Genomic DNA, 67310 nt, shown 5'->3' on the forward strand with positions numbered 1-67310 from the left:
ATAATGATTACTAAATGTTACATGAAAGGTTAATATAAGAACCTAATGGAAAACCTTTTGTTAATATGTATTGGCTAAACCTCACTTAATGGTGAGGTATGGAATAATAAAAATGTATATTTTGTCCTGCTGGACATTCAAAATGTGAAATATGAGTAGGTATGATGATTTGAGTCATGCTTCTTCAGTAGTGGAATAGAAAGACAACTAGCACTTGAATTGTTGAAAATAAATACTGTGTGTAAATACCAGAGTGATGTATGAATGTTAATTTAAAAAAAAATCATAAACCAATTTGTTATACTGCATCCATGTGTATAGGCTGCAAGTACATTGAAATTAAGTTGTTTTGAATACCTATTTTAAACTTTCTCATTCCACTAACACTGAACATAGATTGGATATTGGGGCATAGTTGTGTTTTCAACATTTTCCTAGGTGGGTTTCCTGTGTTTGGTCCAGACTTTGTTCTTACCTGCAGGGAAAAGCACCATTGTAGGTATGGAATGGGACCGAGACTACCCTTTTTGAGCGATCCATGTGTTTTTTTTATTGCGCTCCCGAGTGCGGATAGAGTGTTCACACCAGTCCAAACGAACTGACCTAGGGGGGAAATGCGCCAGTGTTTGGAAAACCCATTCCAAACCAATTTGGTGTGAAATACCCCTCGTTTTCTGGTTAGGTTATTCCACTGCAGTTGACACATAGGCATAGTCCCTACTGTAATTGGAAGTTATATTCTTATACACAAATGCGATAATTTGGACATGTCTGAGAAGGGCATGTGGGAGATGGAATGTGAAATTGAATATGCTTTGTCAGACAGAAAAGGAGACTGACTAGGCCACTCCAAAGAGGATGTATGTGTCAGCTGACTGCACTTACCCTATTTCGAGGGTATGAGCAAGGAGCACTTCAGAGGGCAAGCAAACGTTGGATTTGAAGTGACTAGTTTACAAGTAGGCGACTCCTTACATGCTTTTGTAGTGTATTCCTGGATAACAACGAGCCTACCTTTGACCTACTGCCTGACGTGCTGCTAATCGTTTAAACTGATCACAGCGCGATGGCTGTGCAACCAAATCCAGAAAACAACCGGTTTGTCACATGACTGTGCTCATCATGAGTTTGTTTCCGCGTCTGAATGAAAGAGAGAGACTCATATCTGAACTGTTGCGTTCCGCAAAAAGCGCCGCCGTGTCAAGGTGATATTCCGGGCAAGGGGACCCATTACCATCGCTCGGACACGCTGCGGCAAGAACATGCTCACACGGATGAAATCAGCTGTGGCCAATTTTATGGGAGGTATGATGACTGGCAGTTCAAACGTTGACCATTTCGGTGGCTCCGATTTACCGCTGAAATATCCGTACACAAGACCGGAGTTTCTGGGACTGTCACCGGATGAAATCGAGTGCTCGGCGGATCATATTTCTCGGCCGATCCTCATTCTGAAAGAGACGAAGAGGCTGCCATGGGCCACTGGTTATGCAGAGTAAGTATGCGTCCATCTTTAAGTCGTAGCAAGCTATAGTATCAGCAGCGTTTAAAGCGGTAGGTTTAGCACGCTCCCTGGACCAGAGTCAGAAGCATAAACAATAATTATTGTGCGCCATTTATTTCCATGTGAATAGGCTATTCCAGGGATGGGCAACTCTCGTCCTCGGGGGCCCTGATTGTTGTCACACTTTTGCCTCAACCCCAGTTAACACACCTGATTCCAATTATCAACTAATCATCAGTTTAGAACGTAATTACTTTTAATCAGCTGTTTTCTAGGGATGGGGGAAAAGGTGACAGCTCCCGGCCCCCGGAGGACTGAAGTACGGTCTGTCAGCATAGCCTCTAATTCAATTAAATTCAATTCAAGGGGGTTTATTGGAATGGGAAACATATGTTAACATTGCCAAAGCAAGTGAAGTAGATAATATACAAAAGTGAAATAAACAATAAAAATGAACAGTAAATATATATCTCACTAGTGGGTGCAAACGTTGCCCCTTGATGTATGAAACGCAAACAGAGATAAACACGGTTTCTATTTAGGCTACTAAATGACATTTGCATGGACATGATGTTGTGACACAACAACAACAACAGAAAGATGCTTTAGTATCCTATAGCATTTACCCATACCATACTTGCTGTCTGCTACACCACCTAGCCCTACAATATACAGTTGCATGCCATTGTGCATCATGGCTAAAATATTATGACAGATATAGTGCAACTAGTTGTAGTTTCAGTACCATGAGTTAGGCCTACATGTGAGCTATAATGGCATTCAGTAGTTGCTTTGCGATGCTATACATCGTTGTGTCTGTCAGGGGATGATGGATTATCACTTCCCTTTACAGTTTCATTATTTATGCATGCCCCATTTCGAGTGCACAGGCAGATTCATGGTTTTGTGGATAGTTAGAGGACATGGGTTTATAAACACTTTTCTTTGCACACATTGTTAAACCACACTGTAAAAGCAACAGTTACTGCTGCAGGTTGCCTTATGAAAAAGCTAACTTGTTCAGTGCTTCAATGAAGAGAGTAGTCTGTGCTGCTATATACAATATTTTTTAAATGAAACAAATCCTGAATGTTTTTTTGCTATTTCAGATGCCAATGAAATGCTAATTGTGTGGAGGAGAAGGCATGGAGAATAACTTGAAACGCATGTTATACGCATGTCATTCTTCTGAAGCAGTTCTATTTTTACATTGATTGGTGAAGGACACTGCATTTTCAGACCCACCTAAATGAGACATTATGTGTTCACAGAGAGGCACAGGTGTGGATTGTACCAAGATGGGAAGTGGGAAAATGACTGAAGTCTGTTCTGTTCCCTGTCAGCCATTAAATACTTGTTTATTTTCCTCAAGCTTAATCTGTCCATCGATCCTCCTGAGTTTTCAGTTTCTTAGTCATTTCTCAGCTCTGGTAGAATGACATATCACATTGTGATAATAGCATACATTTAGCAATTTGCAATACAAGTATACAGTGTGCAGGAAGAAGCGCTCTCGCTCTGCGTCTGTTGTTACAACTTTAACTCCCGTGTCCTGACGATGAACCCAATTTAGATGTGCAAATGCTTCTCCATCTCAAGTTGGATACTGGCACAAATTCACCTCAATGAGCATTACATTTTCTCCCAGTGCAGCAAAGTACAAGATACTGCCTAACATTTTACATTTGAGTCATTTAGCAGACACTCTTAACCCTAATTGCTATGAAGAAGTGCCTTGCTCGAGGGCACACCGACAAATTTGTCACCTAGTCGGCTCGGGGATTCGCACCAGTGACCTTTCGGATCTGCCGCACAGTGGTGATGTTGAAGATGGTCATGGTTTGAACTTCAAAGTAAAAAAAGGTTTTATATTGGGGCTGCTGTGTTCCTCCTAAACAAACACTAAAACACCTTCCAGTCTCGACTTCCTCGACTGTTGAATGTTAACAGTGATATATCTGTGCATTCCCTCAGGCTTCCATCACAAGAATGAAAAAAGGACTAGCAGCCTATATTTGGACAACCATTCAGCACCTACTCAGCATGCATGCAGCACAGCACAGCACTAGACTCTGAAAATAAAAGCAATCTAGTCGTGTGAGGCTATGGCTGACATGCTTCTCCCAGCTGTCTGTGTAGGGATGGCACTGCTGTGGATTTGTCAACAGCTGGTTGACCAGCAGGCTCTGTTGTTGGGGTGAGATCTGTCCCCTCCCTCCCCTCTCAGCCAGCAGCCAGGCCCATATTAAGATGATGTGATCTCCACTGAGAACAGTGTCCCGTGCCAAGGAATCGCCCTCTTAACTGTAATATAACATAGTCAGAGGCTGCGTTATAAGAGCTGGACTCGAGCTGTTGTATTTCACAGATTGGCGGTGGGTGGCGGAAGAAAAGACGTGGCACTACAACAATCCTTCCCTGACCTGGCCGCTTTGCACACTTTCTCCCGGTCTTCTGTCCGGCCCTGTGAGCGCCCCTCCGTAGGCCTACGAGACTACATGAAGTCTACCCGCCCCCTTTTTATACGACTGTCTATCTGTCGCCATGGCTCTCTCTGCCCCTCCCCCTTCCTGGCCTGCAGCTACATAGTACTCAAGAGGAAGAGGATCAATACATCAGTCAATGTGTGTCTGTGTAGAATGAACACTGCTAATGTGATGACTGGAGGGTGGCAGACAGGCATATCTTAGTGAATGTCACAGAGAAGTACACGCTTGGACAGTGGGCAATCACATGATGTAGTAGCACGTGTTTTGTCTTTTTATCTTGTAAGGGTGCCAGTAACAGGGTAACTTAGATGGCCACAAGGAAATGAGTGGTTTCAGTTCATATTGTCGACCACACACAGGAACTGGATCAGTGTCATATGTTCTCTTCTCCTAATATGATGATTTGAATGTGATCACTCGCTTACGTTGGGTTAGAATGATTAATCAATTGTGCCTTTTTGTCATAAATAGATCCTGACAACGTAATCAGAATGTAAGAGATGGAACTTGACAACAGAAACAATGGAAAGGCCATGGAAACGCGTGTGGGAAAGATCCCGAATCGCCTCATTGCCCCCAGCAAAATGTGCTTACGTTTAGGCTTTTGTTTGTGTATTACACACTATGTTGAGGCGAAAACCGGGAGTGTAATGCTTTTATGGATGTCAATCCCAATTCATGTCATCATCACCAATCAACTGCATTACAGTTAAATGACTTCTACCACCACCATTTTCTCTATGCTACCAGCTTATATGAACGGGAGTTAGCAATTAGCAGTTGTTTCTTCTAAACCTGAAAAGGGACCACTTCTAAATCAGATGCAAAACTTCAGTCCTCAGGGGCCTGATTGCTGTCACACTTTTGCCTTAGCTTGACTCGAATAATCAACCAATCAGTTTAGAAAGCAATTAGTTTAATCAGCTGTGTTTGCTAGAGATGTTGAAAAATTGACACCCCCGGCCCCCGAGGACTGGAGTGTTCTAAATCTGTGTTCTAAATCTTATACATTGAAAAACAACCACATTTATCAAAATCTGACTTTATTAGATTGTGGACCTGTTACAATACATCAATCATGATGGATTTGACAAATATCCACTTTGTTAGATCAGATTTGTTGAATGTGCACCAATCCAGCATATGCTTGAGCGGTATACCGTGTATACCGGGGTATTTGGAAATGGCCACGGGATGGTTTCTTTGAAGTTTTTCAATAAATGTTCATATTTGTAGAGAGCAGGTGAGTATTGATGTTTTTATATTGAAAGTAAACATTTTTATGACATTTTTATTTATATAGAGTGATCAGAGGTGTGGCAACCACAGTTTTTTACATCACAGAAAATATATTAGTGCAACACATTCGGCAGAAAATAGCTTCATTTTCATCAGATGACAACTGAAGTGCAACGCTATTTAGCTGGCAGCCACCAGTAAATGAGCTTACAATGAACAGCAAGGTATTTGTTGCAAAAACGATGCATGGCAATCATTAGGAACACCTTCTTAATATTGAGTTGCATCGTCAGAAAAGCCTAAATTCGTCAGGGCATGGACTCTACAAGATGTCAAGCATTTCACAGGTATGCCGGCCCATGTTGACTCCAATGCTTCCCACAGTTCTGTCAAGTTGGCTGTATGTCCATTGGGTGGTGGCACATTCTTGATACACACAGGAAACTGTTGTGTGAAAACCCCAGAAAGGTTGCAGTTCTTGGCACAAACTGCCTGGTACCTACTACCATACACTGTTCAAAGGAAATTAAATATTTTGTCTTGCCCATTCACCCTCTGAATGGCACACATACACAATCCATGTTTCAATTGTCTCAAGGCTTAAAAATCCTTCTTTTCCTTTGTCTCCTCCCCTTCATCTACACTGATTTGAAGTAGATTTTAACAAGTGACATTAATAATGGATCATAACTTTTTCCTGAATTCACCTGGTCAGTCTGTCATGGAAAGAGAAGGTGTTTATCTTTAATTTAGAATCTGTAGAAACTCTGAGAATAGAAAGGACTTTTATGAAATGGCACAGTGTAAAAATATATGGCAGCTAGAAATGGATGGTCTTCAGAGACCGGTGGGAGGGGTTGAGGGTAGCTCAAGGCTGGGACTAAAAACAAACAAAAGATAACTAATGTAAAATATACTGTCCGTGAAATGTATGTAGTATGTATAAGCTGGAAGAGGAAAGAGGGATACCTGGTCAGTTATACAACGGAATGCCTTTCGCATTTCACCCAACCCCTCTAGTTTACTCCAATTAGGGGTTGGGTTTTAGTTTTAGTTTTAGGGGAAAATAATAGAGAAGGAGAATATATAAATGGGCGATTGGAAATGAGGCGGATGATTAAATAGATTGTGGCTTCTTATCAATCTGCAATATTAAAGCTGATCTACCCCCCCCCCCCCCCCAAATTATTTTACAAATTATATATAGATATTTATAATATAAATTAAGAGCAGGTGTTCTTAATGTTTTGTACACACAGGGTGTTTCCAATGTTTACCATATAATTAATCCAGCTACATTTCCTAAGGTTTTAACGCGGCCCCTAAATTGAACTTGCAAGTTATTCATTCAGCCACTTCATACCTCAGATAAGGAGACAAGGCATCATATAGACGTCTCTTTCTGCCATCAAGTCAAAGCCCTTTGGATGAGTTATCTGTGCAGCTGCCACTGCTTATCGTCATTTCCTTGTTTTTTTTCTCTTCTCTGACCTCCTACCCCCTCCTCTGAAGCTGCGGCTCCAGACTCCACTCACACAGCATGTACACATGCTGCTTCAGAGCTAGTGTTCTTCCTTAAGACAAGCATGCTTCAACTTTGTTCATTTGCAGAATGTCTCTCATTCACATTCGATTGTAAATGTCCAAAGTCACCAAAAATGACTTTCGGTAGCTCCTACCAATATGTCTAACTTTATGAATTTGTTTTTATTTTAATTTGCACTCTTTAGCTAGCAGCCTCCATAGAAACGCTCTATTACTTCTGCAAATGTTCTTAGTTTCATGCAACAGACACCCAATAGGCGTTAGATCTTTTGGGGGGAGCCCCCTTGTGTACTAAACTGGTAATACCGTAAATCAAGGGATGAGAGAAGGACGGTATGAAAATCTGGATTCCACCCAACCCTAATCTGGCATCCTCCTTCTATCCCCCACGGTCTACTTTCCATTGGCATCTTTACCGCGTCTATAACAAGGGTCTAGTAAGATATGTCTATTCTGATTAATGATCCATGTCTGCTTGTGAGGTGAGATTACTGGTGATGAGAGAATCATACTTCTCCTCAGATGCAAATTTCAGCTTGAGGGCTGGTGACATGCTCTTCTCTGCACTGTGTTGGCTGGCTTCTGACAATGACTGTGATTGCACAATAATGCACATTGGTTGTAGTATTCTACTGCCTAACTGTCACGGCCCGAGCATCACTGGCTACGTTCCCATATCCGCACTAGCGCACCACTTAGCAGTGGCTAATACATTGACTTGTTTCTAAGTGCTAGTGTGGATATTGGAACAGATCCACTGTCCCGTTATTAGGACCAAGCAAAAGGACACTGACGGTCCCAAATGCATTCGAATCTATTAAGGTCAGACAGAGCAAGTGAGGCCCAAATGTAGAGGAAGTGGAACGAGGTAACAAACCAAATGCAACAATCGCATGCCAGGCAGTGTCTGAGAAAGGCCTGAAAAATTACCAAAGACTCCAGCCACCCGAGACGTCAAATTGTATTAGTCACATGTGCCAACATGTGAAGAAGAAATACAGAAATACAGTTACAGTGAAATGCTTACTTACAAGCCTCTAACCAACAATGCAGTTTAAAAAATAGGAATAAGAAATAAAAGTAACAAGTAGTTTAAAGAGCAGCAATAAAATAACAATAGCGAGACTATATACAGGCGGTACCGGTACAGAGCCAATGTGCGGGGGCACCGGCCAGTCGAGGTAATTAATGTAATATAGGTAGAGAATATATGTAGGTAGAGTTATTAAAGTAGCTATGCATAGATAACAGAATAGCAATGGTGTAAAAGAAGGGAGGGGGAGTAATGCAAATTGTCAGAGTAGCCATTTGATAAGATGTTCAGGAGTGTTATGGCTTGGGGGTAGAAGCTGTTTAGAAGCATCTTGGACCTAGCCTTGGTGCTCCGGTACCACTTGCCGTGTAGTAGCAGAGAGAACAGTCTGACTAGGGTGGCTGGGGTCTTTGACAATTTCTAGGGCCTTCCTCTGACACCACCTGGTATAGAGGTCCTGGATTGCAGGAAGCTTGGCCCTGGTGATGTATCGGGCCGTACGCACTACCTCTGTAGAGCCTTGCGGTCGGAGTCCGAGCAGTTGCCATACCAGGCAGTGATGCTCTCCGTGGTGCAGCTGTAGAACCTTTTGAGGATCTGAGGACCCATGCCAAATTTTTTCAGTCTCCTGAGGGGGAAAATGTTTTGTCGTACCTTCTTCACGACTGTCTTGGTGTGATTGGTGTGAAAGGACACAGATCTTTCCAAATGCAGGTAGCCTGGTGGTTAGAGCTTTGGGCCAGTAACCGAAAGGTTGCTGGATCGAATCCCCGAGCTGACAAGGTAAACATCTATCATTCTGCCCCTGAACAAAGCAGTTAGCCCACTCTTCCCCGGTAGGCTGTCATTGTATGTAAGAGTTTGTTCTTAACTGACTTGCCTAGTTAAATAAAAAATGTGTTTGTTTGTTGGTGATGTGGACACCAAGGAACTTAAAGCTCTCAATCTGCTCCACTACAGCCCTGTCAATGAGAATGGGGGCATGCTCGGTACTCCTTTTCCTGTTGTCCACAATCGTCTCCTTTGTCTTGATCACGTCGAGGGAGAGGTTGATGTCCTGGCACCACACGGATAGGTCTCTGACCTCCTCCCTATAGGCTGTCTCATCGTTGTTGGTGATCACTGTTGTTTCATCGGCAAACTTAATGATGGTGTTGGAGTCGTGCCTGCCCATGCAGTCGTGAGTAAACAGGGAGTACAGGAGGGGACTGAGCACGCAGCCCCGAGGGGCCCCTGTGTTGAGGATCAGCGTGGCGGATGTGTTACCTACCCTTACCACCTGGTGGTGGCCCATCAAGAAGTCCAGGATCGAGTTGCAGAGGGAGGTGTTTAGTCCCAAGGTCCTTAGCTATTGATGAGCTTTTGAGGGAACTATTGTGTTGAACGCTGAGCTATAGTCAATGAATAAAATTCTCACATAGGTGTTCCTTTTATCCAGGTTGGAAAGGGCAGTGGGGAGTGCAATAGAGATTGCATCATCTGTGGATTTGTTAGGGCGGTATGCAAATGGGAGTGGGTCTAGGGTTTGTGGGATAATGGTGTTGTGAGCCATGAGCAGCCTTTCAAAGCACTTCATGGCTGCAAATGTGAGTGCAATGGGTCGGTAGTCATTTAGGCAGGTTACCTTAGTGTTCGTGGGCACAGGCATTATGGTGGTCTGCTTAAAATATGTTGGTATTAGACTCGTACAGGGAGAGGTTGAAAATGTCAGTGAAGACACTTGCCAGTTGGTCAGCGAATGCTTACAGTACACATCCTGGTAATCCGTCTGGCCTTGCGGCCTTGTGAATGTTGATCTGTTTAAAGGTCTTACTCACATCGACTGCGTAGAGGGTGATCACAAAATCCTCCGGAACAGCTGGTGCTCTCATGCATGTTTTAGTGTTATTTGCCTCGAAGTGAGCATATAAGTTGTTTTAGACAGTCTTGTAGGCTCGTGTCACTGGGCATCTCTCGGCTGTGCTTGCCTTTTGTAGGCTGTAATGGTTTACAGACCCTTCCACATCCAACGAGCGTCAGAGCTGGTGTAGTACGACTATCTTAGTCCTGTGTTGATGCTTTGCCTGTTTGATGGTTTGTCAGAGGGCATAGCGGGATTTCTTAAAAGCTTCCGGGTTAGAGTTCCTCTCCTTGAAAGCTGCAGCCTTTTAGCTCAGTGCGGATGTTGCCAAAAGCATTTCAATCCCATCATTCACAATATACACAAGTAATGTATACCAAAGATATCATTACAAAATACCTCAAAATAAAAGCCAAGAAAATATTGTATACGTCGAATATGGCATCTGGTTGGGATATGTACGTATTGTCACTGTAGGGACGACGTCATCGATGCACTTATTGAAGAAGCCAATGACTGATGTGGTGTACTCCTCAATGCCATCATAAGAATCCTGGAACTTATTCCATTCTGTGCTAGCGAAACAGTCCTGAAGCTTAGCATCTGCTTCATCTGACCACTTTTTTTATTGCCCGAGTCACTGGTGCTTCCTGCTTTAATTTTTGCTTGTAAGCAGGTATCAGGAGGATATAATTGTGGTCAGATTTGCCAAATGGAAGCCGAGGGAGAGTTTTGTACGCGTCTCTGTGTGTGGAGTAAAGGTGGTCGAGAGATTTTTTCCCCAATGGTTGCACATTTTAACATGCTGATAGAAATGTGTAAAAACAGATTTAAGTTTCCCTGCATTAAAGTCCCTGGCCACTACGAGCGCCACCTCTGGATGAGCATTTTCCTGTTTGCTTACGGCGGAATACAGCTCATTGAGTGCAGTCTTTAGTGCCAGCATCGGTCTGTGGTGGTATGTAGACAGCTACTAAAAATGCAGATGACTCTCTAGGTAGTGTGTTCTACAGCTTATCATGAGATAGTCTAACTCAGGCGAGCAAAACCTCGAGACTTCCTTAGATATCATGCACCAGCTGTTGTTTACATATGCATTGTCCACCACCCCTTGGCTTACCAGACTCCGCTGTTCTATCCTGCCGATACATCGTATAACCAGCCAGCTTATTCTATGTTGATAATGTCGTCGTTCAGCCACGACTCCGTGAAGCATAAGATATTACAGTTTTGAATGTCCTTTTGGTAGTTTAATCTTCCTTGTAGGTCGTCAATTTTATTTCCCAATGATTACACGTTAGCTAGTAGAATGGAAGGAGGGGGATTCATTCGATCGCCTACGAATTCTCAGAAGTCTTGAAGCAAAATGATGGGGATTTGGGCCTGTTCGCGGGAAAAGAGTATGTCGTTCACGTCAGGCTCGTCAGACTCGTTAATGGAAAAAAAAGCTTCTGCCAGTTTGTGGTGAGTAATCGCTGTCCAGAAGTTATTTATCGGCCATAAGTGATGGTAGCAGCAACCTAATGTTTAAAATAAGTTACAAACATCACACAAAAAAAGCAAACATAAAAACATAATCTGTTAGGAGCTCGTAAAACGTCAGCCATCTTCTCCGGCGCCACCTAACAAGAGGCTGTTCTCCATGCTCCTGTCCGGCAGGCGGTACCGGTGCATAAGGGCCAAGGCTCAGACCAACAGACACCTAAATAGTTTGTTTCCCCTGGCCATAAGGCTGTTAAATGGCTAACAACTATTGCTCTCCCTCTCCTACAGTCTATCCACACTGACTGGCTCTACCTTACCCATCTACAGGTCTCTACCCACTCAGAGACAACCTACACTGATGCTAAAATTAATATTGGTTAGATGTATTCCTACCATTACGCTGCTGTCCAATGATTATTGATTGCCATTACCATTCATTATTAACTATTTATCCTGCTACTGGTCACTATTAAGCCTGTTTACATGTACGCTACTTGTCAAAAGGTTTTATGACACCTACTCATTCAAGCGTTTTTTTTCTTTCTTTATTTGTACTATTTTCTACATTGTAGAATAATAGTGAAGACATCTAAACTATGAAATAACACACATGGAATCATGTAGTAACCAAAACGTGTTTAACAAATCAAAATATATGGTGTGGTTGTGCTTTGCTTGTGACACTGTCTGTGATTTATTTAGGATTCAAGGCACACTTAACCAGCATAACTACCACAGCATTCTGCAGCGATACGCCATCCCACCTGGTTTGGACTTAGTCCCACTATCATTTGTTTTTCAACAGGACAATGACCCAACACACCTCCAGGCTGTGTAAGGGCTATTTGAACAAGAAGGAGAGTGATGGAGTGCTGCATCAGATGACCTGGCCTCCACAATCCCTCGACCTCAACCCAATTGAGATGGTTTGGGATGAGTTGGACCGCAGAGTGAAGGGAAAGCAACCAACAAGTGCTCAGCATATGTGGGAACTCTTTCAAGACTGTTGGAAAAGCATTCCAGGTGAAGCTGGTTGAGAGAATGCCAAGTGTGCAAAGCTGTCATCAAGGCAAAGAATGGCAAGAATCTAAACTATTTTGATTTGTTAAACACTTTTTTTTGCTTACTACATGATTCCATATGTGTTATTTAATAGTTTTGATGTCTTCACTATTATTCTACAATGTAGAAAATACTAAAAAATAAAGAAAATGCTTGATTAAGTAAGTGTTCTAAAACTTTGGACTGGTAGTGTATACAGTGCCTTGCGAAAGTATTCGGCCCCCTTGAACTTTGCGACCTTTTGCCACATTTCAGGCTTCAAACATAAAGATATAAAACTGTATTTTTTTGTGAAGAATCAACAACAAGTGGGACACAATCATGAAGTGGAACGACATTTATTGGATATTTCAAACTTTTTTAACAAATAAAAAACTGAAAAATTGGGCATGCAAAATTATTCAGCCCCCTTAAGTTAATACTTTGTAGTGCCACCTTTTGCTGCGATTACAGCTGTAAGTCGCTTGGGGTATGTCTCTATCAGTTTTGCACATCGAGAGACTGAATTTTTTTCCCATTCCTCCTTGCAAAACAGCTCGAGCTCAGTGAGGTTGGATGGAGAGCATTTGTGAACAGCAGTTTTCAGTTCTTTCCACAGATTCTCGATTGGATTCAGGTCTGGACTTTGACTTGACCATTCTAACACCTGGATATGTTTATTTTTGAACCATTCCATTGTAGATTTTGCTTTATGTTTTGGATCATTGTCTTGTTGGAAGACAAATCTCCGTCCCAGTCTCAGGTCTTTTGCAGACTCCATCAGGTTTTATTCCAGAATGGTCCTGTATTTGGCTCCATCCATCTTCCCATCAATTTTAACCATCTTCCCTGTCCCTGCTGAAGAAAAGCAGGCCCAAACCATGATGCTGCCACCACCATGTTTGACAGTGGGGATGCTGTGTTCAGGGTGATGAGCTGTGTTGCTTTTACGCCAAACATAACGTTTTGCATTGTTGCCAAAAAGTTCAATTTTGGTTTCATCTGACCAGAGCACAATCTTCCACATGTTTGGTGTGTCTCCCAGGTGGCTTGTGGCAAACTTTAAACAACACTTTTTATGGATATCTTTAAGAAATGGCTTTCTTCTTGCCACTCTTCCATAAAGGCCAGATTTGTGCAATATACGACTGATTGTTGTCCTATGGACAGAGTCTCCCACCTCAGCTGTAGATCTCTGCAGTTCATCCAGAGTGATCATGGGCCTCTTGGCTGCATCTCTGATCAGTCTTCTCCTTGTATGAGCTGAAAGTTTAGAGGGACGGCCAGGTCTTGGTAGATTTGCAGTGGTCTGATACTCCTTCCATTTCAATAGTATCGCTTGCACAGTGCTCCTTGGGATGTTTAAAGCTTGGGAAATCTTTTTGTATCCAAATCCGGCTTTAAACTTCTTCACAACAGTATCTCGGACCTGCCTGGTGTGTTCCTTGTTCTTCATGATGCTCTCTGCGCTTTTAACGGACCTCTGAGACTATCACAGTGCAGGTGCATTTATACGGAGACTTGATTACACACAGGTGGATTGCATTTATCATCATTAGTCATTTAGGTCAACATTGGATCATTCAGAGATCCTCACTGAACTTCTGGAGAGAGTTTGCTGCACTGAAAGTAAAGGGGCTGAATAATTTTGCACGCCCAATTTTGTAAAAAAAGTTTGAAATATCCAATAAATGTCGTTCCACTTCATGATTGTGTCCCACTTGTTGTTGATTCTTCACAAAAAAATACAGTTTTATATCTTTGTTTGAAGCCTGAAATGTGGCAAAAGGTCGCAAAGTTCAAGGGGGCCGAATACTTTCGCAAGGCACTGTATATTATCATTTACTATATTACCATGAATATTTATATTTGTTACCAATATTTGTTACCAGTCTCTTTTCAGCCCTGTTTATTTGTATATCCTACTGCCAGTTTATTTGTATTGTTATGTATAAACCCACCTCAACCTCTCCAGTATCCCTGCACATTGCATAAAGAACTGGCACTGACCTGTTTGTATACTTGCATTCTCATGTTTCTTTTAATCTTATTATTATTATCTTTGCATTGTTGGGGAAAGAGCTCTTAAAGTAAAAATGTCACTACTGTTTTACACCTGTTGTATCCTGTGCACGTGGCGAATAAACTTGAAACTCTTCATCTCTTAGGCCAGTGCATGGTTGCCCATTCCGCTCAGATCAGAGATGAAAGACTTCTGAACGCTCAAGTGTAACACTTGTTGTGGTCGGGGTTCCGACTCCGGCTCAGACAGTCTGGGTTCAAACACAAAGGTATCATTCATTACCGTATCTTCTCTATTCCTTTATGGGAAACTCTGCTGAGGTGGATGTCAGTGCAATGCCAAACATGTCTGTCTGACAATAGGACAGTTTCTGGTTAATCTGATTTTCAGACTAATGAAAGGTTAGGCCTGTTATTACAAGTATCAGACCAGTGTCACTTTGATGAAGGTGTTGGGTGAGTTTCAATGTGGAACAGGTGTATGGTAATTTAGCAAACACTTAAACCCTACACTGTATATGGCCCATACAATAATTAAACCATTGAGTCAAGCTCTGCTCACCAATTTAGCTATTCTAACCTAGTATCATGGGCTCTAACAACCTGGTAACTTGCCCAGTATGGTTTAAAATGGCACTGAAATAAAGGAATTGGATAGATAGGATATTTGTTTCAGAGGTAGGATTAATATTTTAAGCCTAGTCTCTTACTCCTATACTGTTTGGTGCTCTTCACCTTTTTAAATTGGTAGCGCACCAGTGCTTACCAATGAAAACAGTTAATTGGAGCACTATCACTTTACTACAGGTAGAGTGGGGCAAAAAATATTTAGTCAGCCACCAATTGTGCAAGTTCTCCCACTTAAGATGAGAGGCCTGTAATTTTCATCATAGGTACACTTCAACTATGACAGACAAAATTTGAAAAAAAAAATCCGGTGGAGGACAGAGGAGCCTCTTAAAGAAGAAGTTACAAGTCTGTGAGAGCCAGAAACCTTGCTTGTTTGTAGGTGACCAAATACTTATTTTCCACCATAATTTGCAAATAAATTCATTTCAAAATCCTACAATGTGATTTTCTGGATTTTTTTTCTTCTAATTTTGTCTGTCATAGTTGAAGTGTACATATGATGAAAATTACAGGCCTCTCATCTTTTTAAGTGGGAGAACTTGCACAACTTGGTGGCTGACCAAATACTTTTTTTGCCCCACTGCAAATCTATGGTAAATCTATGATTTGAGTCTATAGGGTCCTGGGAAATCACCCATTTTGTAAAAGCATACAAGGAGATCAATTATCAGTGATCTGACTGTGTGAATTTCAGCTTCTCTTCCTGCCAATGTCCTGTTCTCTCCAGTGTGTCTGTACTCCGCTGGAGACTAGAGAGTGGAACCCTGCTTTGTCTCTCCTATCAGTCAGTTCCTTATAACAAACCCTCAAGTACAGATTATGTAACAACTAATGTACATACCCTGGCATGAATGTTTTCATTGCCATTTGCAATGGAAGCCGAGGCTAGTGCATGTGAAAAATAAATGTTCGTATTTTGTGACACTGGAGTCTAGACTGAACAAAAGCAGACCAAATGTATCCATTAGTTCAGATTTCCCTGCGGCCCAGTCCTTCATGTACGAGGGAAATTATTTGACCAGGTCTTGTATATGTACAATGCATTTGGAAAGTATTTTCCACATTTTGTTATGTTACAGCCTTATTCTAAAATGGATTAAAAAAACATTTTTTTTCAATCTACACGCAATACCCCATAATAACAAAACGAAAAAAGGTTTTTAGAAATGTTTGCAAATTCATTAAAAATAAAAAAACTAATACTTTAAGTATTTAGACCTTTTGCTATGAGACTCAATTGAGCTCCGGTGCATCCTGTTTCCATTGAACATCCTTGATGTTTCTACAACTTAGAGTCCACCTGTGGTAAATTCAATTGGACATGATTTGGAAAGGCACACACCAGTCTATATAAGGTCCCACAGTTGTCAGTGCAAAAACCGTGCTATTAGATCGAAGGAATTTTCCGTAGTGCTCCATTTTTATTAGGATCGCCATTAGCTAATGCTGTAATGCTAGCTAATCTTCCTGGGGTCCATATCCATATCCAGACATTACAAACAACCACAAATCAATACTTCACAAACATTCAACAAGTAGACAATTAAAATGCCTGACAGGAAGCACATTTAACATTCAGTTGAGACTTTCTATTTCCTGTCCAGTCACATGGTCTATCGCATTAATATATATATATATTTTTTTTCTTGAAGCGAGGCACAGATCTGGGGAAGGATACCAAAAAATGTCTGCAGCATTGAAGTTCCCCAAGAACACAGTGGCCTCCATCATTCTTAAATGGATGATGTTTAGAACCACCAAGACTCTTCCTAGAGCAATCGGGGGAGAAGGGCCTTGGTCAGGGAGGTGACCAAGATCCCAATGGTCACTCTGAGAGAGAGCTCCAGAGTTGCTCTGTGAGAACCTTCCACAAGGACACCGTCTCTGCAGCACTCCACCAATCAGGCCTTTATGGTAGAGTGGCGCGGCGGAAGCCACTCCTCAGTAAAAGGCACATGACTGCATGCTTGGAGTTTTGAAAAATGGCACCTAAAGACACTCAAACCATGAGAAACATGATTCTCTGATCTGATGAAACCAAGATTGAACTCTCTGGCCTGAATGCCAAGCCTCAGGTCTGGAGGAAACCTGGCACCATGCCTACAGTGAAGTATGGTGGTGGCAGCATCATGCTGTGGGGATGCTTTTCAGCGGCAGGGACTGAGAGTAGTCAGGATTGAGGGACAGATGAATGGAGAAAGGTACAGAGAGATCATTGCTGAAAACCTGCTCCAGAGCGCTCAGGACCACAGACTGTGTTGAAGGTTCACCTTCCAACAGGACAACGATCCTAAGCACACAGCCGTGACAATGCAGGAGTGGCTTCGGGGCAAGTCTCTGAATGTTCTTGAGTGGCTCAGCCAGAGCACGGACTTGAACTCATTTGAACATCTCTGGAGAGACCTGAACATAGCTATGCAGACCTGACAGAGCTTGAGGATCTGTAGAGAAGAATGGGAGAAACTCTCCAAATACAGGTGTGCCAAAGCTTGCAGCGTCATACCCAAGAAGACTTGACGCTGTAATCTCTGCCAAGGTTCTTCAACAAAGTACTGAGTAAAGGTTCTGAATACTTATATAAATGTGATATTTCAGTTTTTAAACCTGTTTTTGCTTTATTATTATGGGGTATTGTGTGTAGGTTGATGAGGAAAAACAAGCACTTTAATCCATTTTAGAATAAGGCCGTAAAGTAACAATGTGGAAAAAATCAAGGGGTCTGAATACTTTCCGTATGCACTGTATATGTTAGGGCAGCGTTTCTCAAACTCGAGGGGTGCATGTTTAGTTTTTTACCATATCAATACACAGCTGATTCAAATAATCGAGGCTTAATGATGAGTTTGGGACATTCTGTAGTAGGGTGTCCTTTCCCACAGTGTGTCTGGTTCTGCTCCTCACATTCTTGTGCTCTTCTCTCCCTCTACAGGGTTATCAATGCTGGGAAGAGCCTTGTGAATGAGGACCAGGCATGCTGTGAGGTGGTGGTGGTGAGGAGGAGACCGAGTGCTGGGGGAAACTCCACCCCCACCAACATGACCCCCACCACACGGAGGAGGTCCTCCCTGCCCAATGGAGAGGGACTGGGGCTCAGGGAGGATGCTGTGAGTACCCCCCACTCCAGACCTTAACCCCTTGCCCCCCCCCCCCCCCCCCCCTCCATTCTATCACATCAGGACCCGTCGACTCTTCTCTTCCCTCACATCAGTCATAGTCTGTTCCCCAGCACGGCCTATAAGCCTGGTAAACGAGTGTCAGGCTACAGTACTTAGTAGGCTACAGTACTGCCTTTCAGCTACTTTAGTAGTCACCAACCTAACACTTATTCCCCAGCCTCACATCCGTCACAGGGTTCTATTTTCGTCTGGCGTTATGGCGGCGCCAAAGTCAAATGCACTTTAGTTTGCAATTTTGTCATGTAAAAACTGTCTCACTGGCATTTTCCAGCCCTAATGCTAGGTTTGGCAATTTACCTGTCTAACATCAGCAGGCTTGCGCTCAGATGAGAGGGGTGGAAATATTTGAGGTGTGTCCTTAAAAACAATTTTAGGCCGTGCTGGTAGGGATATTTAAGACCAACCAAAAGCTGGTTTTAGCGGTAACACAGTTGGTTATGGCATGAATTTTACAACGGAAACAGTCTGTCTAGCTGTGACGCTTTTCCCCCCTACTTTTTAAAATGTTTTATTTGATTAAAAACTAAGCATAGCCTCCCCTCTCAATGAAGGCTGTTTTATTTTTTTGTCCTGCCCAATGTAATCAAGTAGGCTAGTCAAGACTGTTGATAAAGTGTTTGGCTTGTGAGACGGCTTGAAAATAAATCTTAATCACCAAATCTTTATTAAAATATCAATGTTTAGAGGAGCAAAACAGTGAGCAGACCTTCCTTTTTAATCTATGTATTGTAGGCAGGCCTACATTATTTTAGCCATGCTTTGGATGTGCTTAAAACCCCCTCCATGATGTAGAGAGTAAAGGGTCTTTCCGTCCACTACCCTCTGTAGTGCCTTGCGGTCGGAGGCCAGGCAGTTACCATACCAGGCAGTGATGCAACTCGTCAGGATGCTCTTGATGGTGCAGCTGTAGAACCTTTTGAGGATCTGAGGACCCATGTGTCCAATGCCCATCATGAAACGAGAGACGTGAATACTGGTGAACCTCATAACAATTTTTGGTTTTCCATTTCACATTTTTAAAACCCAAGCCCTCCCGTAGTGTACCCTTAACCTAGGCCTTCTACAACGAAGGCTGGTTCAACAGCAATGCGTCGTGTCTTTTTTTTAATGCTGGCGATTTTTATATCATTACATTTCACATGTATTTATTGTTTGCTTGTTTTTCATAGAATTTTATTAAACCCAAACTTACTAGAATGATTCACTGTCCTGGTTTTGTGGCGAGAATGTCCATGGCACGCATGTAATGCAACTTCTGAAGAAGTGTGAATGCGATCTATAAGATGGTTCCAATATGTATATAAAACATGTATATTTAGGAGCAGTATAACGGTGAGTGGACATTCTCCCTTTTGTCTTTTATATTGGTTCTTTGTCCAGCTACTGTGAAAGGTTTAGATGTGTGTAAAACCCTCCATAGTCTGCGTTATTTTAATATGATATGCCCACAGGAAGCGATTATGGTGCCTGTAAGTTTATTTTGACCTATTTACCGCAAGTTGTTTTGTTTAGAATTAGATTTTTTTTTTGGGGGGGGGGGGGGGGGGGGTGAATTTAATCTGGTTTATTGACCAACGTTTGGCATGTCCGTGCTCAGCCATAATGCAATTTACGGTAGGCCTTGCCCCTATATCAGTGTGAATGCCATGTATATATTTCCACACTGAAGCCATGCATTACTTACAACGTGGGCTGCAAACAGGTTCAAGTTCTTTCAAATCTTTCAAGCAAAGATTTGACTAAATGTTATTTTGTTTCTGTAAGCTGTTTTAATGAACTATAATGGACTAACATGGGAATTGGAGTTTGAAAATATGAAATATCCTTTATTCATGTCACTGAAGGAGAGAGGGGATTGCAGGATATTTACCTTCTACAAATATATGTTATTGTCAGACATCAGGTATCCTATGGGAGGAGAAGAGACAGTCTGGTACAAGTCAACATGACAGCAGTGAGTTGGGTAGGAGTGAGGAATATGGGCATAGGTCTTCTTGGGTATGACGCTACAAGCTTCTATTTGGGGAGTTTCTCCCATTCTTCTCTGCAGCTCCTCTCAAGCTCTGTCAGGTTGAGTGGGGAGCGTTGCTGCACAGCTATTTTCAGGTCTCTTCAGAGATGTTTGATCAAGTCCTGGCTCTGGCTGGGCCACTCAAGGACATTCAGACTTACGCACTACCCTCTGTAGTGCCTTGCGGTCGGAGGCCGGGCAGTTACCATACCAGGCAGTGATGCAACTCGTCAGGATGCTCTTGATGGTGCAGCTGTAGAACCTTTTGAGGATCTGAGGACCCATGCCGAATCTTTGCAGTCTCCTGAGGGGGGAATAGGTTTTGTCGTGCCGTTAGGGTTGTTGTCCTGTTGGAAGGTGAACCTTTGCCCCAGTCTGAGATCCTGAGTGCTCTGGAGCAGGTTTTCATCAAGGATCTCTCTGTACTTTGCTCCGTTCATCTTTTCCTCGATCGTGACCGTCTTCCAGTCCCTGCCGCTGAAAAACATCCCCACGGCATGATTCTGCCCATACCATGCTTCACCATAGGAATGGTGCCAAGTTTCCTCCAGATGTGATGCTTGGCCAAAGAGTTCAATCTTGGTTTCATCAGACAAGAGCATCTTGTTTCTTATGTCTTTAGGTGCCATTTGACAAACTCCAAGCGGGCTGTTCCTCGACACAATCCTGTCTCAGAGCTCTATGGACAATTTCTTCAACCTAATGGCTTGCGTTTTACTCTGACATGTACTGTCAACTGTGGGACCTTTTTATATGCACAGGTGTGTGCCTTTACAAATCATGTCCAATCAATTAAATGTACCACAGATGGACTCTAATCAACTTGTAGAAACATCTCAAGGATGATCAATGGAAATCAAATCAAAATCAAATCAAATGTATTTATATAGCCCTTCGTACATCAGCTGATATCTCAAAGTGCTGTACAGAAACCCAGCCTAAAACTCCAAACAGCAAGCAATGCAGGTGTAGAAGCACGGTGGCTAGGAAAAACTCCCTAAAAAGGCCAAAACCTAGGAAGAAACCTAGAGAGGAACCAGGCTATGTGGGGTGGCCAGTCCTCTTCTGGCTGTGCTGGGTGGAGATTATAACAGAACATGGCCAAGATGTTCAAATGTTCATAAATGACCAGCATGGTCAAATAATAATAATCACACGCAGAACAGTTGAAACTGGAGCATTAGCACGGCCAGGCGGACTGGGGACAGCAAGGAGTCCTCATGTCAGGTAGTCCTGAGGCATGGTCCTAGGGCTCAGGTCCTCCGAGAGAAAGAAAGAGAGAATTAGAGAGAGCATACTTAAATTCACACAGGACACTGGATAGGACGGGAGAAGTCCTCCAGATATAACAAACTGACACATAAACTACTGCAGCATAAATACTGGAGGCTGAGACAGGAGGGGTCAGGAGACACTGTGGCCCCATCCGAGGACACCCCCGGACAGGGCCAAACAGGAAGGATATAACCCCCACACCACTAGAGGGATATCTTCAACCACCATCCTGAGACAAGGCCGAGTATAGCCCACAAAGATCTCTGCCACGGCACAACCCAAGGGGGGGCGCCAACCCAGACAGGAAGATCACATCAGTGACTCAACCCACTCAAGTGACTCACCCCTCCTAGGGACAGTATGAAAGAGCCCTAGTAAGCCAGTGACTCAGCCCCTGTAATAGGGTTCGAGGCAGAGAATCCCAGTGGAAAGAGGGGAACCGGCCAGGCAGAGACAGCAAGGGCGGTTCGTTGCTCCAGAGCCTTTCCGTTCACCTTCACACTCCTGGGCCAGACTATACTCAATCATATGAAGAGATGAGTCTTCAGTAAAGACTTAAAGGTTGAGACCGAGTCTGTGTCTCTCACATGGGTAGGCAGACCATTCCATAAAAATGGAGCTCTGTAGGAGAAAGCCTCCAGCTGTTTGCTTAGAAATTCTAGGAGGCCTGCGTCTTGTGACCGTAGCGTACGTGTAGGTATGTACGGCAGGACCAAATCAGAGAGATAGGTAGGAGCAAGCCCATGTAATGCTTTGTAGGTTAGCAGTAGAACCTTGAAATCAGCCCTTGCCTTGACAGGAAGCCAGTGTAGGGAGGCTAGCACTGGAGTAATATGATCAAATGTTTTGGTTCTAGTCAGGATTCTAGCAGCCGTATTTAGCACTAACTGAAGTTTATTTAATGCTTTATCCGGGTAGCCGGAAAGTAGAGCATTGCACTAGTCTAACCTAGAAGTGACAAAAGCATGGATTAATTTTTCTGCATCATTTTTGGACAGAAAGTTTCAGATTTTTGCAATGTTACGTAGATGGAAAAAAGCTGTCCTTGAAACAGTCTTGATATGTTCTTCAAAAGAGAGATCAGGGTCCAGAGTAACGCCGAGGTCCTTCACAGTTTTATTTGAGACGACTGTACAACCATTAAGATTAATTGTCCGATTCAACAGAAGATCTCTTTGTTTCTTGGGACCTAGAACAAGCATCTCTGTTTTGTCCGAGTTTAAAAGTAGAAAGTTTGCAGCCATCCACTTCCTTATGTCTGAAACACATGCTTCTAGCGAGGGCAATTTTGGGGCTTCACCATGTTTCATTGAAATGTACAGCTGTGTGTCATCCGCATAGCATGGAAAGTTAACATTATGTTTTCGAATGACATCCCCAAGAGGTATGATATATATATATATATATATATATAGTGAAAACAATAGTGGTCCTAAAACGGAACCTTGAGGAACACCGAAATTTACAGTTGATTTGTCAGAGGACAAACCATTCAGAAACAAACTGATATCTTTCCGACAGATAAGATCTAAACCAGGCCAGAACTTGTCCGTGTAGACCAATTTGGGTTTCCAATCTCTCCAAAAGAATGTGTGGAAACAGGATGCACCTGAGCTCAATTTCGGGTCTCATAGCAAAGGGTCTGGATTCTTACAGGATGGAAATAAGATAGTTCAGTAATTTTTTCTAATACATTACAAGTCCTGTTTTCACGTTGTCATTATGGATGTGTAGATTGAGGAATATATATATATATATATATATATATATATATATATATATATATATATATAAAAACATTTTAGAAGTAGGCTGTAAAGTGGAAAAAGTGAAGGGGACTTTTCGAAGGCACTGTATAGCACTACCGCCAGTACTTAGATTGACAGTTTTGTTAGGTTTGTTAAAATAGAGCCCATAGTCTCTTACCCAGCCTGGTAAACAAGGCTGAGGCTGCTGTCCTCTGTCTTCCATGTACAGCAGTGTTCACTAACCCTGGTTCTGAAGAGAGCTGCAGGGTGTGGTGTATCCAGTTTTGAGATCGCTTCCAGCCCAGCATTAACACACAGGGTAGACTGTTATTCTAGCCCAGCATTAACACACAGGGTAGACCTGTTATTCTAGGCCAGCATTAATACACAGGGTAGACCTGTTATTCTAGGCCAGCATTAATACACAGGGTAGACCTGTTATTCTAGGCCAGCATTAACACACAGGGTAGACCTGTTATTCTAGGCCAGCATTAACACACAGGGTAGACCTGTTATTCTAGCCCAGCATTAACACACAGGGTAGACTGTTATTCTAGCCCAGCATTAACACACAGGGTATACCTGTTATTCTAGCCCAGCATTAACACACAGGGTATACCTGTTATTCTAGGCCAGCATTAACACACAGGGTAGACCTGTTATTCTAGGCCAGCATTAATACACAGGGTAGACCTGTTATTCTAGGCCAGCATTAACACACAGGGTATACCTGTTATTCTAGCCCAGCATTAACACACAGGGTAGACCTGTTATTCTAGGCCAGCATTAACACACAGGGTAGACTGTTATTCTAGCCCAGCATTAACACACAGGGTAGACCTGTTATTCTAGGCCAGCATTAACACACAGGGTAGACCTGTTATTCTAGGGCAGCATTAACACACAGGGTAGACCTGTTATTCTAGGCCAGCATTAACACACAGGGTAGACTGTTATTCTAGCCCAGTGTTAACACACTTGACCATCAGTAGCGGTGTGTGGGTTCAATCACTGGGGAAGCCAAGCCGGGGGGAAACATGCCATATTACAACATATGTTGTGATAATTGCGTTGTTTGCTCTATACCCTGTTAGGTCATATGCCTTTCCACCGTGATATATAAACCTAAGGCTGAGACAATTGCAAGATACGGTGGTAAAATAAATTCAACCACAGCTTTGTTTCATCACTAAAGTGGAGAGAAACATCTGTCCGGTGGAGTTGACAAAACTTATTGTGCATGTAATAAACAGTTACATGACGTACAGCATGGTCAATGAAGTTAACGTTTCCAACATTTTCGGATAACTAAACAACCATTGACTTAGAACACCGGAGAGTTACCACAAGTGGCAAAGAAAACAGGAGCTGCCTCCACTGTTCCAGTATCATTTCAACTTCAACATGATCAAATCACGTTTGCTTAGTCTAATAGTGACAACTAAATTATCCCAAAAACGATTTATTCCAATCAACGTAAACTATATTGTGTGTGTGCTCGTAAGTAGAACAAAAAACTTGTAGAGAAACGCCAACGCCATCTTCGCTTTCATGTTGCTGAAATGGTCTATGACTCTGTCATACAGTACACGCTTTTAGTTTCTGTTGTCCTAGGCTACCTGGTTAAAATGCTTGCTCCCTAGCCTAACTTCCTCTTATGGGCAAGGATTAGCCAGCTACTTAACATTCGCCTACTACATCTAGCTACATATGGAACTTCCATCCTCTCAGGTCAGAGGCATAATGTATGAATTTATGGTTGGATCAGATATATATACACAGTTGAAGTTGGAAGTTTACATACACTTAGGTTAGAGTTATTTAAAACTCTTTTTTTTCAACCACGCCACAAATGTCTTTGGCAAGTTGGTTAAGACATTTCTTTGTGCATGACACAAGTAATTTTTCCAACAATTGTTTACAGACAGATTATTTCATATAGAATTCACTGAATCACAATTCCAGTAGGTCAGAAGTTTACATACACTAAGTTGACTGTGCCTTTAAACAGCTTGCATCTCAAAACATCAAGTTAAATCTTGGTCGTAAATGGGTTTTCCAAATGGACAATGACCCCAAGCATACTTCCAAAGTTGTGGCAAAATGGCTTAAGGACAACAAAGTCAAGGTTTTAATGTGGCCATCACAAAGCCCTGACCTCAATCCAATAGAACATTTGTGGGCAGAACTGAAAAAGCGTGTGCGAGCAAGGAGGCCTACAAACCTGACACAGTTACACCAGCTCTTTCAAGAGGAATTCATCCAACTTATTATGGGAAGCTTGTGGAAGGCTACTCAAAACATTTGACCCAAGTTAAACAATTTAAAGGCAATGCTACCAAATACTAATTGAGTGTGTTAACTTCTGACCCACTGAGAATGTGATGAAATAAATAAAAGCTGAAATAAATCATTCTCTCTACTATTTTTCTGACATTTCACATTCTTAAAAAAAGAAATGTCCCTCTCACTGTCAACTGCGTTTTATTTTCAGCAAACTTAACACGTGTAAATATTTGTTGGAACATAAGATTCAACAACATAAACAAAACAAGTTCCACAGACATGTGTCTAACAGAAATGGAATAATGTGTCCCTGAACGAAGGGGGAGGAGGGGGAGGGGGGGTCAAAATCAAAAGTAACAGTCAGTATCTGGTGAGGCCACAGCTGCATTAAGTACTGCAGTACATCTCCTCATCCTGGACTGCTCCAGGTTTGCCAGTTCTTGCTGTGAGATGTTACCCCACTCTCAAGGCACCTGCAAGTTCTCTTCTGGGGGGAATGGCCCTCGCACTCACCCTCTGATCCAACAGGTCCCAGACTCGCTCAATGGGCTTGAGATCCAGGCTCTTTGCTGGCCATGGCAAAAGACTGACATTCCTGTCTTGCAGGAAATCACGCACAGACCAAGCAGTATGGCTTTGTCATGCTGGAGGGTCATGTCAGGATGAGCCTCCAGCATGGCAAAGCCATACTGCTTGGTCTGTAGCCTTCCACAAGCTTCCCACAATAAGTTGGGTGAATTCCTCCTGACAGAGCTGGTGTAACCTCCAAATCGATCCCGCTCCAGAGTACAGGCTTCGGTGGAACTCTCATTCCTTCTACGATAAATGTGAATCCGACCATCACCCCGGGTGAGACAAAACCGCGACTCGTCACTGAAGATACATTTTTGCCAGTCATTTCTGGTCCAGCGTCGCTGGGTTTGTGCCCATTGGCGACGTTGTTGCCGGTTTCCTTACAACAGGCCTACAAGCCCTCAGTCCAGCCTCTCTCAGCCTATTGCGGACAGTCTGAGCACTGATGAAGGGATTGTGCGTTCCTGGTGTATCTCGGGCAGTTGTTGTTGTTGCCATCCTGTACCTGTCCCGCAAGTGTGATTTTCCGATCCTGTACAGATCCTGTGCAGGTGTTGTTACACGTGGTCTGCCACTGCGAGGACGATCAGCTGTCCGTCCTGTCTCCCTGTAGCTCTGTCTTAGGCATCTCACAGTACGGACATTGCAATGTATTGCCCTGGCCACATCTGCAGTCCTCATGCCTCCTTGCAGCATGCCTAAGGCACATTCACGCAGTTGAGCAGGGACCCTGGGCATCTTTCTTTTGGTGTTTTTCGGAGTCAGTAGAAAGGCCTCTTAGTGTCCTAAGTGTTCATAACTGTGACCTTAATTGCCTACCGTCTGTAAGCTATTAGCGTCTTAACGACCGTTCCACATGTGCATGTTCATTAGTTGTTTATGGTTCATTGAACAAGCATGGGAAACAGTGTTTAAACCCTTTACAATGAAGATCTGTGAAGTTATTTGGATTTTTACGAATTTCCTATGAAAGACAGGATCTTGAAAAAGGGACATTTCTTTTTTTGCTGAGTTATATATCTATATATAACATTGTAAATGATTACACAATTAGCCAAATTAACATTTTTATGTTCTACTTTTTCTCCTGTGCGTGCCATCTTTTGACATTTCAAAATGTGTGCGTTTGTGTTTCCAGGATGCAGTGCCCGGACTGACCTTCCACTACTGGGGGCTGTTTGACGGCCATGCGGGCTCAGGGGCGGCAGTGGTGGCGTCTAAGCTGCTCCAGCACCACATCATAGAACACCTCCGAGAGGTCCTGGATGTCCTGAGGAACCCTGCCCAGCTGGTCCCCATCATCCATGGGGAAGAGCCCAACAACCACAACCTCACCCCCACCACCCACAGGGGCATCACCAGGACCGCCTCACTGCGGGGGGCCGCAGGGGCACCCGGCTCCCCCAGTCACCCCCCTCCCACCAGGTTCTTCACAGAGAAGAAGGTCCAGCATGAGAGCCTGGTGATGGGAGCCATAGAGAATGCGTTCAAAGAGATGGTGAGTTCATTGCTATGTTCAGTAGGTTAACATTGTGGATTGTTGCAGATAGAAATGTCATGAATAGAGTTGATGTGATTCCCTGTTCTACATCTGAGACAGGCATGTCTATGCATTGATCAGCGGCATCTTGGCAATTACAGTTTTTTTTTCTGAAGATATGCAGTTGGCATAATGAGATCAACGTCACAGCTTACTGGGCAGTGGGAATAGGACTAGTAAGCATTGTCTAAATGTAGTTTTCTTTTTTATTTCTAAGGATAACTGTCCGGTTGTTGTACATACTCTGCCTGTACAGTTGAAGTCGGAAGTTTACATACACTTAGGTTGGAGTCATTATAACTTGTTTTTCAACCACTACACACATTTCTTGTTAACAAACTATAGTTTTGGCAACTCTGTTAGGATATCTACTTCGTACATGACAAGTCATTTTTCCAACAATTGTTTACAGACAGATTATTTCACTTACAATTCACTGTATCACAATTCCAGTGGGTCAGAAGTTTACATACACTAAGTTGACTGTGCCTTTTAAACAGCTTGGAAAATTCCAGAAAATTATGTCATGGCTTTAGAAGCTTCTGCTAGGCTAATTGACATAATTTGAGTCAATTGGCGGTGTACCTGTGGGTGTATTTCAAGGCCTACCTTCAAACTCCGTGCCTCTTTGCTTGACATCATGGGAAAATCAAAAGAAATCAGCCAAGACCTCAGAAGAAAAATGGTAGACCTCCACAAGTCTGGTTCATCCTTGGGAGCAATTTCCAAACGCCTGAAGGTACCACGTTCATCTGTACAAACAATAGTACGCAAGTCTAAACACCATGGGACCATGCAGCCGTCATACTGCTCAGGAAGGAGATGCATTCTGTCTCCTAGAGATGAACGTACTTTGGTGCGAAAATTGCAAATCAATCCCGGAACAACAGCAAAGGACCTTGTGAAGATGCTGGAGGAAACAGGTACAAAACTATCTATATCCACAGTAAAACAAGTCCTATATCGACATAACCGCTCAGCAAGGAAGAAGCCACTACTCCAAAACGGCCATAAAAAAGCCAGACTACGGTTTGCAACTGCACATGGGGACAAAGATCGTACTTTTTGGAGAAATGTCCTCTGGTCTGATGAAACAAAAATGTAACTGTTTGACCATGATGACCATTGTTATGTTTGGAGGAAAAAGGGGGAGGCTTGCAAGCTGAAGAACACCACCCCAACCGTGAAGAATGGGGGTGGCAGCATCATGTTGTGGGGGTGCATTGCTGCAGGAGGGACTGGTGTACTTCACAAAATAGATGGCATCATGAGGGGGGAAAATTGTGGATATATTGAAACAACATCTCAAAACATCAGTCAGGAAGTTGATGCTTGGTTGCAAATGGGTCTTCCCAATGGACAATGACCCCAAGCATACTTCTACAGTTGTGGCAAAATGGCATAAGGACAGTCAAGGTATTGGAGTGACCATCACAAAGCCCTGACCTCAATCCTATAGAAAATGCATGGCCAGAACTGATAATACATGTGCGAGCAAGGAGGCCTGCAAACCTGACTCAGTTACACCAGCTCTGTCAGGAGGAATGGGCCAAAATGCACCCAACTTATTGTGGGAAGATTGTGGAAGGCTACCTGAAACGTTTGACCCAAGTTAAACAATTTAAAGGCAATTGAGTGTATGTTAACTTCTGACCCACTGGGAATGTGATGAAAGAAATTAAAGCTGAAATAAATAATTCTCTCTACTATTATTCTGACATTTCACATTCTTAAAATAAAGTGGTGATCCTAACTGACATAAGACGGGGATTTTTTTTTACAAGGATTAAATGTAAGGAATTGTGAAAAACTGAGTTTAAATGTATTTGGCTAAGGTGTATGTAAGCGTCCGACTTCAACTCTATGTCTGAAATAGATTAATGTGTCATAGCTCCAGGTTTGATTTGAATGAACTCCATCTTTAGCTGTGTCTGCTTTCCTCAGCAGCTCTTTGGCACTGAGAGTTGAGTGGCGTCTAACAGCTGCCCCCCCCACAGTCTCTCTAATCCATTATCTGTGACTGTTCCTCAAATCAGCAGCATACGGTGCCAGTCAGTCCACAGCACCACGATTTGTGGACTTTTTTCCCCTTCTAACCCGCAGGCCAAAAAGGTTTCAGTGCTGCTCACCATCTGGTTGTGGTGCTGTAAGAGGATGTGTGGACATCGACTTAGCTCACGGAGCGGCCCAGTGGTCGGACACACAGCCAATCAAAATAGTGTGGTCTTGACAGGCTTTTGGCCAATGAGGAGTCAGAAAGGTCATTGGTTATTAGCCTCGTTGTTCGTCTTGTTCTTGAGGATTCTGGCTTTGGCTTCAAGACAAATTTTGGCACTCGCTAAATTCTGATGTTGTGTTTCCTCTCTTCAGAGCTAAGAGTTCACCACCTGGTGTCTAGTCCACTGATACAATCCAAGTCTGAAATGTTGATCACTTAGAGTGCCAACTGCATTCTGGTCTCATCTGTTTCACACAACTCCTTACAATAACTTGCATAACTTCAGACAAACCTGAGTACTGCAGCAGAAGCTGTTGTTTTCCTCATCACCACTAGATGGCAGTGTGCGGCCATCCATTGAGTGAGTGTAATTTTCCAAGTCTAGTATCACTGTCAACCCAAACTATCAACTGTAATAATGCACCATTTCCCATGCACCTGTGCACATTTGTCTGCTTAACGATTGTTTTGTAATGAATGTGTGACGTACAAGGATTTAAGATTAAACGTCTATATATAAATGCACAATTTCATCAAAAAGCAGTTCAATGACGTGTCGATGCAGTTGAGTGTATATCATGCAAATGTTTGCCTTTTGATCTAACAGCAGTCTGTTATAGAGTCAAAAACCTTCATGATATTCCACAATATATTCAGCTCATTCCTATACTTGATTTCATAGCGTGATAAAGCTATTCTCTGCCTCTCTCTCACTCTTCACTCTTTTTTCACAGGCACAAGGCAATCCGTATCCCTCTTCTCTCCCATCTTTTTGTTGTTGTTCCTCATCCCATATGGCTCTCGTCTGGATCTTTGCTCCCCATCTCTTCGTTAATCTTGATTCTTATTTTTAATGAACCTCATTCTCAAGCGAAATCTGTCACTGATTTGGGTGATGGAGGTGCATAATTCAGACTAGTTTTACCCCTCTCTTATCTGGGATAACCACCAACCACTGGCTCTGATTTCTAGTTCTCAGGTTGAGATGAATCACGTCCACGGGCCGTTTCTGGAGGAGGCTGCCAGAGCCTAATAAACACGGAGATGTGTAAACATAAAAAGGAAACGTGGCTCACGATGACGACACTGTTTACATTGAGAAGGACATAAATAACTGGGGGAGATCCGATTTTTTTTTTTTTTGGCATAGTCTCCCGCCCTGTAAAGACATGTACTGTGTATAGACCCTACTAAAGCTGCAGTCAAATGAACCTGCAGTAGGATGCAAACCATAGTCCTGACTGTTGTCTTGCATTGACCTATTGACCGACAAGAGAGCTTGCGGAAAGCGTTTCACTGTATCATTTACACCCTGTATCCTGTGCACGTGACACATGAACTTTGATTGCATTGCATCATAGTTAATTCGTCTTAGGGTGGCTAGGTGAGACAACTACATATATCCCAGTCATAGTAAACAACAAAAAAATGTCCTCTAAAAATGTCCTTTAATGTCCCCATTAAATCGGCGCTAGTGAGACGAGACAAGTGCGAGTGTTAGTGCAAGATAAGCAAGGGTGTTAAAAAAAAAAATGGGGGGGGGGGGGGGTGTAGCTAGTTGTTTATGCAGACTTTTTCAATTTTCATTATTGAAGCCTTTCCTCCCGGCAGCCACAGGCGTTTGATAGCAGGATACATAGGTATGCACTGCTACAGAGTCATAACTTACCCCTGCAGCCACAGCCGTTTGATAGCAGGATACGTAGGTATGCACTGCTACAGAGTCATAACTTACCCCTGCAGCCACAGCCGTTTGATAGCAGGATACGTAGGTATGCACTGCTACAGAGTCATAACTTACCCTCGGTGAAGGACACATTTTGTTCACTAAGTTCCCCCTCCCTAACACACACACATTTCTGAGCAATGTGTTTCTCCTCCAAGGTGACAGCAGTGGTGGGGCCGGGGTGGAGGGTGCTGGGGTGTCACTAGGGTCTTGTTCCACAGAAACACACACAGTGTGCTTCATCAGCTAGTTGATAGCCAGCAGAAGAGCGCATGGCAGAGTGCTCTAGCGTGAGTGTGTTTTCCACAGGGGACTACAAGCTAGGGACAGAGTAAATTAGCGGACATTATTTTGTCACTCTTAATATTGTGCTAGAGACTCATGACATTGCTATAACCCAAGATACACACATTTTTACTCATCACCTCCTTGTCTCGGTCTGTATTTATACAGCCAACGTTTCAGAGTAGGATTATTGACCCTGATAGACGAGCGTCCTGCCCAGGGGGTGTACTTGTACACCAAGCTGCTTCACGCTACAGAAATATGAGATGGGGCCCACCGAGCCGGAGCCTTTCTTGCTGTGACAAGGCTACACTCTGGTTTGCGCTTCAAACCAATTTAACTCTTCCACGACACTTTTACGATAGTTTTAGATAACAAAGGGTGAACTAGTGAGCATCCATAATATATAGGTAGAGAACCATAGCTTGGTTGGTTCAACTTTTTATGTTAGCTTTTTGATGAATTCAGTAACAGATTAATTATTCATCTAATTAATATCATGGATTTTTAAAATAATTCCCTTGGTTTAATTAGTGCTAAAATAATCGCCCTAATTAAGCCGGGTAATAACGATTATTCCCTCAGACCTCACCTCGTCTTTAGGTTTCCATCGTTTAAAAAAAATCTCTCCTTGATGTATTCTGCTCATGTTATGTCCAATATGTTACTGTGGAAAGGATTTGAATCCATAGCAGGTCTTTATGTGCTTTATTGTAGTGGGGGGGTGGAAGTGTTTCCTTTTATGATTGGTAGTGTATGTTTTCAAGTGTATTTATGTGTGTGTGTTGTTGTGTTATTGTGACGTGTATATGTACACTGAGTGTACAAACCATTAGGAACACCTGCTCTTTCCGTGACATAGACTGACCAGGTGAATCCGTGTGCATCAAGAATTGTCCCCCACCAACGAACATCCGGACATCTTGACACAACTGTGGCAAGCATTGGAGTCAACATGGGCCAGCATCCCTGTGGAACGCTTTCGATACCTTGTAGAGTCCCTGCCCCAACAAATTGAGGCTGTTCTGAGGGGAAAATGGGGTGGAACTCAATAGTGGGAAGGTGTTCCTAATGTTTTGTACTCTCAGTGTATATGTGTATTTATGTGTTTGGCTTTCAGGATGCCCAGATTGAGAGAGACAAGGCTGTGTTTAACGTCTCAGGAGGCTGTACTGCTCTGTGTGCGCTCTTTTTACTCGGAAAGCTCTACGTTGGAAATGCCGGGGACAGCAGGTGAGACACACAGATGCACACACTGAAGTAAACACTCAAACTGTTTGAATTAACACAGATTGCTTTGTCCTGCACAGAGCAATCATTATCCGAGGTGGAGAGGTTATCCCCATGTCTACAGAGTTCACACCCGAGTCAGAGAGGCAGCGCTTGCAATTCCTGGTAAGAGGAGGAACTCAACAGACACTGTATCGCAATACATGACCTCCCCTCCCTGTTCAGACATTCACTATGCTTGACTTTCCTACCTGGTTTCTGCTGGTGGAATAACGCCCACAGTTGCTGGCAAGAGGAGGAACTCTACCACAACCCTCTGAATCACATTGAACCTGGGCTGTTCTCTGTCCCAGACCTGAGTTCAAATAGTATTTGAGATCATTTCAAATATTTTAGCTGGCCTTGATTGAGCTTGACTGGCACAATGGAACCAATAGACAAAAAAGAACTAACTCCACTTATCTTATCAGAGTAGAGAAAACACTCAAACTATTTTTAAGATTTCAAATGGCATTTGAACCCATGTCTGCTCAGTTACTCACTGACAGTTACTAAGCTTAGCTCGTTTGCCTGGTGTCTAGGCTGGTTTAATTGACTGGCGTGCCCAGGGGATAGGAAGACGATCTCTTCACGCTTCTCTCTTTCCTCTTTCTATGTGAAGGCCTACATGCAGCCACACCTATTAGGGGGAGAGTTTACACATCTGGAGTTCCCCAGACGGGTACAGAGGAAGGAGGTGGGGAAGAGGATGCTCTATAGGGACTTCACTATGTCTGGCTGGTGGGTATCCATCCATTTTATCTGTTTGATTACTGCTACTCAAATAATGGTGGGCCTTGTTCCTCTCATTGTGATAAGTTACAGACAGGTGCTGCATTGAGGAATGTATCATACCCCCACCATTTTACCAGAATCATGAAATAATCCAGATTAGGCATCTTTGTATGATTTGTCATTGAAATGTCACATTATCGCAATTTCACGAGCAACTACGCTCCGCTATTGAAATAATGTCCTTTGTCCGCAATCATTTTGTCTATCTGAACCCCCCCATTCTTATCAATGTACTGAGTGCCAGCTGATTGACAGGACATGCTCTGATAGACTCAGACATTCGGTGTTGTCTGTGTGAATGACTGGGGCAGTTCAGCTCATCAGTGTTCCCTGGACAGAACTAGGGCCCATCAATGCGTCTTTGAGAGTGAGAGCGGGACAGACAGAGACGGTGGTGGTGATTAAGGGGAGATTTATCAGCGCTGGCTCTTTCTCAATGCGGTTCTGTCTGTGCTGTTAAGATGTGCTGATGTAGGACAGGGCAGTGCTGCTCACTGAGTCCTGAACTCGGGAACAGAACTGATATCTGTGATGCATTTTTAACAGATTCCTTTACAGTGAAGTGGGCCTTTCTCAGAACTGGCCTCTAAGCGTACAGAGGAAAATAGATGTGTGTGCGTGCTGTCATGCCCATATGGGGCACAGGGACGCATGTCCCCTCAGAATTTTCCTGTAATACTACTAGCCACTTTCATGGTGTTGGTTTTAGCTAGCCCAGAAACACTGTAGGTTCCCAACCTCATAACTTGCTACCAAGAAGTAATTTCTAGTTAGAGTAGCTAGCTTTTCTAACTACAGTATATTAGCTGGCAAGTTTGATTGACTTTAGAAAAGCAAAGAACAACTACAGTATGTAGTGGTTAACATGCAAACCACACCGCTCACGTCGCATGCGTCAACCGACATGCTCTGTGTCGCTCTCGCTCTGTGTTGCGCTCTCTCGCTCGGTGTCACGCTCTCTCTCGCTCTGTGTTGCTCTAGCTCTCTCTGTCACTCACTCACACACACACACACACACACACACACACACACACACACACACACACACACGCGCACGCCTAGTTGGCAGTGAGCTGGGCTGTGAATTGACAGTGCAGATGGGGGGGGTTGTTAAGCATGGGAGGCGGTGGCGTTTTAGGGTCGTGTTCAATTGATGGATGTTTAGCAGCGTGCATGTTCTACATGTTTAAACGCCCCAGTTGCCAGGCAGGCACACCAGCCAGCAGTGAAGAAACAAAGAGAGAAAAGAAAAAAAGAAAAGGAAGGTAAGAGAGAGGTAGAGAAGTCAGAGTACGGAGGCTGGGCTGGGTGGAGAATGGGGAACAGTGATTCTGGGCTGGGTTAATTGACTGTTAGAAAAAGTATCTAGATCCTCTATGAGACTGTGGAAGGATCCAAATTGTGGATTTAAAAGAACATGAATCAGCAGCATACCTTTTGTTTTTAAGCCCCGAATTTCTAGCCCCTTGATATTATTGTTGGATCTGATTTTAATAGCTAACATTTCAATGGCCGTTTAATACCGTCTGAGAAGGAGCCATTGACTATTTTGCACCTGGGGTTACTATACTTAACTTTAACCCATTGCATAAGAGATTCTACAAAATTCAAATATTCCAGGCATTTCTATATAAATTCCAATCGTCTTTTTTCAAAATCCTTTTCAAAGTCAGCTATGAATACCAGGCCTGGTTTCATGGTGTTTTATTGTTTCAAGTACTTTCTCTATGTAAAAATAAAACTGTCTGGTTAGGATGCATAATATCTGACAATTTTTGCATCACAACACTGAAAGTAAGTGTAAAAGGGGACTCTTCTTGCTGAGTACCTGATAGTTGACCATTTTTATAGGAGTGATTAAAACATGTTAATAGTGGATCTTTGAGGAGATCAAAAAAATGTTGCACATACAGTTGAAGTTTACATAGACCTTAGCCAAATACATTTAAATTCAGTTTTTCACAATCCCTGACATTTAATCCTAGTAACAATTCCCTGTCTTAGGTCAGTTAGGATCACCACTTTATTTTAAGAATGTGAAATGTCAGAATAATAGTAGAGAGAATGATTTCATTTCTTTCATCACATCCCAGTGGGTCAGAAGTGGGAACACTCAGAACACTCAATTAGTATTTGGTAGCATTGCCTTTACATTTTTTAACTTGGGTCAAATGTTTTGGGTAGCCTTCCACAAGCTTCCCACAATAAGTTGGTTGAATTTTGGCCCATTCCTCCTGACAGAGCTGGTGTAACTGAGTCAGGTTTGTAGGCCTCCTTGCTCGCAAACACTTTTTCAGTTCTGCCCACAAATGTTCTATAGGATTGAGGTCAGGGCTTTGTGATGGCCACTCCAAAACCTTGACTTTGTTGTCCTTAAGCCATTTTGCAAAAACTTTGCTTGGGGTCATTGTCCATTTGCGACCAAGCTTTAACTGACTGACCAGAACCACACGGGGGGACCTAGTGAATGACCTACAGAGAGCTGGGATCAAAGTAACAAAGCCTAACATCAGTAACACACTAAGCCGCCAGGGACTCAAATCCTGCAGTGTCAGACGTGTCCCCCTGCTTAAGCCAGTACATGTCCAGAGCCGTCTGAAGTTTGCTAGAGAGCATTTGGATGATCCAGAAGAAGATTGGGAGAATGTCATATGGTCAGATGAAACCAAAATATAACTTTTTGGTAAAAACTCAACTCGTCGTGTTTGGAGGACAAAGAATGCTGAGTTGCATCCAAAGAACACCATACCTACTGTGAAGCATGGGGGTGGAAACATCATGCTTTGGGGCTGTTTTTCTGCAAAGGGACCAGGACGACTGATCCGTGTAAAGGAAAGAATGAATGGGGCCATGTATTGTGAGATTTTGAGTGAAAACCTCCTTCCATCAGCAAGGGCATTGAAGATGAAACGTGGCTGGGTCTTTCAGCATGACAATGATCCCAAACACACCGCCCGGGCAACGAAGGAGTGGCTTCGTAAAAAGCATTTCAAGGTCCTGGAGTGGCCTAGCCAGTCTCCAGATCTCAATCCCATAGAAAATCTTTGGAGGGAGTTGAAAGTCTGTGTTGCCCATCAACAGCCCCAAAACATCACTGCCGGACTAAATACTTTTTTGCCCCACCACTCTCCTTCCTGAGCGGTATGATGGCTGCATGGTCCCATGGTGTTTAGACTTGTGTACTATGTTTGTCAGATGAACGTGGTACTTTCAGTCATTTGGAAATTGCTCCCAAGGATGAACTAGACTTGTGGAGGTCTACAATTGGTTTTCTGAGGGCTTGGCGGAGTTCTTTTGATTTTCCCATGATGTCAAGCAAAGAGGCACTGAGTTTGAAGGTAGGCTTTGAAATACATCCACAGGTACACCTCCAATTGACTAAAATTATGTCAATTAGCCTATCAGAAGCTTCTAAAGCCATGACATCATTTTCTGGAATTTTCCAAGCTGTTCAAAGGCACAGTCAACTTAGTGTATGTAAACTTCTGACCCACTGGAATTGTGATGCAGTGAATTAATTATAAGTAAAATTATCTGTCTGTGAAAAATTACTTGTTTCATGCACAAAGTAGATGTCCTAACCGACTTGCCAAAACTATAGTTTGTTAAACAAGAAATTTGTGGAGTGCTTGAAAAATGAGTTTTAATGACTCCAACCTATGTAAACTTCCGACTTCAACTGTACCTCAACTGGTATGCTATTCATCCCTGGATTTGTCCCTGGCCTAAAGGCTTTAATTGCATCAAGAAGTTTCTCCTCTGCAATTTGGCCCTCACACAAGTCTTTCTGTACTACTGTTAATAAAAAAAAAAAATCCTTACAGTTACCTTCAAGTAGTGGAAATGGAGGAGACTGAAAATGGAATGTATGCTTAAAGTACTTTGCTTCATCTTTCAGAGCATAATTAGGTGAATCATGGATGACTATTTTTGGTAGCATTTCTATGTTCAAGATTCAAAAGGAATTTGGTAAATTTTTCATAATTTTCCATCTAATTCACTTAATTTTCTATAATAGATTATACTTGATTGTAACTATTTTGACCTAAATAGTTTTTGTTTTAAAGATAAGTGTTGAATTGCATGACCTCAAAGTGTCCCATACAATACGTAGATCTGCTCTACCTATGTTATATAGGAAAAAGTCACTCATCAAATCCTTTGTCTTGGTTAAAAACATGTTGTCAATATCTGCACCCACGTGGAAATTCTGTAAGAGTAATGTGGATGCCAATTATTTGATGGTTCATCCGCATTCTGACCCCTATCAAAATTTGTTTTACTTTTGGTGCCAGTGCAAACGATACAAGAAAGTAATCAAGACAACTAGCTTGATTAAGCCTTCTCCATGTAAACCAAAGTGGCAAGCCATACAAACTCACAGAACAGGACCGAGTGTTGTAGCGCATAAAAATAATTTGTCCCTGTTTGCAACACTCACTACCGAGTTCCAAACTGCCTCTGGAAGCAACATCAGCACAATAATTGTTCGTCAGGAGCTTAATGAAATGGGATTCCATGGCCGAGTAGCCGCACACAAGCCTAAGATCACCATGTGCAATGCCAAGTGTCGGCTGGAGTGGCGTAAAGCTCGCTGTCATTGGACCCTGGAGCAGTGGAAATGCGTTCTCTGGAGTAATGAATCACGCTTCACCATCTAGCAGTCCGACGGACAAATCTGGTTTTGGTGGATGCCAGGAGAACGCTACCTGCCTCAATAGTGCCAACTGTAAAGTTTGGTGGATGAGGAATAATGGCCTGGGTTCGGGCTAGGCCCCTTAGTTCCAGTGAAGGGACATCTTAACGCTACAGCAATGACATTCTAGACATTTCTGTGCTTCCAACTGTGTGGCAACAGTTTGGGGAAGGCCCTTTCCTGTTTTAGCATGACAATGCCCCCGAGCACAAAGCGAGGTCCATACAGAAATGGTATGTCGAGATCGGTGTGGAAGAACTTAGCTGGCCTGCACAGAGCCCTGACCTCAACCCCATCAAACACCTTTGGGATGAATTGGAACTCCGACTGCGAGAGCCAGGCCTAATCGCCCAACATCAGTGCCGACCTCACTAATGCTCTTGTGAAACAAACAAGTCCCCACAGCAATGTTACAACATCTAGTGGAAAGTCTGGATTTGTAAGCCTACATATATCCACTAGTTCTAATGTGTTCAGTCCTTTTTCCATACAACTTCATCTGTAATTATTCAACAATATACATTATATTCCTTCCCTTTTAGCCATGTAAAGACTGATTTGTCTTTTTTTTATGTGCTAAGCCATTAGAATTATAACTAGCTGTACTTATTTCACCACTTACAATAATGAGAAGTTTAAATTATACTTATCGTAATATATGCCTGTTCACTTACTACCAAAAAGTACCATGATGATCTAGCTGTTATACACCTAGTATCAAGGACAACACCCCTTTCTATCTTACCACCCCCGTACCCGTAACACACCTTTAGTGTCCTAAAAAAACACCTTCAACCGGCGTTTGGCGTGGCCCAGGTAAGAAATTGTGTGTGGTTAGGATTCTAAGCACGTAGAGCTAATGTCTCTCTCATAAGATATTAGATCACTGCACTCCTGCCCATCTCTCATCAGCAGAGCAGAGAGCATACAGTACAGACATACAGACAAGCAGCTACACCCACCACCTTTCCTCCCCTCCCTCAGTCACACACCACACTGTTGTGGTTGTAAAAAATCCTATGAATAAAATAGTCTACTTTAACTAACAATGACAGACAGAAAATAAATCCACACACTGGTATATGCTCCGGGGGTTAATCAGACAACGTTTTGACACCAAACTGGGTCTTTGTCAGGAAAATGAGCCTGTGAATGTCTGGTGCTGTTTGCAGCAACTAAAGTGTTGTTCCTGATGGTCCCAGAGGTGTGAGTGGGAGCAGATATTAGAACAGGATTGTGTGTATGTCACGTTGTCACAGATGCTTTATCTCCAGCGAGACCAAGATAGACCAAGCTCTGAGATGAGGGGAGTTCGCGCTAAACACTAACTTCACGGGGTGTCATTTTCAGTCTCTCCCTGACCCCATTCTGTAACGTTTCAAGCAGACCTCCATAGTCCCTGTGCCACAGAACGCCAAGGTAACCACCTAAATGACTATCGCTGCATAGCACTCACATCTGTAGCCATGAGATGCTTTGAAAGGCTGGTCACAGCTCACATCAACACCATCATCCCGGACCCACTCCAATTCGCATAACGCCCCAACAGATCCGCAGATGACGCAATGTTTATTGCACTCCACACTGCCCTTTCCCACCTGGACAAAGCAAACACCTATGTGAGGATGTTTGTTCATTAACTACAGCATAGTGTCCTCCAAGCTCATCACTAAGTTAAGGAACCTGGGACTGAACACCTCCCTCTGCAACTGGATCCTGGATGTCCTGACGGGACGCCCCCAGGTGGTGAGGGTAGGCAACAACACATCCGCCACGCTGACCCTCAACACAGGGGCCCCTTAGGGTAGGTAGCATGATTAGCCTATAGATAGGATTGGTACACTTTACATTAGAGAAGCTTCCATTAAAGAAAACCCTCTGTTATTTTGGATTAGATGGCTCTCAACTCATGGTGTTGGGAGAGGATGTAAAGCCTTAACACACACTACCGTTCAAGAGTTTGGGGTCACTTAGAAATTCCTTGTTTTCCATGAAAACATACTTGAAATTAGTTCCAAAATGAATAGGAAATAGAGTCAAGATGTTGACAAGGTTATAAATAATGATTTATTCATTGAAATAATAATAATTGTGTCCTTCAAACTTTGCTTTCGTCAAAGAAAACTCCATTTGCCGCAATTACAGCCTTGCAGACCTTTGGCATTTTAGTTGTCAATTTGTTGAGGTAATCTGAAGACATTTCACCCCATGCTTCCTGACGCACGTTGGATTGGCTTGATGGGCATTTTTTATGTACCATACGGTCAAGCTGCTCCCACAACAGCTCAATAGGGTTGAGATCCGGTGACTGCTGGCCACTCCGTTATAGACCAGAATACCAGCTGACTGCTTCTTCCTTAAATAGTTCTTGCATAGTTTAAAGCTATGCTTTGGGTCATTGTCCTGTTCTAGGAGGAAATTGGCTCCAATTAAGCGCCGTCCACAGGGTATGGCATGGCATTGCAAAATGGAGTGATAGCCTTCCTTCTTCAAGATCCCTTTTACCCTGTACAAACTCCCACTTTACCACCACCAAAGCACCCCCAGACCATCACATTGCCTCCACCATGCTTGACAGATGGCGTTAATCATTCCTCCAGCATCTTTCATTTTTCTGCGCCTCACGAATGTTCTTCTTTGTGATCCGAACACCTCAATCTTAGATTTGTCTGTCCATAACACTTTTTTCCAATCTTCCTCTGTCTAGTGTCTGTTCTTTTGCCCATCTTAATCTTTTCATTTTATTGGCCAGTCTGAGATATGGCTTTTTCTTTGCAACTTTGCCTAGAAGGCCAGCATCCCAGAGTCAACACTTCATTGTTGATGTTGAGACTGGTGTTTTGCAGGTACTATTTAATGAAGCTGCCAGTTGAGGACTTGTGAGGAGTCTGTTTCTCAAACTAGACACGCTAATGTACCTGTCCTCTTGCTCAGTTGTGCCCCCAAGGCCTCCCACTCATCTTTCTATTCTGGTTAGAGACCGTTTGCGCTGGTCTGTGATGGGAGTAGTACACAGCGTTGTATGATATCTTCAGTTTCTTGGCAATTTCTCACGCCTTCATTTCTCTGAACAAGAATAGACTGAGTTTCAGAAGAAATATCTTTGTTTCTGGCCATTTTGAGCCTGTTAAATTAACCCACAAATGCTAATTTTCCACATACTCAACTAGTCTAAGGAAGTACAGTTGTATTGCTTCTTTAATCAGGACAACAGTTTTCAACTGTGTTAACATAATTGCAAAATGGTTTTCTAATCAGTTAGCTAATCCAAGTTTATCTTTCTAAAAGGCTAACACAACGTGCCATTGGAACACCGGAGTGATGGTTACTGATGATGGGCCTCTGTACATCTGAGTAGATATTACATTAAAAATAATCTATTTCCAGCTACAATAGTCATTTACAACATTAACAATGTCTACACTGTATTTCGGATCAATTTTATGTTATTTGGACAAATGGACAAAAAAAATAGCTTTTCTTTCAAAAACAAGGACATTTCTAAGTGGCCCCAAAATTTTGCACGGTAGTGTACGTTTTACCAATAACAGATGAAGGTCAATAACATCAAATGCTGCACTAAAGTCTAACAATACAGCTCCCGCAATATTCTTATCAATTTGTTTCAGCCAATCATCAGTCATTTGTGTCAGTGCAGTACATGTCGAGGGCCCTTCTCTATAATCATGCTGAAAGTATGTTGTTTAATTTGTTCACAGAGAAATAGCATTGTATCTGGTCCCAAATTTTTTTAGTTTTGTTTGCTAAGACCTGGCAGAAAACTGATTGGTCGGCTGTTAGAACCAGTAAAGAGCACTTTACCTTTCTTGGGTAACAGAATAACTTTAGCTTCCCACCATGTCTGAGGACAATCACTTTTCTCGAGGCTCAGATTAAAGATATGACAAACAGGAGTGGCAATATAGTCCACTACCATCCTCAGTAGTTTTCCATCTAAATCGTCAATACCATGTAGTTTCTCTTTATTAAAAGACAATACTTTTTCCACTTCTCCCACTCTAACTGTACAGAATTCAAAATTACACTGTTTTTCTTTAATTATTAGGTATTTTATTCAGGTAAAATGTTGAATGAAATGAACTACAGTATGATACTATAATAGTTATTCTCTATTCTAGTTTTAGTTCAGCAGAGTCATAAAGGACCATAGATTAAAGGGCTAAAGCGCATGACAGCATTTCTGTGCACAGCCTTACATGCAGAGTTCATGTAATGCCAAATGGATGATTGGATAACCTGGCCTCAGCTCTAGCTTTGCAGTCTGCACAAAGTGCTGAGTGTGTGAGACCTGCTGGCCCAGGGTGGAAACATATGGTCTCCCCTCCCCGAGTGGAACCTGTAATCCGAAAACCATTCCAGTCTTGTCTAACCCTCTTCTCTCTACACCAGCACAGCTGAAATGCATCTGACGAGGTATGGAGAGACTGCTTCCATTACCAAGCCGGTGTTTTTCACATTAACACGCAGGTGTGAATTTAGAGTAGGAAACCCAGAATAATTTTAGTCAGTATAACGGTGTGTGATTTGTGGCAATCGGGTGGTTATTTTCGATATGGTCATAACTGCTGCTCAGCAAGAAAGGTGGAAGGTTTACATTGAAAAATGATGGGAAGTAAGTGTCGTGTTCATGACTCACTAGTACATTGGAGACAGTATGGACTTTTTAACATTTAATGTACTATAGTTACCCAGATTCAAATGAAATGTGAATGTTGGGACCTTTCCATAGCACCTTCATTGACTCCCACAGAATGAGAATATGGGGGAATATACAAGGGTGGTAGATCACCCCTCCCTATATATACACACACACACACACACCAAAACAATCTGAAACGGTAACACCTCATACATTCATTGGCAATTACCATTTTGTCACAAGGGGATATTTTCACAAGATCAACTAGAAAAATATGCTAAGTAATCTATCCATCGCTCCTTTTCTGCATTGTCTGCGTGTGTTTTTTTTCTCTCTGATCCTTTCTTCCTATCTCTGTCTCCTCACTCGTCTAGGCTGCAGGCCCTGAGGGAGGCGATGAGGCGGTGTATCTCCATAGCACACTGCATGCGAACCGCTGCCTGCCTCCCTGCCTGGCTGCCATAAAACCAAAAAAACATTAGTCTTCTCTCCTCTCTTGTGTGCAGGGCATATAAAACCATTGAGGACGACGACCTGAAGTTTCCCCTAATCTATGGCGAAGGGAAGAAGGTAAGACTGCTCTCACCCGTTAGCCCCGGACTCAGCCTCTCTGGACCCAGCCTGTTGACGGGACTACTCCCACGGCCTTGTTTGAGGCACCATTAGTCAGCCCACTGTCACGCTGTGGAGGAAGGAGCAGTCTTTGTCTGCAGGAAGGCTCACTGTGGTGGCATTCCAGACCATCTTCATAACAGTGTCACTGAACACACAATACGATTGCTAGTCTATATCACGTTAATGTGGTTCCTGAGATGCAAAGCCAAAGTCTGGTTATCAGCGTATGCTACCCTGCATATTAGGGCCTCTGCCACTCATCTGACATGCAGGCAGTAGTCGGCTGTGTCGTTAGATGAGGACCAGGCAGATGTCACCCAAGTGCAGTCTGTTACCACACCACAGTAAGCCTCCTATCACAGTCGGCTGTGCCCACGACATCAAGTGCCGGCCAAGCTGAGTCCTTCCTTTGAAGTGAGGGGGAGAGCGATATAGAGTGATAGGAGGGGAGAGGATTGGGTTGTGCTGGAGTAACACCACCGCACTTCAAAGACCGGCACAGCCTGTCGGGGCCGTACCTACGCTCAACAATTAATCCCAGGATGTTTCTCCTCCGCCCGAAGAGCTTTATCTCTGTCTTTACCCCTTAGACTCTTCCTCTTTTTCTCCTCCTCTCTCTCTCATCTCGCTCTTGTTGCGGCATCTGCACTGCATACTGATCCCAGTTCAGCCCAACTGACTGTACGACTGCCTCCTCGCCCCCCTCTCTCCTCTCTCTCCCCTCGCCCCTTTATACTCTTTCGCCCCCTCTGTCTCTCCTCTCTTTTTCCTTTTCCTCTCTCCTCTCTCGCCCCCTCCTTCCTCTCTCTCTCCTCCTCACATGGCTCCTTATACAATTAGCACTGCTCCCCAGCTCCCAAGCAGCTAGCCCTTTTTCAGAGGCAGAGGCGATATGTGCAGACAGTAGGAATCAAAAGGAATTTCACACAGTGTACAAATGAGGGAGACTGTAGACAACGTTGGTGTCTCAGACTAGGTAGAGAGGAGAGAGATCATTAAGGATTCACAGAACCGGAACATGTCATGATGTTGTGCTTTGCTTCATTGTACAATGAACAATCACTTCCATTGCATTTGAGGTGGCAACTTGGATTATGCAGCGGTGCTTGTGTTTATTTGCCTTAAAAAAAATTAAATGGTGTTTGTGTGTTAAGGTTAAAATTACTTTATTGGTCAATTGCACCCAAGGTCCAACTGTAATTTTACTTCCAATTTTAACCCAACCTCTCCTAAACACACACATACAGTTTTTTTGGAGAGGTGTGGAGGTCTGAGTGCCGAGGGTGTTGTTGGTAGGTTAAGTACCTTGCTAAGGGCACAATAGCAGGCAATGGCATCTAGGAATCGATACCAGCAACCCTCTGGTCGTCAGCTCACTTCCCGGGATTCGAACTGGCAACCTTCCGGTTGCTGACTCGCCTCTCTAACCTCTAGGGTGTGTGTTTATGAAGATAAGATTAGTAGTCCTGTATCTTGTAGCATAGAGCAGTCTCCAGGGAGATATCATTGGGGGTAATCATTATTAAAGTCATGAGGCCATCATTGGTCCAGTTAAATTTTTTCCCTAAATGACAGAGGAGAGTAGTGTTCATTTGGGCCAGGGTAAATAGAATTTCAACTCAGTCGATTCTAGCAGTGAATTGAAATTCATTCCATGTATTTAATAGGGAGATTTTTTTCAAAGAGGATTCTTTCGATTCATGGTTGGAATTTAAATTCCCTCTCCCGTGAAGTTGACAGACACAATTGAAAAACCAGTAGTATTGACTCTGACCCTGAGGTCCACACACATCAAAGGACTTCAATGGATCAAATTAACCCAAACATTGGTTTTAAATAATACTTGTTGCCAAAACAGAGTCGGGGATTGAGGATCATAGGGTCAGAGGGAGGTAATGTTTATAGTTCCTCTCTTTGATGGTCTCATCCCTCCACAGGCACGTGTGTTGGCTACCATCGGGGTCACCAGGGGCCTGGGAGACCACGAGCTCAAAGTGCATGACTCCAACATCTACATCAAGCCCTTTTTGTCCTGCTGCCCAGAGGTAGAGTACGGTACTACTTATTCTCTATTTCCTGTCTATCAATAACCTGGAGAGTGTAATAGTGCCATAACTGCATCAGACCTTATTGACCAAGGTCATCATGATCAAATGACAGGAAACTGCGTTTGTGTTCCAAAGGGCACCCTATTCTATATCAGGGATCATAAACTAGATTCAGCCAGCTGGTCGGGGGGCCGGAACATAATTACAAATCATCTGCAAATTGACCACAAGAAGCCCAAACAGTTTGACTAAAACATAATCATTTCAAACCTTGCTTACATTTAAATAAGGTCACGTTGTGTCTCTCTCTTATGCATGGGAGAACTTGGGAACAGATTTCTTAAATTAAAATAACTTTGAGCTGATTTCTTTTATTTTTTTCTTAACAGCAACAATTTTTTTTGCCAAATAAAACCACCAACTGGCCAGTTGTGCAAGCCCTATATAGTGCACTACTTTTGATCAGGGCCCATCATTCCATACAACCATTATCTTGTCTGCATTGAAGTTAGTGACATACCAACATTGACTTATGACATACAAATATTTCAACTCATTGTCCTAAAAGGAGTTTTCAGCTCCCAACCAACTGAACAATTTTCTCCTGACTCCTGATAGTCACAAGCTCTCAATACTCTCTTGATCTTTTATTTCAAAGTCCTCTTGAGTTCAGTCATGGTTCAGACAGTGTGCTTTTTTTGAAGAGTTCTTGTTTTGAACCTCTATCCTTGCTGTTGCTCTAAACTTTAAAGCGACTGTAAATACATGTGCAGACAGGATGTACAGTGCATTCGGAAAGTATTCCGACCCTTTCCATTTTCCACATTATGTTCGGTTACACCCTTATTCTAAAAAAACATACAATACCCCATAATGACAAAGTGAAAACTTATCAAACAGAAATACCTTATTTAAGTATTCAGATCCCTTTGCTATGAGACTCAATTGAGCTCAGGTGCATCTTGTTTCCATTGATCATCCTTGAGATGTTATACAACTTGATTGGAGTCCACCTTTTGTTTGTTTGGATGTGATTTGGAAAGTCGCACACCTGTCTATATAAGGTTGACAGTGAATGTCAGAGCAGAAACCAAGCCAGGAGGTTGAAGGAATTGTCCGTAGAGCTCCAAGACATGATTGTGTTGAGGCACAGTTCTGGGGAAGGGTACCAAAACATTTCTTCAGCATTGAAGGTCCCCAAGAACATAGTGGCCAAAATTCTTCCTAGAGCTGGCTGCCTCAGTTTGGCAATCGTGGGAGAAGGGTCTTGGTCAGTGAAGTGAAGTGACCAAGAACCTGATGGTCACTCTGACAGGGCTCCAGAGTTCCTCTGTGGAGATGGGAGAAACTTTCACAAGGACAACCATCTCTGTAGCACTCCACCAATCAGGCCTTTATGGTAGAGTGGCCAGACTGAAGCAACTCCTCAAAGAGGCACATGACAGCCCGCTTGGAATTTGCCAAAATGCACTTAAAGACTCTCAGACCATGAGAAGATTATCTGGTCTGATGAAACCAAGATTGAATTCTTTGGCCTGAATGCCTAGCGTCACGTCTGGAGGAAACCTGGCACCATCACTATGGTGAAGCATGGTGGTGGCAGCATCATGCTGTGGGGATGTTTTTAAGCAGCAGGGACTGGGAGACTAGTCAGCATGTAGGGGAAAGATGAACCGAGCAAATTACAGAGAGATCCTTGATGAAAACCTGCTCAGGACCTCAGACTGGGACGAAGGTTCACCTTCCAACAGGACAACAACCCTAGTCACACATCTAAGACAATGCAGGAATGGTTTCGGGACATGTCTCTGAATGTCCTTGAGTGGCCTAGCCAGAGCCCGGACTTGAACCGGATCGAACATCTCTGGGGAGACCTGAAAATAGCTGTGCAGCGATGCTCCCCATCCAATATGACAGAGCTTGAGAGGATCTGCAAAGAATAATGAAACTCCCCATATACAGGTGTGCCAAGCTTGTAGCATCATACCCAAAGAAGACTTAAGGCTGTAATCGCTGCAAAAGGTGTTTCAACAAAGTACTGCGTAAAAGGTCTGAATACTTACATAAATGTGATATTTTAGTTTTTTTTATATGTATTTTTTATACATTTGCTAAAATTTCTAAACCTGTTTTTGCTTTGTCCATATGGGTTATTGGTGTAGATTGATGATGGGGGGGACGATTTGAATCAATTTTAGAATAAGGCTATAACATAACAACATGTGGAAAAAGGGCTCTGAATATTCCGAATGCACTGTATATACGATGGAGGTCGTGAATTGCTATGGAATCCGGTCATCAGTGGCTTCTACAGTTTCAGGCTCAGTGAACCCAAGTTCGAGGCATTTCCTGTTGATCATATTTTCAAACAGTGGTGCTTGTAGGTCAGAAGTAAGACGCGGTTAGTGGGAGTGTCATCATTGTTTTACAGTAAGGCATCTCAATGTCAGTCTCTTGTATATTGTGAAATAGACTCTTTATTGTAGGCATTTAGGCATTATTTTTCTGCCGATAGCTTTATGAATTGTGATCATAAGGTCAACAACATGTCACGGATGACCGATGATACATTAATGATAAGTCTTTGATTCTTTCACAACCACTTTTACAAAAATGTCATCATGCTGTGTTTGTTCATTGACTGACTGGTATTGTATTTGTGAGGTGAAGGACGCGCCTCTTATGGAGTAACAACATAGCAAAATGCCAATGTTCATTGCCATTACAGTACTCCCTCTACCAGCACATGGAAACAACAATACATCAAAACCATGGCACTTTGTCCTCAGACCAAAGCCAGTTGGTGCTCTCGGAGTGTGACGTGCAGCAAGGATGCCATTTTATTATACCAGATCAAATCAAATCACTTTTTATTGGTCACATACTAGAGGTCGACCGATTTATTCGGAATGGCCGATTAATTGGGGCCGATTTCAGGTTTTCATAATAATCTGTATTTTTGGACACCAATTTGGCCGATTAAAAAAATAATATTATTATATATTTTTTACACCTTTTATTTCATCTTTATTTAACTAGGCAAGTCAGTTAAGAACACATTCTTATTTTCAATGATAGCCTAGGAACGGTGGGTTAACTGCCTCGTTCAGGGGCTGAACGACAGATTTTCACCTTGTCAGCTCGGGGGATCCATTCTTGCAACATTACAGTTAACAAGTCCAACGCTATAACCACCTGCCTCTCTCGCGTTGCACTCCACAAGGAGACTGCCTGTTATGCGAATGCAGTAAGCCAAGGTAAGTTGCTAGCTAGCCTTAAACTTATGTTATAAAAAACAATCAATCATAATCACTAGTTAACTACACATGGTTGATGATATTACTAGATATTATCTAGCGTGTCCTGCGTTGCATATTATCTGACTGAGCATACAAGTATATGACTGAGCAGTGGCAGGCTCGTAAGCATTCATTCAAACAGCACTTTTGTGCGTTTTGCCAGCAGCTCTTCGTTGTGCGTCTAGCATTGCGCTGTTTATGACTTCAAGCCTATCAGGCTGGTGTAACTGATGTGAAATGGCTAGCTAGTTAGCGGGGTGCGCGCTAATAGCGTTTCAAATGTCACTCGCTCTGAGACTTGAAGTGGTTGTTCCCCTTGCTCTGCATGGGTAACGCTGCTTCGAGGGTGGCTGTTGTCGTTGTGTTCCTGGTTCGAGCCCAGGGAGGAGTGAGGAGAGGGACGGAAGCTATACTGTTACACTGGCAATACTGAAGTGCCTATAAGAACATCCAATCGTCAAAGGTTAATGAAATACAAATGGTATAGAAGGAAATAGTCCTATAATTCCTATAACTACAACCTAAAACTTCTTACCTGGGAATATTGAAGTTGATGTTAAAAGTGATGTTAAAAGGAACCACCAGCTTTCATATGTTGAACTTAAACTTTAGCTTTCTTACATGGCACATATTGCACTTTTACTTTATTCTCCAACACTTTGTTTTTGCATTATATAAACCAAATTGAACATGTTTCATTATTTATTTGAGGCTAAATTTATTTTATTGATGTATTATATTAAGTTTAAATAAGTATTCACTCAGTATTGTTGTAATTGTCATTATTACAAATACATTTAAAAAAATCGGCCGACTTAATCGATATCAGCTTTTTTTTGGTCCTAATCGGTCGACCTCTATCACATGCAATAAGATCTGCTAACCATGCGTGAGTCTAGCAAAATGCTTTTGCTTCCAACACTGCAGCAATATCTAACAATTCCACAACAACTACCTACACACAGATCTAAGTAAAGGAATGGAATAAGAATATATCCATATAAATATATGGATGAGCAATGACAGAGCGGCATTGGCAAGATGCAATAGATGGTATAAAAAACAATATATACATATGAGATGAGTGATGCAAGATATGTAAACATTATTAAAGTGACTAGTGAATCCATATATTAAATTTGCCAATGATTTCAAGTCTGTATGTAGGCTGCAGCCTCTCTGTGTTAGTGATGGCTGTTTAACAGTCTGATGGCCTCGAGATAGACACTTTGATGCACCTGTACTGACCTCACCTTCTGGATGGTAGCGGGGTGAACAGGTAGTGGCTCAGGTGGTTGTTGTCTTTGATCTTTTTGGCCTTCCTGTGACATGGGGTGCTGTAGGTGTCCTGGAGGGCAGGTAGTGTGCCCCCGGTGATGCGTTGTGCAGACTGCACCACCCTCTGGAGAGCCTTGCGGTTGTGGGCGGTGCAGTTGCTGTACCAGGCGGCGATACAGCCCGACAGGATTCTCTCAATTGTGCATCTAAAAGTTTGAGGGTTTTAGGTGACAAGCCACATTTCTTCAGCTTCCTGAGGTTGAAGAGGCGCTGTTGCACCATCTTCACCACACTTTCTGTGTGGACCATTTTCAGTTTGGACCATTTCCACCCTATCCACTGCTGTCCCGTCGATGTGGTGCTCCCTCTGCTGTTTCCTGAAGTCCACGATCATCTCCTTTTGTTTTGTTGACGTTGAGTGAGAGGTTGTTTTCCTGACGCTACACTCGGCATGCCCTCACCTAGGCTGTCTTGTCATTGTTGGTAATCAAGCCAACTACTGTTGTGTCATCTGCAAACTTGATGATTGAGTTGGAGGCGTGCATGGCCAGGCAGTCATGGGCGAACAGGGAGTTCAGGAGGGGGCTGAGCACGCACCCTTGTGGGGGGTCCCAGTGTTGAGGATCAATGAAGTGGAGGTGTTGTTTCCTACCTTCACCACCTGAGGGCTGCCCATCAGGATGTCCATGATCCAATTGCACAGGGCGGGGTTGAGACCCAGGGCCTCAAGCTTAATGATGAGCTTGGTGTGTACTATGGTGTTGAATGCTGAGCTTTAGTCAATGAACAGCATTTTTACATAGGTATTCCTCTTGTCCAGATGGGATAGGGCAGTGTGATTGTGACTGCATCATCTGTGGATCTACAGTACTGGGGTGGTAAGGCTGACCGGTTAGGTAGAGATGATATGATCCTTGACTAGTCTCTCAAAGCACTTCATGATGACAGAAGTGAGTGCTACGGGGTGATAGTCATTTAGTTCAATTACCTTTGGTGGCCAACTTGAAGCATGTGAGGACAGCATACTGGGATAGGGAGCGATTTAATATTTCTGTAAACACACCAGCCAGCTGGTCTGCGCATGCTCTGAGGACGCGGCTAGAGATGCCGTCTTGGCCGGCAGCCTTGCGAGGGTTAACACGTTTAAATGTCTTACTCACGTCTGCCACAGAGAAGGAGAGCCCCACAGTCCTTGGTAGCGGGCCGCGTCAGTGGCACTGTATTATCCTCAAAGCGTGCAAAGAAGGTGTTTAGTTTGTCCGGAAGCAAGACGTAGATTCTGTGACGTGGTTGGTTTTCCTTTTGTAGTCCGTGATTGTCTGTAGACCCTGCCGCATGCGTTTCATGCCTGAGCCGTTGAATTGCTTGTTTGATTGTCTTGCGGAGGGAATAACAACTACACTGTTTTTATTCGGCCATATTCCCAGTCACCTTTCCATGGCTAAATGCAGTGGTTCGCGCTTTCAGTTTTGCACTAATGCTGCCATCTATCTATGGTTTCTGGTTAGGGTACATTTTAATGATCCAATACACTTCCTTATAAACTCACTCACCGAATCAGTGTATATGTCAATATTAATCTCTGAGGCTACCCGGGAACATGTCCCAGTCCGTGTGATCAAAATAATCTTTAAGTGTGAATTCCGATTGGTCAGACCTGCGTTGAAGTGTCCTTAGCACAGGTACATCCTGTTTGAGTTTCTGCCTATAGTAAGGGAGGCGCAAAATGGAGTCGTGGTCAGATTTTCAGAAAGAAGGGCGGGGGAGTGTCTTGTATGTATTGCGGAAGTTAGAGTACCAGTGATCCAGTGTTTTACCAGCACGAGTGCTACAGTCAGTATGCTGGTAGAATTGAGGTAGCCTTGTTCTCAAATTTGCTTTGTTAAAATCCCCAGCTACAATAAATGCAGCCTTAGGATATATAGTTTCCAGATTGCATAAAGTCCAGTGAAGTTCCTTGAGGGCCGTCGTGGTATCGGCTTTAGGGGAGGATAAACACGGTTGTGACAATAACCGAGGAGAATTCCCTTGGGAGATAATATGGTTGGCATTTGATTGTGAAGAATTCTAGGTCAGGTGAACAAAATAACTTGAGTCCCTGTATGTTGTTACAATTACACCATGAGACATTAATCATGAAACATACACCCCCACCCTACTATTTATTCCTGTCGGCGCGATGCACAAAGAATCCAGGTGGCTCTACCGACTCCAACAGCATATCCCGAGAGAGCCATGTTTCCGTGAAACAGAGTATGCTACAATCCCTGATGTCTCGCTGGAAAGCAACCCTTGCCTTAATTTTGTTGACCTTGTTATCTGGAGACTGGGTATTAGCGAGTAATATACTTGGAAGCAGTGGGTAGTGTGCGCGCCTCCGAAGTCTGGCCAGATGACCGCTCCGTCTGCCTCTTCTCCGGCAGGGTTGTTTTGGGTCAGCCTCTGGAATCCGTTCAAATGCCCTGTGTGGTTCGGACAAAGGATCCGCTTCAGGAAAGTCGTATTCCTGGTCGTAGTGCTGGTAAGTTGACGTCGCTCTGATATCCAATAGTTCTTCCTGGCTGTATGTAATAACACTTAAGATTTTCTGCGCTAACCATGTATACATAAAAAAAAAAATACTGCAAAGTTTCCTAAGGACTAGAAGCAAGGCAGCCCTCTCTGTCGGTGGCATATTTTCCAGAAGATGCATAAAGAGAGTGTGCTGTAGCAGAGGTAATGGGCACAGTAACACTGATCTATACAGTTAGAAGACCTCTTTGTGGAACCTGGAAGCTCTAGCTGTCTTGTCATAAAATATGAGATCAAGCTCAAGGAAAAGGACCCATGAGCACCAACGTGAGGTTCATAGGAGCATCTCAAATTGGGTGTCAAATGAAAGCTAAGAGTCTATATTTATGAGAAATGAAGGCATACATACTTTTTTCAACCATTTTCCATCCTGACAATTCGGAGTAAGCAAAGGCTTTGTTTTCTGGTCAAACAGATGGAAAATGGGTTTTAGAAAACATCTACTAGAAAAAGTCTTAAGGTATTAGAAATGCATCAAAACAGAAAAATGTTGAAGACTCCTGCCAACTAATGTTTGAAATTATTTGACCAAAAACCTGCATATCTTTAAGATTATTTTCAAATGTCTCATCCTCATGAGGGAGAATAATGAAAGTTCACAGAGGTAATAAGTAAAGGTAGACCTATCAATCAGTTATGTTTTTAGTAATATCAATTTGGTTTATGAATTATTTAGTGATTTTAAAACTCAATTCCGTTACCAAATCTGTAATGGAATTTCCCAAAATTCATGCAACTGAAATGGCTACAATGGGAAATCATAGTAGCGACAAACCACATTTGGGTTCACAAGTTTAGACAGCGCAGTAGAGTATAGTTCAGTTCAGTAAAGTATAGTACTGTACAGTAGAGCACATGAGTTGAGTACACTATATTGTACTCTACTGTGCTGTACTTTGATGTCCTAACTTGTGAAACATAGACGTCTATGAATGGTTCAGACCAACCAAATTTGGTATTGTTTGGGGGCAGAGCTCATTAAAATAATAGTCAGTGTGTAGTCAGTTGTTGTGCCTGTTGTTGTGTCAGTTGTTGTGCCATGTCATAGCTGACATCCCATTTTTTTTGGCAGACATCATTGAATCAGATATTTAAGAGTTTTGGGAAAATGTGGACACACAAAAAAACAGATTTTACCGAAATTCTGTTAGTTCTTCCAGTAAATGTGTTTTCGAAGTTTACATACACTTAGGTTGGAGTCATTAAAACTCGTTTTTCAACCATTCCACAAATGTATTGTTTAACAAACTATATAGTTTTGGCAAGTCAGTTAGGACATTTACTGTGTGCAAGTCATTTACAAGTCATTATTCAACAATTGTTTATAGACAGATTATTTTACTTATATTTCACTGTATCACAATTCCAGTGAGTCAGAAGTTTACATACACTAAGTTGACTGTGCATTTAAAACAGCTTGGAAAATTCCAGAAAATGATGTCATGGCTTTAGAAGCTTCTGATCGGCTAATTGACATCATTTGAGTCAATTGGAGGTGTACCTGTGGATGTATTTTAAGGCCTACCTTCAAACTCAGTGCCTCTTTGCTTGACATCATGGAAAATAAAAAAAAATATGCCAAGACCTCAGGAAAAATGTTTTGTAGACCTCGACAAGTCTGGATCATCCTTGGGAGCAATTTCCAAACACCTGAAGGTACCACGTTCATCTGTACAAATAATAGTACACAAGTTTAAACACCATGGAACCATAGGAGCCGTCATACCGCCCTGGAAGGAGACTCATTCTGTCTCCTACAGATGAACGTACTTTGTTGCAAAAAGTGCATATCAATCGCAGAACAACAGCAAAGGCCCCTGTGAAGATGCTGGTGGAAACAGGTACAAAACTATCTATATCCACAGTAAAACGAGTCCTATATCGACATAACTTGAAAGGCCGCTTACCAAGGAAGAAGCTCCTGCTCCAATACCGCCATAAAAAAAGCCAGACTACGATTTGCAACTGCACATGGAGATAAAGATCGTACTTTTTGGAGAAATGTCCTCTGGTCTGATGAAACAAAAATAGAACTGTTTGGCCATAATGACCATTGTTATATTTGGAAGAAAAAGGGGGAGGCTTGTAAGCTGAAGAACATCATCCCAACCGTGAAGCACGGTGGTGGCAGCATCATGTTGTGGGGAGTGCTTTGCTGCAGGAGGGACTGGTGCACTTCACAAAATGGATGGCATCATGAGGGAGAAAAATTATGTGGATATATTGAAGCAACATCTGAAGACATCAGTTGCAAATGGGTCTTCCAAATGGACAATGACCCCAAGCATACTTCCAAAGTTGTGGCAAAAAGGCTTAAGGACAACAAAGTCAAGGTATTGGAGTGGCCATCACAAAGCCCTGACCCCAATCCAATAGAACATTTGTAGGCAGAACTGAAAAGGTGTGTGCGAGCAAGGAGGCATGTAAACCTGACTCAGTTACACCAGCTCTGTCAGGAGCTTATTGTGGAAAGATTGTGGATGGCTACCTGAAATGTTTGACCCAAGTTAAACCATTTTAAAGGCAATGCTAACAAATACTAACTGAGTGTATGTAAACTTCTGACCCACTGGGAATGTGATGAAAGAAATGAAAGCTGAAATAAATCATTCTCTCTACTATTATTCTGACATTTCACATACTTAAAATAAAGTGGTGATCCTAACTGACCTAAGTCAGACCTGTCTTTGCTAGGTAAAGCCCCACCTTATCTCAGCTCACTGGTCACCATAGCAGAACCCACCAGTAGCAGGCGCTCCAGCAGGTATATTTGACTGGTCACCTCCAAAGCCAATTCCTACTTTGGCCGCCTTTCCTTCCAGTTCTCTGCTGCCAATGACTGGAACGAATGACTGGAACAAAAATCACTGAAGCTGGAGACTCATAGCTCCCCTACTAACTTTAAGCACCAGCTGTCAGAGCAGCTCACAGATCACTGCACCTGTAAATAGCCCACCCAACAACCTCATCCCCATACTTTATTTATTTTTTCTGCTCCTTTGCACCCCAGTATCTCTACTTTCACATCTATCACTCCAGTGTTTAATTGCTAAACTGTAATTATTTGCCACTATGGCCTATTTATTGCCTTACCTCCCTTATCTTACCTCATTTGCGCACACTGTACATATACAGTAAATAACACATTAGAAATAAAAGTCTGTTTGTTTATTCCATGTGTAACTCTGTGTTGTTGTTTGTGTCACACTGCTTTGCTTTATCTTGGCCAGGTCGCAGTTGTAAATGAGAACTTGTTCTCAACTAGCCTAACTGGTTAAATAAAGGTGAAATATATTTTTTAAATAAGGCATTTTTTATTAGGATTAATTGTCAGGAATTGTGAAAAACTGAGTTTAAATGTATTTGGCTGAGGTGTATTGTAAACTTCTGACTTCTTCAACTGTAGCTCATTCTAATATTTCTACTACTGTACATTACATTTTAGTTACACTGTTTGTACACTGCATATTTATTTCTATACTGGATTCATAACCCACTATCTACTGCTGTACATATTATTCTTAGTACATCGTGTATATATGTATAGGTTGCATTTGGATTACTGTTGCAGTGCTATTTGGTTGTTAATTGAATTTATTCTGACATTTTTGATAATTTTTTTGAATACGTTTTAATATTGTGTACTGTGACATTTTACTGCCTTTGTTAGGAGGTAGTAACGTACCGTGTACGCGACCAATAAACTTCGAGTTGATAGTGGTGGAGACATGTTACAAATGATTTACAGACAGGATGTGCCTCTGTGATCTGGAATAACAACCATTTACCTCCCTCTATGCCCATCTACAGGTCAAAGTGTACCCTCTGACTCAGTACGAACACGGGGCGGATGACGTCCTGGTGATGGGGACAGACGGGCTGTGGGACGTTCTCTCCAACCAGGAGGTTGCCGAGGCAGTCACCTGCTTCCTGGCCAACTGTGACCCTGATGACCAGCATAGGCATGTTCCGCTCATTCTACTGTAGCACAGCTGCTGCCCCCAGGCAGATAGACAGATAAATGTTGTAGTCACAAGCCTGAACTTCCACTCACCCCGTTCTTATTTGGAGAGGATGAATGTTGTTATCTTGTCGTAATTACACACTTTTCTAAACATTTGGATAAGTACTTTCTGAAGTTGATGAAGAGCTTGTGAGACTAGTAATGGAAAGATTCCTTTCTTGAGGATGCCATGGCATGGTGGTTGATTTAAGTAATCAAAACAGGAAAAACATTCAAATCGTTTCCGAAATGTCCTGCCCCTTCAAGTCTTTCTTAGTTTGGGGATTAGTAAGTTTGCCACAGGTGGCTAGTGGAAGAGTTTAAAGACTTTCTGAATGGTAGGTTGTCATGTCATTATTCTCTTGATATTTGTACACACACTTGGAGAGTAACACAACTAGCTGTCTGCTTTATGTCTCAGTATACTGTCCTTTGTCTCTTCCATTGTGCCCCAGGTACACGATGACAGCTCAGGACCTGGTCATGAGGGCGCGGGGGGTTCTGAAGGACCGAGGCTGGAGGATAGCCAACGACCGGCTGGGCTCTGGAGATGACATATCTGTCTACATCATCCCTCTGATGTACGGCAATCGGCAGACCTAGCCCAGGCCCAGCTCGCCAGCACCCACCATGGGACTCAAGACAGGCTGTGTCCGAAATGGCGCCCTATTCCCTATATAGTGCACTGCACTACATTTAGCCAAGTCCATAAAAAGTAGTGCACTATATAGAGTATAGGATGCAATTTTAGGCACTCGCCCAAGTGGCAGACCTAGCTGAGGTCCAGCTAACCACCCACCATGGGACTCTAGACAGGCTGCTCCCCCTCTCCCATCTATTCTAACCCCCCTTTCCTTAAATCAATGCCCTGGTGCTCTCACAGTGCTTAAACCTGGATTGTTTTCCTGGGGAAGCAAAATGGCACCTGGTTGTTGTACAGTACAGGGTAGCATGATTGTGCTTCTCTCTTGTGAAAGGAAATTCTCAGGATGTTACAATATACAGTACCTTTAGTTTCTTCTTTTGTTTATGTGCTGCAAATGAAAAATTGACAATTCTGGAGTCAAAGGCCTATGAGGGCCATGTATTTGAAACTATTCAGTAGGCTATGGTTTCTGCATAGCCAAGTATTTTACAATGGAAGGGTATAGCTATCACAAAGGTGATCCTACTCTTTTGGATATCGCATGGGACAATTTTAAATGAAGGGCAAAGGGACCGTCTTTTGAAGTGCAATGCTTTATGATGTTGGTTTTTAGCCTATTTAGATGAGATATTGTTAATATATTACTGATTATGAACATGTAAATAAGCTTAAACATGAATGTATTTTAGTTGTAGATTTCAGTTCTATACCCTGTTTGAGTTGTGTGTACAGTATATGTTATGGAACCTGTTTTGTTTCTATGATGTTCTGTGTGTCTTTTCTGACTAAGGTCAACCATAGGTCACTGACTTAGATTAGGGGTGTCAAACATACAATCTGGCCTGAGGGTGATTTTAGTAAAAATCAGTTTTGTGTTTAGAAATGATCTACATTTTATACTGTTTCTTGACTGTGTTCAACTTACTAATAAACACCTAAATGAAAGCTAGACAGTCAGGGAGCATCAAATTCCAAAAACAAAGGATAGAGGCCAATTTTTTTTAACCACATTTGACAGCTAGGAAATCATTTAAAAATGATGACTAGCAAAATGATGACTTAGCAAAATGACTGACTCTTCTGACCTAGACTGTACAATCCTACCACAAACATTACTATAGCTTTCAGAACCGTGGTTTGGGTGTTCCTCTCCAAGTGTAAAATGAATGAAGTCAGACTGGTTTGATTGCCAGTGACTGTTTATCTCTCATTGTTTACCTTTTCTCCATTTTGATGGGTTTGTATTTTCTTTGTCACTGCTGTACTCCTGAATCTGAATTTACTTAGAGGATATGAAGGGACACGTCTTCACACTCGATTAGGGTTGCAAACGGCATGTGTATTACTGGAAACTTTCTATGTTTTTTTTTTTTGTATCTTTCAAGGATTTTATCCTATCCATCACAAGTGGCCATTTTGGGTACATTCGATTATCACAGGGGTCTGTAATAATCTCTGACACTCTGTGTGGCTTTATCACATGTACAATATATGAAATAATTGAATAAGACGATAAAGTATAGAATGAGAAAGCTGTAAAACATTATCCTAAATATACATTTAGAGAATACCATTGGTGTTTTAATGAGGGTTTCAGCATTAAATATCTTAATTTTTATAAAATATTTTACAAACCTTTTATTTATATTACTATGTATTTATTGGCTTCCAACTGGTGTCAGTTGTGGGAAAAAAGTCAGTTGGCAGAGTTGAGGGATAATCAACGAAGGGCTATGCGTTCTATGCAAAACATGAACAACGTGTAAGGTGTGTTCCAAGACGCGATAGCGGAGTAGACTGACCTTCCCCGGAGTTTGATTATTTCCCAGAGAACGCATAGAGCCCCGAGTTGATTATCCGTTTTATACCACAGCTATACTTTAACGCATTTGCCAGAAATGTGTTAATTTGCTGGTAGAAATGTGTTCAAGTTGTCGTGATAACCAAACAGACTTGCTGGTTTAGCTAACCAAACCATTAGTCCTAGCTTGCTATTATGAAAATCGAATTCGACAATGCCAATGTTTTCAATTCGACTTTTGCTTTCAAAAGCAGCTCAAACAAAACATGTAAGAGTGAACTATAGCCATTGAATTTTACGGTGTTGATATACCGTTCCTTTATAGGGAAATGATGCATGCTCTAGAATGCCAATCAGAAACAATTATTCAACAATGCCATGGTATAGTTAAGCAATAAGGCCCGAGGGGATGTATATATGGCCAACAGCTAAGGACTGTTCTTAAGCACAATGCAGCGCAGAGTGTCTGGATACAGCCCTTAGCCATGGTATTTTAGCCATATACTGTACCACAAAGCACTGCCGGGCCTTATTGCTGTTATAAATTGGTTCCCCAAAATAAATATTTTATCATCCCTGTGGTATACTTTCTGATATACCACAGCTTTCAGCCAGTCAGCATTCAGGGCTCTACTGCCCAGTTTATAATTGGAGAAGAAAAAAAATCCGTTGTTGATTAGATGCTTTTTTAATTAATAAGGCTATTTTCTCTTGAACCATAAGATCTATCTACTAGAAACCCATGGACAATATGGACACAGTTAAAATAAATTAATACTATGATATATATATATATATATATTTTTTTTTTTTACACTTCTAGTATCAATTACCAAAGTTATGATAGATTGTGAAAGATTTTCTGTGAATTATCAAAATTACTGAAGATTGTGGTAACTTTGGTAAATTACTGGTAGCTTTGCAACCCTACATTTGATACATAATACTGAAACATCTACCTCATGCTTTTGTTTTGTTTTAAACAAGAGATCCAATCCCTTGTCCCTGTTTCACCTGTGCATTTTTTCTATATGTCAAATACATGTCTGCATCATCCTGTGTTGCGTGCTTGTTTACTTTAGAAATATGAAACTGCATAGGTACAGTGCATGTGCCATTCTTTACTTAAATAATGTCATGTCACTAGTTTTCATACTAGTATGGCTTAGTCTAGCTCTGTTCAACATTGTATAAGGGCAAGGATGGGCAACTCATCATGAGGGGCAACAGTTGCACTCGCATACACACAAAACATTTTAGTGCCCCCCCCCCTGAGAGCAGAGATTTAAAAAATAAAAATAAAAAAAGTTTAGAGTTCATTTTGAGAATCTACAAATGTTGCAGTTCTAAAGCAAGTTTGCAGTGTTTAATATGATAACTGAGTGAGACTGATTTAACAAAGTAAATTGAGGCCCATTGATTGTAATTCGACCATAATAAGTTTATATAGTTTAGCAGCCAGCTAACTTAGCAATCAAAAATTATTTAGCTGTCATTGGCCAATCTACTGACTCTGACATAAGATAAAAACTGTTGATGCACAACCAGATTTCTTAAATTGCACCATGTGTATTTTACTATTTGAACTCTCAACAGTAAGTTGAGACCCTGACTAAGGGGGGGGGGGGGGGGGGGGGGGGGTCAAAGGACATTCAACAGGAGGGTTGCTAGTTGCCCATCCCTGTATTAGGGGAAACTCCCATATCTGTGGTATATTACATGAATAAAACATAAGTAGAAATGGTTTACTGAATGTTGTGAGGGCAGAATATTTACTTGAGACATGGTTGTGTCATTTTATCTTGAAACAAATGCATTGGAATGTTGGAATGAAAGTCTGTTTGTTGTTGTTTTGAAATTATGTTATCTTGTAGTTTACTGTTCCTATGTCACACAACTCAAGGAGCTATGTGACTGATTCTCATGCCGGATGTCGAACATAATCTTTTCTTTGTATAGAGTGTATTTTATCCTGTATCCTTGTGTTATTATGCAGTCTGGTACTTACACTTTGCTGAACGATACTCTGCAAACTAACCATTTATGGCATTGACCTGAATCAATTTCTGTTCAGATACAGTATGAAGGATGTACAGTGTCTTGGGTTCCCACCTTTTACCCTTTTATGGATCAGAGGATGGAACTAGCATCTATTTAAATACTTGATGCACTTCAGTCAATGTAGTATGTATATTCTTTATTCAATACAGTGGGCTGACAATGTCTCCTGGATGACCAGTCAGGAGCTACATTAATAGGCATTCCATCTCATGTAGGACCTCTTACTGATGACACTGATGCTCTAAAGATAAACCCATACAGTCTCTAATGATGTCAGAACTTGGGACTTGCAAGATGTGTCTGTGGCGTTTTAAGTGGATTCGTATCTTGAGTTGTTTAAAAGCGTTTTTAGAGAGGTGTTGAAGTCTACAACCGCACGGTTTCTAATCCAGTCAAATCAGTCTCTAGTCATGCATATTCCATGTTAACTCTTATCACTGTTCCTTTGACCTTTTTGGTAGCATGTTTCTTTTCAAGCTGTTTCAATGTGTTTCTGTTTTGATTACACAAACGTTACTCAACTGCTCTATGACTGACTCGCTCAAAACAATACAGAAAGAGACTCAAGCAGAATGTTTAAAAAAATTGTAAATACGGTACAATGTAAAAAGACAAGTCGGAAACAAGTCTATCCTTTGTAATACTGTATGTGTTGGACATTTTTTGTAACTCCAAAAAACACTAAATGAAGTAAACGGGAATTCGTAATGTCTTCAAAACGTAAGGGCAGTGTAAAGAAATTAAGGATTGCTTTTACAATTTATAAAGAATGCTGTGTCATTCCAAAGCCTCTTTTCTTGTAAATGTTAGAAGTAAAAACAAATGTACAAAGGGTACACACATCAACACAACGTACCATTGTGTATATCTACAACAACAGATTTAGATAGACCTACATTATGTAAATCAGATGGATACAGTACATACTACACAGGACTCGTATAGGAAGCCTTTGTGTTTCGGGAGTGTTTAGGGCTCAATAACCAGATGGCACTAGACGTTTTGCTATAGACAGATGGAAGGTGGTGATTGATTCCTGAGTAGAGCAGCACTTTGGTGAGCCCTGTGTGGCATGCACGGAGGATTGGCCCCCTGGGGGAGCAGACAGCTGGAGTGCTGGAGACCTGTCTGGAAGGAGGCAGGAGGTCGACTGTCTGGCTGATCTGATACCAGGGCTCTCAATTTGTTCTTCTGTGATTCCTCACATCCAGCCTCCTTGCCGGCAAGTGTCTATCCTGTGAAAATGTATGAAAAAAAACTGATACGTGATCATTTTTTCTGCATGATTAAAATCGATTTCAAGTCCTTCACAAATTTTCGGTGATCTGGTACAAAATGCGCAAAGATGCCAGGGGAAAGACAGCCTAGCCATGCGTCTTTTTCCCGCCCCTTCAAACTCAATGCAAAGCATTGACATGACTTGCGCAAGCTTGTTTTTACTTTAAACTGCCAGCTAACGGGCGGCGAAAGGCAGGCAGAGAGCTTCAATGCCTTTCATGTTTCAATATGTCCCATTCATTTTCATTGCTCTCAAATAATGCATATTGGCGTATGAAAAGTAATGGGTTAGGCAGATCTCGCTACTGCCTATGGACTTCACGCCTCATCTCTTCACACGTCATCTGCCGCCTTTTGGTGGTTATGCTCGATTTGCTGCTAGCTAAAGTAAACTGATCAGGATGGCTAACACATTGCATCTGAAACAGTTTTCAAAGTTGGATTTTCTAGTGGGTGATAGGGAATGGAAGACCAACATCTGATTTTAGGGACTTTGATCAAAGGAAGGGACAGAAAGTAACACGATAATTTCAATCTGGGTGTTATAAACGGAAAGACTGGCTCTGTGGCTAAGCAACTAGCTGCCGACTCTTAATGCTTCCCCTGCCTGCAGTTCTCCACAAGCGACAGCGTGTGGATAAGAGACAGTTACTGCGACTTGAACAAATTGCCTATAGCTGCGACAAGCCGGCTACTCAAGACCTTTTCATGGTCCAGAGTGCCAGTGCCCCCCCACACGCCCACTGTTTGCTAAAACAGGTGATTTTAGAGAAGTGGTGTGACCAACATACAGTTGAAGTCGGAAGTTTACTTACACCTTAGCCAAATACATTTAAACTCAGTTTTTCACAATTCCTGACATTTAATCCTAGTAAAAATTCCCTGTTTTAGGACAGTTAGGATCACCACTTTATTTAAGAAATGTGAAATGTCAGAATAATAGTAGAGAGAATTATTTATTTGAGCTTTTATTTATTTCATCACATTCCCAGTGGGTCAGAAGCTCCTGACAGAGCTGGTGTAACTGAGTCAGGTTTGTGGGCCTACTTGCTCGCACATGCTTTTTCAGTTCTGCCCACACATTTTCTATAGGGCTTTGTGATGGCCACTCCAATACCTTGACTTTGTTGTCCTTAAGCCATTTTGCCACAACTTTGCATTGGGGTCATTGTCCATTTGCGACCAAGCTTTAACTTCCTGACTGATGTCTTGAGATGTTGCTTCAATATATCCACATAACTTCCCTCCTCATGATGCCATCTATTTTGTGAAGTGCACCAGTCCCTCCTGCAGCAAAGCACCCCCACAACATGATGCTGCCACCCCCGTGCTTCACGGTTGGGATGGTGTTCTTCGGCTTGCAAGCCTCCCCCTTTTTCCTCCAAACACAACGATGGTCATTATGGCCAAACCGTTATATTTTTGTTTCATCAGACCAGAGGACATTTCTCCAAAAAGTACGATCATTGTCCCCATGTGCAGTGCAAACCGTAGTCTGGCTTTTTTATGGCGGTTTTGGAGCAGTGGCTTCTTCCTTGCTGAGCAGCCTTTCAGGTTATGTTGATATAGGACTCGTTTTACTGTGGATATAGATACTTTTGTACCTATTTCCTTCAGCATCTTCAAGGTCTTTTGCTGTTGTTCTGGGATTGAATTTCACTTTTCGCACCTAAGAAGGAGCGAAATGGAGACAGAACACGTCTCCTTCCAGAGCGGTATGACGGCTGTGTGGTCCCATGGTGTTTATACTTGCGTACTATTGTTTGTACAGATGAACGTGGTACCTTCAGGCGTTTGTAAATTGCTCCCAAGGATGATCCAGGCTTGTGGAGGTCTGCAATTTTTTTTTGTCTGAGGTCAGAAAACGTTTGACCTCTGTCATTGCCAACAAAGGGTATATAACAAAGTATTGAGATAAACTTTTGTTATTGACCAAATACTTATTTTCCACCATAATTTGCAAATAAATTCATAAAAAATCCTACAATGTGATTTTCTGGATTTTTTTTCTAATTTTGTCTGTCATAGTTGAAGTGTACCTATGATAAAAATTACAGGCCTCTCTCATCTTTTTAAGTGGGAGAACTTGCACAATTGGTGGCTGACTAAATACTTTTTTGCCCCACCTATAGATGTCATAACCGAGTTGCCAAAACTATAGTTGTTAACAAGAAATTTGTGGAGTTGTTGAAAAACGAGTTTTAATGATTCCAACCTAAGTGTATGTAAACTTCCAACTTCAACTGTAGATCATCCCTAGGAAACAGAGGGAAGATCTCGAAATGTCCAATGAACTGCTCTCTTTCGCCTGTCATGCAGGTCTTGTTACACAGTAGGGTAACACTCTGTTGTGTTGTTTTTGAGGGTGTGCGTTGCTTACGCAAAACCAGTCTCCAAGCCTTTAGCCCGTCACATGGGACCGTCTATTGTGCTTGAGGCTTTCCCATGGCAGCCTTTTGAGCCACTGGAAAGTGATGAGTTGTAATATTTATATTCTAACCAGCTTTGCCATCTATCTTATGCTTGCAAAGTGAGTGAGTGGGCGGCACGCACTGTCAGCCCACCGTTCGTGCCTTCAGTTTGCCCCAGGGTCCTCCTGGATACCTTGGTACCCAAACACCTCCTTTATGCCAGTCAGTGGCAACCGTCTTGTAGCAGGCTGGAGCTTGTGGTTACACCCACCGCTCATACCGTTTACAGAAGTAAAGTGTCTCCACCGTTTGTGTCCAGCAGGCGCCCAGCGCATTTTCTTGGATAAAAGCAAGAGTATTGCGCTACAGCGGCTACGACCCCTGCCTTTTTCTGTAACGGGAGGCCCCCTTCCTTTTAACGGCTATCTTTGGATAGTGGAGGATATTGTATTGGAAAATGCAATAGCAATAGTTACAGCTCAGAAGGCTACCTCTTGGGCACTGTTTTTAAGGCATCTCCTTATGGGAGATTTGCATTTTTGAATGTGTGGCCACCCCTCGTACTTTAATGAGGTCTGTACCGACTTGATGTCACTGCACCTTCTTTGGAGAGATGCGCCATATCCCATAGTTAGACATCAAAACGAGAATTTGAAATAGAACTCAAGGTTACTATGAGAATATGAGTGAGATGTCTTACCACTTTTCCCTGCTCGCAAGAGCACAAGGAAGAGAGGCATGCTTGACAGTGACCAGTTGGCAGGCGAGTGGCTACGTTTATGGAGGAGAGGGGCTTACCTCATTCGCCACTCGAGTTATCTGTCTCAACATACGCTGTGTGATTGGATACTTCGAACCTCGGGACACGCCCAGGCAAATCCCATAGTGCGACATCTCACTCATATTCTCATAGAACTGGGGTTACGCAAGTAATCTTGAGTTATGGCGCACCAGTGGCCATTATACTGTATTGTTATTATCAGATCACATTATCCTATCCTTGAGTAGTGATTAAAATATGCACACACACCCATCCACCCATTTACATACGCACACAGACAATCTATATTGGATATCAAAGTGCTGTAGTGGGAGTCTGACACTCCTAGGTCCTCCATAGGAGTCTGAGAGCCATCTGGTCCATAACCCTTACCCCACCCATTCCCATACAGTCAGACCAGCATTGATCTGGCAATCCACTCCTACTCTCCCCATGCGTGTGTGGTCCAGATTGTTTAACAGCGATGACACAGTCAGTCACTCTTGTCTGGGTGAATTGTTTTTCCAAGGTCGTCACATAGCTCCACAGCAGAGAACAGAACCAAGGGAGTAGCTAGCTGACTAAGCGAGACAAGGGTCGATTCTCATCATCCCTGCCTGCCGCTGTGAATGCGATGAGGGTACAGGTACGCCCAGGCAGGCAGTAGGCACCTCACAATCAATAACTGGATCAATGACTGTATAGGGAAACTGGATAGATATTTTGAGTCCCACAGCTAGAGGAAAATGGGAACAGAGTGAGGGAGGGGGGCACAGTCACATGTGAGGCATGTGCGCTATGGGCCCGGCTCAGACTAAGTAAATGTATGTCTTTCCTATTCACGCCTTTCCTATGCACTTCTCAGTAGTTGGTATTCAAACTTACCTTAAGCAGGTTGGTAAAGGGCTTTGAAGGCGGGGCTCCCTTGTGTGCACTGAATACGATAAGGTTTGAACAGTAGTTCTATAAATCTGAACACCAACTACTGAGAAGTGCGTAGGAAAGGTGAGTGTAGGAAAGGTGTACATTTCCTACATTTGAATCGGGCCTTTACATCAAGTGTTTACAGTCCCACTGTGGAAGTTGCGCTATATTATAGTTAATGCTTGAAACCTATAACGGTTTCGATATTTTGGGGTACAGGGCCAGAAAAATGTTTCTAAGAAGTGAAACATTTGTGGACGTCATGTCTTTGTTGGGAGTTTTGTAGTGCCAGCTGTCCTGTCTTTCCTTTTGTCTGTGCTTTCAGGACACCTTTCCTTTTGTCTGTGCTTTCAGGACACCTTTCCTTTTGTCTGTGCTTTCAGGATACCTTTCCTTTTGTCTGTGCTTTCAGGACACCTTTCCTTTTGTCTGTGCTTTCAGGACACCTTTCCTTTTGTCTGTGCTTTCAGGACACCTTTCCTTTTGTCTGTGCTTTCAGGACACCTTTCCTTTTGTCTGTGCTTTCAGG

At 42.5% G+C, this 67310-nt stretch overlaps 1 protein-coding gene across 2 annotated transcripts; it reads left to right on the forward strand.

Annotated features, from left to right (window-relative positions):
* The first annotated feature begins 893 nt into the window (after positions 1 to 893).
* LOC109867450 (protein phosphatase 1H-like) lies at positions 894 to 60406 on the forward strand. Of its 2 annotated transcripts, none has more exons than XM_020456617.2 (10): positions 894 to 1495; positions 17758 to 17932; positions 27036 to 27395; positions 32787 to 32899; positions 32977 to 33061; positions 33558 to 33676; positions 43593 to 43656; positions 45639 to 45746; positions 56708 to 56859; positions 57356 to 60406. In XM_020456617.2, the coding sequence occupies exons 1-10, from the start codon at positions 1263 to 1265 to the stop codon at positions 57501 to 57503; spliced, it is 1557 nt and encodes a 518-aa protein (XP_020312206.1). In that variant the 5' UTR covers positions 894 to 1262; the 3' UTR covers positions 57504 to 60406. The 2 variants fall into 2 exon arrangements, with proteins under 2 accessions (XP_020312206.1, XP_031657736.1); XM_031801876.1 differs by lacking the exon at positions 894 to 1495 and adding an exon at positions 13973 to 14467 and having other exon boundaries at positions 57356 to 59901.
* Positions 60407 to 67310: the final 6904 nt, after the last annotated feature.

Source organism: Oncorhynchus kisutch, linkage group LG22, assembly GCF_002021735.2.
Source record: "Oncorhynchus kisutch isolate 150728-3 linkage group LG22, Okis_V2, whole genome shotgun sequence".
NCBI lineage: Eukaryota > Metazoa > Chordata > Actinopteri > Salmoniformes > Salmonidae > Oncorhynchus > Oncorhynchus kisutch.

What these genes read in the sequence shown, in the direction of transcription:
- LOC109867450 (XM_020456617.2), top strand. Translation starts at nt 1,263, where the DNA reads ATGCTCACACGGATGAAATCAGCTGTGGCCAATTTTATGGGAGGTATG. An exon ending in TGGGCCACTGGTTATGCAGA is followed by an intron (nt 1,496 to 17,757) that starts GTAAGTATGCGT and finishes CTCCCTCTACAG; the next exon opens with GGTTATCAATGCTGGGAAGA. An exon ending in GGAAATGCCGGGGACAGCAG is followed by an intron (nt 32,900 to 32,976) that starts GTGAGACACACA and finishes TGTCCTGCACAG; the next exon opens with AGCAATCATTATCCGAGGTG.